This window comes from Dryas octopetala, chromosome 4, assembly GCF_963921425.1.
Source record: "Dryas octopetala chromosome 4, drDryOcto1.1, whole genome shotgun sequence".
In the NCBI taxonomy this organism is placed as follows: domain Eukaryota; kingdom Viridiplantae; phylum Streptophyta; class Magnoliopsida; order Rosales; family Rosaceae; genus Dryas; species Dryas octopetala.
The window spans coordinates 7,345,704-7,417,792 of NC_141369.1; the positions used below are offsets into that span (position 1 = coordinate 7,345,704).

Consider the following 72,089-nt stretch of genomic DNA (forward strand, 5'->3'; position numbering starts at 1 on the left):
ACAATCATTAATTAATGTCTTAATCTACCACTTCCACAGTCACAGTTGTCAGTTCTTTTCTTATAGAATAGTCATTAGTCATTACTAATTAGTCACAATTTCAAGAACACAAAAACATTATTTTTTTGTCAAAAGAACACAAATTTTGGAAGTTATGAAATGGCTATATCTGGGGAATTTAAAATATTGGACCGTGGGGTTGAATAAATATATCATAGTTCATGTGCATACGTAATTTAAAAGACATGATTGAAGAATATTAAACAAAAAAAGAAAAGAAAAGAAAATGCATGTTCTGATCCATTGACTAATAACTTAATTAATAAGGGGGAGGGGTGGTGTCTAATGATATCTATCAATCTATGGTTCAATGGCTAAACAAATTTCTTTGAAATCGCCAAGATGTATTGCAATTTGCAGTTCCTCTAGAAGGGATGACAAGTCTAAAACATCGAGAAACATGTCTTGCTAATTTGCTATGATAATAAAGAAAATGTCATACTATGCACCACATTAGTTGGTACTAAATAATTGGTATCTAAAAGTCGAGATAGATAATTGATGGGTCTAAAACTACTATTTATCATCACAAAGTTTCTTTGGAAAATGCTTTTGAGGGTATGCATACACCAGTTCAGTAAAATTGAGTACTCCTAAAAGACAAATTTTAAGTATCAATCAACACTTATTACACTTAACGGTTCAATAATTATATATTATTCATCACGATTGCTTAAAATTTAGGGTGTTTTAAGTAGAAATTCAAAATGAGAAAGAAAAATAAGTTAAGATTTAGCTGGTCCAAAATTTAGGTAGAAGCCCAAAAATTCTATCGAGCGCTCGGCAATCCTGCAGTGTGCTCGGCAATTCTTACCGAGCGCTCGGTAGTTTTTGTCGAGTTTTTGGCTGTTGCATATGTAATCTGTATTTGCGACCTCATCCCTGCATCTGCAACTTAAAACATGCATCTACGACCTAAAATTCGTCATCTACAATCTAAAAAGTTACATTTGCAACTTAAAAAAATGCATCTACAACCTAAAAAATATGCATCTGTAATCTAAAATCTACAGATGCATCCTCATTTGCATCTGTCGAGCTCTTTACAAGAGTACCAAGCACTCGATAACTTGTTTTCCGCGTCCAGACCCGCACATGCGAATAGATTGGGCTTTAACTTGTGCGTTTGGTAACGTTTTACAAAACGGTTTTTCATTTTACAAATTCAAAAAATGATAAAAATGCGTTTGGTTGCCGTATTGAGAAAACAGTTTTTTAAAAACACAAAATAGAATTTCTAGTTTACAATGTAAATTCAGAAAACGACTAAATGATGTTTTCAGTGAATTTAGAAAACATAGAAAACACGGATACAAATTTAAAAAAAAATTTACAACTGAAAAAAAAATTGAAAAAATTGAAAACATGTGATCTACACCTCCTCACTACCTAGCTAGACCACCTCCGGCGACAACCCTACCCCTTGCCACTGCCTACCTCACCCATCTCTCTTCATCTATCCTCTATTCCTCTATTCTTTCTCTCTTTCTCTCTCTCTACCCATCTCTCAAAATATATACTTTGTAATCCCTCATAGTTTCCAATTCTCGCTTCAATAAACGGATCAAGACTCCCTGTAACATCCATGACAGGAAGCTCATGAGCCTTAACAACCCTTACATAGAGAAAATACATCCATTCAACTAGATCATAGGTGCTTGTTGTCTTGTCTCTATTAATAATACGGCCACCAACAACTCTTCCACCTCCAAGGTAGTCGCGCTGGCTGAGGTGGGTTGGGTTTTATGAAACTTCTCTCTTCTTTAATTATATATTTTATGAAATTGGTTAATAATAATTTATAATTAATATCTTTTGTGAATATAATTATTTGGTTGTAATATATAATTAGTTAATATCAAATGTGTTTTCATTATTTTTGTTTTATATAATTGTTTTTCAATTACGATATCAGACGCCTTCTCATATTTTGAGAATGCAAAATTTATTTTGTCATTTTCATTTTACAATACAGTTTTTAGAAAATTGTTCTGTAAAACGTTACCAGACGGACCCAATTTTTCATTTGGCTGAATTTTTACTTAAAAATCTTTCAAAAATTAAAATTAAGAATAATTTATTATAAAATGTATCCGTCTTTTGGGTAACTTTGCAATAAAGAATAAAGTAACATTCTCGATTAGAATTATAATATAAGTCCATAAGTCCTTAACTTCTTTTGTTTTTTACCTTAAGTCGTTACTTTAACATATAGAAAATGATAATGTATAGTAATAGTATTAATATTCATATTCATATTCAAAGGTTTCCATAATAACAGTCTGCATCAGTTGTGTCATCATTCATCGAAGTGTCTAAACGAAATGCATCCAAATTATAGGATGAATCCAAAAACTTTGCAGAGGAAAAAAATAGTAAATTAGGATACACCACCTATAATAGAATTTTTCTTTTAAGTGTAATCTACCATTTGGGAAGTTTAACCATTTGACTAGTGTTCATATAAGTAACTTTCTTTATATTATTGGATGAATAAACTTAATTTAAAACTAAAAGTTTGTTGTTTCTTACTTTCTCCATGACAACCTCCAAAGTCCTCTTTTTTTTTTGGACTGACCGAAGTCCTTTTACTAAGGCTCCTACTTCATATTTGACTGTCCAATACTAGGAGGACCAGCAACATCAACAGAGAAAGTAACAAAAAAAGGACCATAGCCTGATTATGATAAATTCATTTTAATCGAGCCAGAGGCTTCATAGTGATCATTACATCATGTATAACTAAATTAGGAGGAAGGGAAAGGGACAGTTCAACAGTTGATAATGCAAATGGGATAAGGACACTTGGAGTAAGATGCATTTCGAGAGCAATCCCACTCAAAGCCATATCAGAACCAACCCCACCATGAACAGATTCATACACAAAAGCTCCACAGCATTTTTCCCTTGTTGGAGAATTAGGAATTATATTAACTTCAGATGACATAAATTAAAATTTGGTACAAATTTTAAACAACATTTTATGTGAAAACTACATTCAATGTTAGCCTTTACAAGTTTAAGCAAAATCGGTCACACAATTCACATAGTTGCACTCTTCCCTTAATAAAATTAAAGATTCACAATCTAAATTTGGACGAAAGTATATTTTACTTTTGATTGGAACAAAATATAAATTACGAAAAATTAAAGTTATTGTTGCTAAAATCTCTATTCAATCCGTCATCCTTGCAAGTAAGGAATGAAATTTCGCTGAAATTTTCGTTTTTTTGAGATCTTGAAATTTTATCACGTATCCAACTATTTTTCGTAATTATTTCGTCGAACATGTTCCAAGCACGTTTTTGTTAAATTTCTCCAAATTTCGCTGTCATTTAACACTCACACTCCAGTCTCTAGCCCCATTTTCATCTCAGATCTCCAGTCGCCAGCAATCAATGGAAGCGACACATCTGATGGTGATTGGGGAGGGGGAGGGAGGAGAGAGAAGAGAGAGAAGAGATCTGGGAGAGAGGAGATCGAGGAGGGAGAGGAGGAAGAAAGGAAGATCAGGGAAGGAGGAGAGAGAAGACTGTGCGCGCAGGGCTGGGAGAGACAATGAGAGGGAAGATGAAGAAAGAGTCACGGATAAGAAGGAAAAGGAAGGAAAGAAAAAAAAATGAAACAAAACAAAAAAAGAGATTAAAAAAAAAGCTTTAGGATTGATTGAGGTTTGGGGCCTTTAGGCAATTGGAAAGAAGAAAAAAAGTTTGGGTTTCGTTTAGTTGTTTTTAAACCCTAAACCCTAATACATTTCTATATAAAAAATAATTTAAAATATCCTAAAGAGCCTAAATCCTAATATCTTATATCATATCCTAAAAAATATAGAGTATATATAATTTAGTGAATAGATTGTAGAGTATAAAGTGTATTTTGGTATATAGAGTATATATGGTTTAATATTAGGGTTAGTGTATAAATTATAGAATATAAAGAATATACTAATTTTATTTAACAGTATTTGCTTCCAACGCACATTATATTTATCTTATATTACATGAAACTTATTATATAATTTGATTTATTCAATATTTTTTATCAATGTAATAGATAATATGTTAAATAAACATATGATCAAATTTCATTCATAATTTTTATCATTTTTGTCTAATTTTATCGAAATCAAAATTTAAGCTAAAATTTTTCATCTAAATTTGATTCGAAACCAAAATTTTACTCTTGCTTGCAAGCAAAATTATCCATGGGGACTGGCGAAAAATCAAAATGGAACGTCATCCATGACTGCTCCAAAATCAACATGGAACGTCATCCGTGACGGCTCCAGGCTCTAAAGTCCGACCATATTATTTAATTCATGTGCCTTGGTCGTGAAGAAATACCAGCATCTTTTATTTTAGTTTTTGGAAAGTAAAGGAACAATGTCTACTTTTCATTTCTTCCGCCTTATTAAATATGGATCCATAGTTGATAAATACATATAATAAATTAAAAAAAGTAATTGTAAGGATCTAGAAATTTGCACAATCATTAATTAATGTCTTAATCTACTACTTCCACAGTCACAGTTGTCAAGTTCTTTTCTTATAGAATAGTCATTAGTCGTTACTAATTAGTCACAATTTCAGGAACACAAAAACATTACTTTTTTGTCAAAAGAACACAAATTTTGGAAGTTATGAAATGGCTATATCTGCGGAATTTAAAATATTGGACCGTGGGTTGAATAAATATATCATAGTTCATGTGGATACGTAATTTAAAAGACATGATTGAAGAATATTAAACAAAAAAAGAAAAGAAAAGAAAATGCATGTTCTGATCCATTGACTAATAACTTAATTAATAAGGGGGAGGGGTGGTGCCTAATGATATCTATCAATCTATGGTTCAATGGCTAAACAAATTTCTTTGAAATCGCCAAGATGTATTGCAATTTGCAGTTCCTCTAGAAGGGATGACAAGTCTAAAACATCGAGAAACATGTCTAGCTAATTTGCTATGATAATAAAGAAAATGTCATACTATGCACCACATTAGTTGGTACTAAATAATTGGTATCTAAAAGTCGAGATAGAGAATTGATGGGTCTAAAACTTCTATTTATCATCACAAAGTTTCTTTGGCAAATGCTTTTGAGGGTATGCATACACCAGTTCAGTAAAATTGAGTACTCCTAAAAGACAAATTTTAAGTATCAATCAACACTTATTGCACTTAACGGTTCAATAATTATATATTATTCATCACCATTGCTTAAAATTTAGGGTGTTTTAAGTAGAAATTCAAAATGAGAAAGAAAAATAAGTTAAGATTTAACTGGTTCAAAACTTAGGTAGAAGCCCAAAAATTCTATCGAGCGCTCGGCAATCTTGCAGTGCGCTCGGTAGTTTTGTCGAGTTTTTGGCTTTTGCATATTGAACTTGCATCTACGACCTCATCCATGTATCTACAACTTAAAACATGCATCTACGACCTAAAATTTGTCATCTACAATCTAAAAAGCTACATCTGCAACCTAAAAAAATGCATCTACAACTTAAAAAATATGCATCTATAATCTAAAATCTACAAATGCATCCTCATCTACATCTGTCGAGCTCTTTACAAGAGTAAAGAGCACTCGATAACTTGTTTTCCGCGACCAGACCCTCACATGCGAATAGATTGAGCTTTAACTTAATTTTTCATTTGACTGAATTTTCACTTAAAAATCTTTCAAAAATTGAAATTGAGAATAATTTATTATAAAATGTATCCGTCTTTTGGGTAACTTTGCAATAAAGAATAAAGTAACATTCTCGATTAGAATTATAATATAAGTCCATAAGTCCTTAACTTCTTTTGTTTTTTACCTTAAGTCGTTACTTTAACATATAGAAAATGATAATGTATAGTAATAGTATTAATATTCATATTCATATTCAAAGGTTTCCATAATAACAGTATGTATCAGTTGTGTCATCATTCATCGAAGTGTCTAAACGAAATGCATCCAAATTATAGGATGAATACAAAAACTTTGCAGAGGAAAAAAAAAATAGTAAATTAGGATACACCAATAGAATTTTTCTTGTAAGTGTAATCTACCATTTGACTAGTATCCATATAATGGATGAAAATATTCACGATATTGTCGATATATCCGCCAAAATATTCGTAATTTCATCCACCAATATTTAAATAGATTGTAACCGATATTTCTCTGATATCGGTATATGTCAACAAAATATCAATAATATTGATAGCATATTGGTATATATATATCGGCAGAATTGTATAAAAAATTTCAAAATTTGGTAAGAAAAAGAATTATAAAATGAAATCAAACCAAATCCAGCCCTACTTAGATCAAAACTCATTCACTAATCCTAATTAATCAACAATAAACCAACAAAAGAACAAAATCTAACTCAATTTTCTTTACACCAATATCTACCGAAATCGATATATTCGTCTATATATCTATAAATTTGAGTACCGATATTTAAAGAATTTATAATATTTTTATCCTTGGTCCATATAAGTAACTTTCCTTATATTATTGGATGAATAAGCTTAATTTAAAACTAAAAGTTTGTTGTTTCTTACTTTCTTTTAAGATACTCTTTACCTATTAAAAATGTCAGAAACCCTCCATACAATTCCAAGATAGTAGCTTCATTCCACATTCCAGAAACAAAAGCTCTCCTAGTCCAATCCTCATCACTTTCCTCCATGACAACCTCCAAAGTCCTTTTTTTTTTTTTTTTTGGACTGACCAAAGTCCTTTAACTAGGGCTCCTAATTCATATTTGACTGTCCAATACTAGGAGGACCAGCAGCATCAACAGAGAAAATAACAAAAAAAGGACCATAGCCTGATTATGATAAATTCATTTTAATCGAGCCAGAGGCTTCATAGTGATCATTACATCATGTATAACTAAATTAGGAGGAAGGGCAAGGGACAGTTCAACAGTTGATAATGCAAATGGGATAAGGACACTTGGAGTAAGATGCATTTCGAGAGCAATCCCACTCAAAGCCATATCAGAACCAACCCCACCATGAACAGATTCATACACAAAAGCTCCACAGCATTTTTCCCTTGTTGGAGAATTAGGAATTATATTAACTTCAGATGACAATGGTAATTCTCCCAAACTGGCTTATACATCTATCCTTATCAAAGCATGTACAAGATGTATGAATGTGATGCGTTGAAATTGGCCGAAGCCCTTGCACTGCAATAACCGGAGAAAAACCCCAGCCAAAGATGGACATAGTTAGCAATCTCATCAAGTAACAATTAATTTTACAATTTCTAAGTGGAATTTTTATTTTTTATACAACTGATAAGAGCTTGCAATTTCATTTTGCAGCAATGCTGGTACAAACAGAATGAAAATTTCCCACGAGTAACTAGGGAACACCATCCAAAGGCATAAAATCAATTAAATCTTCCCAGAGGTTCTTTTGCAGTAAAATAGAGTACTGCTCTTATAAGGGCCAAATTCTGAGCATTAATGAACATTTATTGACTCAGCGGTTAGATTAGATATTTAGATCAATCTAATCTAATAGTGATTTTACAGTTACTAATTTTAGCAGTTAATGATGATACATTGTCTCTCTCGATTGCTTAAAATTTGTCCACCATTTGAGTAACTTTGCAGTAAAATAACATTCTCGATTAGAATTATAATAGAAGTTTTAACTTTAACATATAGAAAATGATCATGCATAGTAATAGTATTAGTACTTCATATTCAAAGTCTTCCACAATAAGAATCTCTATCAGTTGTGTCACATTCCAATCGAGCGTCCAAACAAAATACATCCAAATTATAGGATTTATCCAAAAAATTAGCAGAGAAAATAATAAATGTTGGGAACCCCGAACAATTCTAAGATAGTAGCTCCATTTCCACATTCCAGAATGAAAAAACTCCTTCAATCATCATCAGTTTCCTCAATGACAACCTCCAACGTCCTTTTACTAGGGCTCCTAAATTCATGTTTAAAGGTTCCACAGACTCAGCAGACAACCAAGATTGTCTGATACAAGGAGGACTAGCGACATCAACACCGAAAGTAACAAAAAATGCGCTAGTAACCCAATTAAGATAAATTCAATTCAATCAAGCCAGAGGCTCGACAGTGATTAAATCAAACATAACTAAATTAAGAGGAAGGATACGTGACAGTAGATAATGCAAAAGGGATAATTACACTGGGAGGAGCCTGCATTTCAAGAGCAATCCCACTCAAAGCCATATCAGAACCAACCTCACCATGAAGAGATTCATGCACAAATAGCTCCCAAGTTTTTTCCCTTGTTCGAGAACTAGGAATTATACTCTGGCATATACTCTGCCAAAAAGGCTACCAGACCTCAAGAGACCAAAACTACTAGCAGATTGATCAAGAGCCACTAATTTCCTAGCAGCAGCCTTGAACTTACACCTATAAACAGCCATCCATTCAAGATGAGATCTCTCTTGGTTAATCCCCAGAGAAGCATCCACAAGCTCCTTTTCTTTTCTGGCATTATCCCAAAGGAATAGAATGTAGCTAAGGGAACACATAAATATCATCCTCCTCTACATTAATATCTTCACCTATCTAAAAATCCGCTGTTATGCTTGCCAAAATCCAAAATTCCTGTGACTAAGAAAATGTTTCTCAAATTATTTATACAACTTCATAATGGTGTCAAAGATCCACACAACAGAACAATACTCAAAGTGTGTTTCATTTTACTGAGCATTTTAAAGGAATCTTCCTTCAAATGGAAGAGGCAGTCTTAGGTCAACCATGTACTAAAAATCAACGAGTAACAAGAAATAATAGTTAGAATATACTGACCATTTCAAACCTCCATCATTCTTTATGCAGAAGTGAAAAACCATGTAATAAAACCAGAGGCTAAGAAAAACCAAATACTTACACCTCTTAGATGAACACTCACTTCAAGTAATTGAAGCTCGATAATCCACTTGTCACAACTATAGCATATATCTTCCAAGCCCTAATCCTATTAAAGAACCACTTCTGCGACAGTTTGTTAGTTTTTTTTTCCTGACCTAGGTTTCCATTCCATTTCAATTTCTACCATCATTTGCCTCCAAGAACTGATAGATTACTAGAAGAGTAATTACCATTAATTGATCAGAAATGGTATTCATAAGTTTTTTTATTTTTTTATTTTTCTAGGAGAGCAAGGTCGGTTCGAGCCAAACAAAAGGTGATAACAGTAGTGGGTGTGGAAGGCCATTCCTGAGGACTCTAGAGCCTGACACAAACTCAGAACCCCTGCCATTCATATTCACAAAAAAAAAAAAAAAAAAAAAAAAAACGAGAGAAATTGGATAGTATCCAAAAAACATGCAAGCATGAGCTCAAAGGTTTTCTTCCATATATAATTTCTAAAATTTGCTCGCAATTAAGGTCACACAAAATCATTACAAGAACTCAAAAAGTGAAATTTGATCTTATTACTTAATATTTTAGCAAAATCTATAAGCAATCCATACATTTTATGTTAAAAGATAATTTTGTCATATGGGACCACTGAGTAGTGAGTACCCATAATGCAATTTAGTATTTGGACTAGGATTGGGAACCTCTATTTGAGGTTTAAGTAAACATCTGTTTTTTTCCCTTAGTTCCTCGAGTTCCAGTTTAATGGCCTAAGGTAATATAGGGTGACTTAAATGGGAGCCCTCTCCCAATGTAAAAGATATTGGGCCCAAGGAAACCGCCTCACTGAACTCCCCTTAGGGCTGGCCCTGCCTCAAAAAAAAAAAAAAAAAAAATAGTTTTCTCCCATTATATACATCAGAGATGATAACATATGACACTGAGACATGCTATCTATGATGTATAAGAGCTTGTGTTTTGAGATCATGTCACATATATTGTCCTACACAAGCTCATTTTGTATGTTTTTTCCTCTATCGCAAATGCATATTTTCTAAATTTAACGTGAATGGATCATCCTGAATCCAGCTTTTCTTATTGTGTATTGGAAGACAAAAAACAATCAAGAAAATATTAATTCAATAAAATATTAATTTTTCCTCAAAGATAAAGAGAATGTAACTACTAGTCATCATCACTCTCGTCACTATATGAAACAAGACCTGTCTTAGCATCAACACTGGACTTATCAGCATCACTATAAGGTGTCTTCATTACCTCTAAACTTTTTTCTGTATCAACATATGGGGTTGTTACTGTATTCATAGGTTCTTTGATACCTTCCTGATCGATTTTAGCTTTCTTTGCTTGTGGCTTCACTTTAATTATCATACCTAATGGGCGAGGAGGTGGATTCTTCTTCCCAGCTGATTTCTGTTCCTGCAAGCAGATATAGATTCATTCAGAAATGTAAACCAACACTTCCAACCATCACGCACACCACAAACTAGTGGAGGATGGCATCACACACACACGCGCACGCAAAAGCACACACACACACACACGCACGCACACACACATTGATATGCCAACCTGGACTACAGGAACAGAAGGTGTTTCATTTAGCTCATGTACAATGCTAGACTTTGCTGCCACCGCTGCCTGATAACAAGGACAACTAGAATAAGAATTTTCTGTTTTTCAAGAAGAGTTTTATCTTGGACGACTAACTGTATGGCACTAATATAGCATCAGAACAGTATACACATAAGCATGTGTACACAGACATAAGCATCAAGAAAATATCACAAATTCTAAATTTCTAGGTAATAATTGTTGAACCTATCTGGAAGATAATCAGGCATATAATATCAATTCCTTTTCATGATCAAATACATCCCTAAACTGACTTCAAAGGCTAGAATGCCAAGCATTAAAAGGACAAGTGTATGGTATCATTGATGCATATGCTGGCCAGAAGGACTCTTAAAAATAATCAATAAGATCTCGCATTCTCCTATGCTTTCAAGGAAACTTTTCCATGCCAATCATTTTACAAAATTCAATAAAGAGCACAACCAAATCCCAGAAGCTTTGAAACCAACAAACTCTAGCAAATTGCACAAGAAACAAATAAAGTAAAACCTCAAATATGTACAAGAAACAAATAAAGTAATACCTCAAATATGACACCTTAAATGTAGAAGCAATCTAACAATTCCAAAATGATTGGAAACACACCTGGAAACTCAGAAGCTGTTGGGCTTCTTCATCTGCAATTTGTTGTTCATATTCCCTCCTGGACTGAAAAACAATGTTTTTAGTACAAAAATAACACATGTGACTATATGCTGTATCTCAGCTGTGCACCCAACTGTCTTAACTGCTTCACCCAGCAGTACTTACCAATGTCTAGAAATAAAAAAAATAAAAAAAAAAAGTATAAAAAGTATGGCTCCTATGATCATATCCTACTTAACAACCTCTACAAAGTCATATTAGAAGATCAAGATCAACAGATACTTAATCAGTTGATATGCAACAAGTAATGTTTGAGATGAAATGAAAGTGGCATTGAAAGCATGAATGAGTAAGAAAACATAGTGTCTTGACTCACAGTCTCCAACTTATCAAGAAACTCTGTCTCGTCATCATCCAAAGCTTTTGGCGGTCCTGCAAAGAGCAAATGAAGCGAGTGAGCACTGAGCAATAGCAAAATTGCTTACCCTTTTTGTCATAACATAAAATGCAACGAAAACTAAGTAAAGGGTTGCCTCATGTTCATATAGTTATTGAAATAATGAATTTGTTTGAGCTTTGAGAACTCACTGTGCTTGAAACGTTCATTGAACTCTGCATCCTTCTTGTCTTTATTTTCTTTCAAAATCTGAATCGAATGCAAACAAGATTCAACATGGACCATGATAAGGGATGAATGGGGTTTCAATTAAATTCAGAGAATGAAAAAGTAAAAGGAAGGGAACCTCGTAAAGGGGTCTGTCCCTAAAGGCAGTGCCATCCTCAACTCGTTCACCCCTTGTTCTCTTGGCTTCATCCAACTGCAAAACATCACCCAAATGCACCAAATTCCAAGTATGCACGTTACATTGTGATTATTCATGGATAGGATTTCTAGGGTTTTATGGTTTTTCAGAGAGATAATCGGAGTAAGTACCTGTTCCTCAGAAACGAAGTTCATAAGCCGGGTTGGGCGTGTGGATTCTTCGGCCATTCTTGCGACTCCTAACCAGTGACAACTCCTTTGCCTTTTGCTTTCAGATTTTTGGGTGTTTTGCTTCCACAGCAATAAACTTCTCCTTTTGCTTTTTCTTTATATTTTTGGTCCAGAAAGCTCCTTCTATAGTTCTATTGCTACGAGCCTACAATTAACAAAACAAGCTGGCTTAGCACACCCTATTTTTTCTTTTTGCACACTCCAAAAATTTAATTTGTAAAATGACAAAAAACACCCAAAACAAAATTACTCAAAACCTCATCCCCTCTATCTCTCCTTCCCTCTCTCTACCCATCTCTCCCCCTCACAGCACCCTCCCACCCTAGACCCAAGCTCGATCAGGAACCACCCACTGACCACCCCAGCCCCGCACCACCGCATGGCAATTGGCTTTCTCTCTCTCTCTCTCTCTGTCTCTCCCTTTCTCTCTGGCTTCTCTCCCCTTCTGCAGCACCACTGCGTGCAGCACCGTCGAAGCCACCCCGCTTGCCCTTCTGCTCGCGCCAACCCAGCTCTCTCTCTTTCTCCTTCCCTCTCTCCTATCGCCCAAACAGACATTTTCTTCGAGCAGCTGGTTCGGTGGGTACTTGCTGAACGGGTCATGGATGTTCGGTGGGTACCTGCCGAACAACACTCACATTGTTCGGCGGATGACTACCGAACTAGTGTGACATTTTCGGTGAACCAGTGTCGAACGGTGCTGTGCGCGGTGGTGCAGGGTGGGCCTCTCTACCCGTTATCTGTTGCCAAGCTTTTGAAAGAGCTCGTGGAGGTTCAGAAGCCTGGTCTTCTCATTCTTGGCAAACAAGTCTTTCTTAAAATTTTTAGTGTTTATGAGTTTAAAGATTTGGGTATTGTGGTTTTGAATTGTTTGTATTGGTTTAAAGAAATGAAATTGTGTTTGTATTTCTTTTATGCACATTTGAATATATGTGTAGGCTATTGATGATTGATTGCAATCAAATGGGCCAAATGGTTGCAAGGCTGGTGCTGCGAGGTGGGTGGGTTGGTGTGGCTGGATTGAAAAGCTAGAAAAAGAAAGGGAGGGAGGAGAGAGAAGGAAAAAGAGAGAGGTGGGGTTGAGGGTGGTGCGCCCAGTGGTGCGGGGTGCTGCGCGCAGTGGTGTGGGGTGCTGCGCACGGTGGTGTTGGTTTTGGGTGGGAGTTGTGTATTGTTTAGGTGTGGTAGGTGTGTTTTAGAAGATGGATATTTTGGTAATAAAATGGGTGTGTAAAAAGAAATTCTAAATTTTAGAAAAAAATAGGGGGGTATGTTGGCAGAAAAATGAAGAAAATGGTGTGCAAAAAAAAAAAAAAAAAAGGGTATGCAAAGAGTAGCACTCTTAACAAATAGCAATGTTCTTCTTTGGGAGAAAAATGTTTTTGGTTTTATGTGTTTTACACTTTTACTCGTAAAACAAATTTGGTCTCGGTGACATGGCCATAAAGAAAAAATTTGGTCTTGGTGGTTCCAATTTGTTTTATGTTGTTTGTAATCTTAGGACGATTTTAAAAAACTCAAAATTTTAATTTGGAATAAATTATCATTTGTTTTTAAGAAAAAATTTTGTTGAAAAATTAAAGGACTATCTTATGGATATTCTAAGACTAATTTCATTTTTCATTTTCGTATTTATTTACTAAAGATATTGAGGGTCACAAAATTTTTTGAGTTGAATTATAAGTTTGGAATTTCTTTAATTTTTTGTTTGCAAATCAAATTAAAGGTTACAAACATAATTTTTGGCCCAAAAATTATTAAAATCACAAGTTTAAGCAAGTTATTAGTTTCAATTTGAGAAAAAATTTCATGTTAGAGTATTAAATATCCTAATATTGCAAATAATATAAAACATAAGGACTAAACGTGGAATTTTAAAACCACAAGGACAAAATATGTTTTCGAAGTAAAACACAAGGATCAAAATTGTTATTTTTTCCCTTATTTATTTTTTCAACATTTCCCATTTATTATAAGGAAAAAAAAACCACATTCCTCATTTCTTACTCATCTTTTACACTTCCGATCACCGAGCTTGGGCCTTACATTTTAGGCTTTTTAGCCCTAGACCGGATGTGGCCTTATATTAGAAGTTATAATTGAAAAATATAGAAACTTTTATATATCCCTTAGGTTTCAATTTATAATAAATTAATCTCAAGTCCTATTTTTGAAAGATTTTTAACTAAAAACCTAGCCAAATAAAAAATTAAATTCAAGCCCAATTTATTTGTGTACGCGCTTGCGGAGTGAAAAAAGACAGTATCAAGTGCTTGGCAGTGTATCAACGGCTCATCTGGTAACGTTTTTCAAAATAGTTTTTAAAAAATGAAAATAACAAATTGAATTTATGTTTTTTAAGATTCGAGAATGTGTCTGGTAGCATATTAAGAAATAATTTTTAAAAAATAAAAGCATTTTTGGCATTAATATTTAGAAAACCGAAAACACATGCAAATATATCCAAATTTATCCCTTCTTCGATTCTTCCAAATTAAAATCTCTAAAAATAATATTTTACTGTAATTAATAATAATAAAGATAAATAATAAAAAATGTCTAATTATGTAAGAAGTAATGAAGTGAGCTACATCAGCATCTCAGAAGATGAGTCGATCACGGCTTAGAGTCTAACCAACATCGGTAGTCGTGAGTTGCTATGAAGAAGATGATGATGGTTTACTATCTAGTTCAACCTGAAATTTATTAAAACGACACTCCTTGCAAAGAAAATTGTGTAGTCGTATGCAAGCTACACTAGCTCTGCTTGTGTATTATATGAAAATGGAATAGCTGATTTGAAAATTGTCAATTACAATTTAAATATACCAAATGTCCTCGCAATTACAATTTAAATATACCAAATGTCCTCACAATGGCGAAAATTGAACAATTTGTTTTCGTTATCCGTGCAATTGGCATATCACGGTATGAAACGACCAGATGCAATTAGCGATTTAGTTCTCTCTTGAAGAAACGCACGGTCACGAAATGACAGTATGCTTGGAGATCATGAATTATTTGGAAGAGAAGTCATCTTGAACCATATAGAGCAATATAACTGAAGCGAAAAAAAGTTTTCAAGAAGATATAAATAAAATTGATTTAATGAGTTGCGAAACAGACTCAAAAATTAAAAGGGAGAATAAAAACTTACGACGACCACCTCTTTAAACTTATGCATGCATATGCTACACCCGTATTTTGAAAAATCATGAGGTCTATTTGTCCATGCTCGAAAATTGGTGGAGTTGTTCTATATTAAATAAAGGAGTTGATCACGACTTAGAGTCTGACCAAGATCAGTAGCCATGAGTACGTAGCAAGAAGAAAATTATACTTAGAAATATTAACTATCCAAACAATACTAGAGACTAAACTAGAAGTTAATGTTTATCTTTTTCTGCGTCGATTTTTCATTGCCATTTCTGTTATGTGGGTTCAGGAGCCATGTAGTCTTTCCATTATAGCCTTAATCTTTTCAGAGACTGAATTTTCTGCCGAGTTGCTACAATATATCTCTAAATATTTTTTGATCTTTTCTAGCTGACATTGTGTGTCTATGTTTGCTTATTTTTTATGTTGTTATTGTGTTTAATGCCCTCAAAATCTTATTAAAACTACAGCCAGTAGTGATATGTGATCGACTAAATGTTTTATGAATTAGATAATATTGAGAATTCTGGCTAACAATGTATAAAAATGTTGCAAGTATTTCTTCAACAAAAATAAACCTTATATCCTAAAAGAGTGTTTTTTGTTGTAATTTATTTATTACTCACATATATACGAGCCTTGTAGTAAAGGTTGTATACTAACGAGGTCGAACCTTAAGGAGTGTTGTAAAAATATACACTAAATTTAAAACTAACCTAGCTTGCAAGATTGTTGGTTTGTGAGGTAACTAAAACAAAATGTAACTAAAATATAAAGCAATAAAGTAGATGAAAGGAAAATAAAATAAATAAAGGGACAAGAATTTAAATATTAAATCTAGAGAGGGAAAATGACAACTTTTTGGTATTATAAGTTAAACAATGGTATAAAAACCAAGGTTAGGGTTCCACACCACTATGAACACATCAAGTGAGGTTTTTAGTAATTCCCCAAAAAGAAGGGCATCCGAGAGTCAACTTGATGCCCTCTTCCAAAGATATTTATGATTTGAGTACAAAAATTGAAGATTTATATGGTAGACCTTATTTTTGCTTAAAAATACAAACTTTAAGCAACTCAAGTGAACCAAAGACTAAGGAACAACTAGAGTTAAAAAATATTTGTATTTAAAAGATTAATCATGAAGCAAAAATGTGGAAAGATTCTCTAACTACCCATAATATATAACATTATAGGTAAAAGATGGTTTCCTTCTCATTTTATAGACAATATCTAGAACTTGTAGGATTTAGGTAAGAGAAAAATTAACATAAAAGTCTTAACTTGATAATATTCATGGTGGTGCTTCTCTCTTACCTTGGTCAGGAAGTTTAGTGACCACCTATAAGTTTAGAACTAAAATAAAATGATAAAAAGAAACAAAATAACATATAAACTAAGAAATAACAAGGAATAATAAAATAAGCAACTAGATATTAAATAAATAACTAAATAGCATAAGGTAAATAAAAGACAAAGATAAGAGAGAAGAGTGACATGAATTAAAATTTCATTTTATTAAATAAAAGTGCAACAAAATAAAAACATTCTTATTCTCTCTCATACATCATAGCCAAAAGGTTTTGAAAGAGAAATCCTATGAGTAGCCAAAGTGGGCTTGGGCTTACGCAAGTGAGCTATAGTTCTAGGCTTCAATTCTTCATTTCTTCATTCTCTTCTTTGGGCTAGGTCGGCTCACTTCTTCTTCGTTCCTTTTGGGCTTCTTCAAACTTAGAGCCTACACAAGTTAAACAAACTAATTACTAAACAAAATCATAAAATGAAATATAATCTAAAATAATCTAAAAAAAAAAACTAAAACCTAACAAAGTCTAATAATTTAAGATTAAGACTAATAAAACCTAAAAAATAAAATAATTACTTAAAATAGGAAAAAAATATTAAAAATGTTAGGAAGAAAAGACTAGAATGTATAAATTAGAGATTAAATAAATATTATAAAAACGAGCTCAACATTTTTCTCTAATAATATAGCATAACTTTAGAAATAAATTCGGATATATTTTATACAATTGTCGGAAGTGTGCAAGATCCTTATTCAATATTTTATGCATAGAATCGTATCCACTTGTAGTAATTGGAAGCCGAGTTTATGCTGCATGATAATTGTAAGCTCATTTAGCACATATATGATCGATGACTTTAATTGCCATCAATGAATATTTAATGATTTCAAAAACTTCTTCTTCCTACATTACCATCCAATTTTTATTACAAACATGAAAACTACACTAAATGCTTAATTAAATACAATAATAGTATATTATTAATCCAATCCAATCCTTATTACGAACTTGATAATTAAAAATAGGGATTAATACAATTTTGCTCCCCAGACTATTACACTTGTATCAGTTTGCTCCCTAAACTTCTAATTTGGAAAATTAAGGACCATGACTTTTTCAATTTTGCCAATTGAGGTTCTCCTGACAATTTACACATTTTTCATTCAAATCTTTGAGGGCAAAATGATCTCTTCCATTTAGATCTTACTATTTTTTCCTCATGCATCATTTTTCTCTCCTTTATTTCTCGCTAAATTTTGGTTGATCATTCCCGACATTTAGGATGAAAAATGTGTAAATTGACGAAAGAACCTCAATTGGCAAAATTGAAAAAGTCAGGGTCCTTAATTTTCCAAATTAGAAGTTTGGGGAGTAAACTGATACAAGTGTAATAGTCTGGGGAGCAAAATAGCATTAATCCCTTAAAAATATATGACATCTCCCTTATTAGTATTATAATAATCAATTCTAATATTCTTGCATTAATTATTATTTAAACTCAACTTTGCTAAGAGACAATCATACACCACTAAATTACCAGAGTGATTTCTTGATGAAGATCCAAAAGAGAAGCTAAGAATGGACATTAGGAGTGTGTTTGGCAAATAGCAGTATGTGTACGTTTGGTAAAGGAAAGACTTGCGACATTATAAATGGGATAAAAAGACACATTTTATTTATAATGAAAAGCCGAAAAGCCAAAACGACGGTGCATTTATGCGTTTGTCATTTGATACGATAATGCTCATTTTTTAAGGCTGAGAGCTTGAGAGGAGAGCATACAACAATACAATATCACTTGTGATGTGATTTCTTCAAAGCTCAAATCTCATATCCTCCATTTCCAGAGAGAAAAGCTAACCTAATTTTTGACAAAGATACACCCTCGCTATAATTTTATTATATTTTTGCATTTTAACTTAAACTAAAAATATTTACTTATTTATTTCTATGTTCATATCTATTTAAACAAAGAAATTGATGATGCACTTGATTATTAGATTAACTGATTGAGAAGTGTTACCAATCCTGGGTACAGCGAAATAAGAGTCTGGTGGTAATGTAGATAATAAGTAAAAAAGGTGTTGAGAGCATGGAATGATGCAAAAACATGTTACTTAAAGATTATATGAGCATGAAAGAACATGAAATAGTCAAAATGAGTGAGAAGATAGAACTGAAAATGGAAACATGTAAGACCGCTATAGCAGAGCTATTATATGAAGCAGGAGCATAAATTTGCGAGCTTGGATGTGGTTGGCATTTCAGAACTTGATGCGGACTTGGCTATATTACATAAGGGTGGCATCTTGGGTTGACAACTTACGTTACTTGTACGTGTTGGAGATCGAGAAAAAAAAAAAAACCAAAATCCTAGTGGAGGCAATGTTGGATTAGGAAAAGAAACAAAAATTGAATGAGAGCAATACCAAAGACATGAAAGGACGCTTGGTAAGAAGACATGGCCTTGAGGTCTTGAAAAGGAAAGCTTTGCTAATCAAATATATATAATGTGTTTTGAAATCTAGGCACGACCGTTTGAAATATTGAGACACCGGTATCCTATAATTTCTAATTAAAGAATATCCAATTAAAACACAATGAGTACGTAGAAGTGTAGAACAATTTTGTAATTTATTAGTAATATATATATATAGTCTAAAGTATGGAAAGCAAAAACAACCAAACAAGCAAGAAAATTCATAGGTGAATCTTTGAAAAAGCTTTTCGTATGGGGAAATAAAATGAAGCATATGAGAAGATAAACAATTAATAATATAAATAACACACTGAAAAACATCAACCCAAAATGTTGAAGGAATAACATGTTTTAACCACATGTCCATCCTTGTGTTTAGCTAATAACCTGTTTTGATTGGGATGTTTTGGACATGAGTATCAAATTATGATATCATTATCGCTTGAGAATTTTCGAAAGCGGTGACTAGTGTAATCACCACATTCCTTAATGTGTAATGTTTTAATTTTACAAGACAAAAGATGTAAAATTAACAAACAAATTAAACACCTCAAACTTTAAGCGAAGAGGAAATAACCAAGTGTACATTGAAAAGTCATCAATGAAAATTATATAATACTTAAAACTAGTGTTGATAAAATAGGAGTCCATAAATCCGAATGAATCAATTCTAAAGGACAATTAGAAATTGATGATAACAGTTGAAAAGGCAGCCTATGGCTCTTGCTGAATGGGAAAGAATTACGAACAAAAAGAAAATCTAAAGGCCTGTTTGGTATTCTATTCAAAAACTATTTTTTTTTTCAAAACCAAAAAAACAAGTTTTAGTCAAGAAAACGTGTTTGGTAGACCATTTTCAAAAAACAGTTTTTAGAAAAAAAATTCAAAAACATGCCTTTTTAAAAAAATGATAAAACATCGTTTTTCTAATTTTTTTTTTTACACTTCCTTCTTTCTTAGCTGTCATCATTTTTAAAATTTAAAATTGTTTTCAAATTTCATACCAAACAAGTTTTCAAATTTTGAAAACTCACATTTAAAAAAAAAAATCTTAATTTTTGAAAATCAAATTTGAGTAGGATACCAAACGGGCCCTAAGGTTTTCAGAAACTAATTAATAACTTATTTGATGAAACGCTTTTAGACAAAATTTAAGTAGACATATGTTCGAACGAAAATGCCAAATGGAAGACAATGCACTAACATCGAGGAAATCAATCAAACTATGAGAAGAAGATGACAAAGGCTAAGAAAAAAAGTGGATAAGGGCCATTCTCACATCTCTCGCAAAAAAGCATCATCCATGTCCTTAGGTCCTTCAGAAGCAAAGAAGTAGGGTAAAAAATAAATTAAATAAATTATCAAATGAAAATTGGTGAACATACAATAAGCTAGCTATCAGATGCAATGGGATGATAGTGAATATCATTTAAAGGAAAAAAGTTATCATACAAAGAAACAAAAGAAGAGCCCACATGAGAATGTGCAAACATTATTTGTTACATATACCATGATTAGCAATATCCAAAAGATAAAAGATAATATGTGTTGTGGCACCACTATCAGTAATCCAAGAAGTAGGATCATAAAGAAAACTCTGAACAACCATAGCTTAAAGTTTCTTGGTAGGAACTCTGTCTTGATAAGCTAAATAACATATTGACTAAAGTAACACTGGAGACGTAGCTTATTAAGAAACATGCAAAAGAACACAATCATAGAAAATAGTTCTCAAACAGACATTTATCATTGTAATGAACCGAGTGATTATTTAATCAAATTATGATATTCGATTATGCCAAGTAGGGTAACACATCAAGCAAAACAAGAATTTACATGAAATTCTAAAGTATGCACTAGTTCAATATGATTAATTAACAGTACACAAAATAACTCTTTTATTAATCCGGTTATTGAGTGTCTTCACCAATTCTCTTTACTTCTCACATTCCAAAACAAGGTATGTACCGAAGACACTTGCCCTGAAAATACTTGAGACCTCAACACCCATTGTGAGTGTGTTAACATCTCAAGTACTTCCAAAACAAGTACAATGTACATAGCAATTCACACATTGGCCAAAATGCCCAACAAGTTAACAATGAGAAAGTAACTCGATGTTAAACCAAGCACACGATCCGATGGGTCGGATCAGGCACACAATTATGCAATAAATCTCATTCAAGTATATAGGCATTCTCAACAAATCATATGAGTCAAGAGATCAATGATTCACCCACCTAAATTCCGAGAAATGCTCCGTTTAACTCATATAACACCACCATCACATTAGATTGACCGTCTAAGCGTACGGTTCCTCGAGGGTCACGTAAAATGATCCTTTTGCCCTTACAAACAAACAAGAGCAAAAGAATTAGAGAAATATGAATCTGAGTTCCAACTTTGGAAGTGAAGCAATAAGGACGAGTTGGGTGGACTCTAACCTTTATCGAGAATACCCGATCAACGTTCTGGATCGGTCTTTCGTTCGAGAATCGAAATAGTCATTCACATTGATCGAACAAGAAGGAACAAAGCTCCATGAATACCTATAATAAATATAGGAGTCATCTTTGAGAGTTGAAAGCCAACGACACAAGTTTTGAAGAAAAAGAGTAAAATGACCAAAATGCCCTCGAGTCAAACTGAGGACCTAGAGCTTACTCTCCAAAAACATTGGTAAACTGGAATTGACTCGAAGCATGAATAAATTAGATTGTTATCTAAATTTGACCAAATTTTTGATAACCGACAGTAGGAGTCTCAGGGAAAATATGTGAAATGACCAAACTACCCTTATGACCTAATCGAAGGTCTAGGGTTTAATCAAACGTTAATCCTTGAGTAAGTTGACTTGATTTCGACAAAACAACATGGTTTCACTTATCTGTAGAATATCAAATTAGGTTTTCGAGTTTGACAACTGGAATGGCATCGGAATAAGGATTTCTGAGCTGACATGACCTGTTCAAGAACAACAACCATTCACAAATGGTACATAGTTCACAAATAGTAAGAATATAGCCATAGAATGGTTGTAACGAGCAGCGACAACCACAAACGGTGGCTGCCAGACACAGATTCAACCTATGAAGCTCAGTATGTAGCTTTCCAAGGTCACAAAACAATACCAACAGACCCAACATGCAAAGAAGAAAGCACAATAATAGAAACAGAGTTATCAACACCACCACACGCGAAGTTGCCGAAAATCAGCAGTAGAAGGTCGCAACTGCTGAGCTTCGATCCGCCACCTACGACGGTCAGACTGATGATCCAAGACCACCATTGAGCCCAGCTTGATGAAAGGAAGAAGGTAGTACTAATGGGGACTCACGACACCGCCTAAAAATAAGGGTCGACAGCGAAGGCCGTCGGCTTCTCTTGCTTTGAAACGCCATCATCAGCGATCATTGGGAAAGAGAATGACAAAGGGAGAGAGAGAAGAAGAAGGTGAAGCTTTTGGTGGTGTTGTCGTCGGCCACTCCGGCAGGATGACGAGAATCTGATTGGAGAGGGAAAGGGAGAGGTCGCTAGGAGAGAGAAAATGGGAGAGAAAAAGTAACAAGCCTGGGGAGAGAAAATGAGAAATGGGCTGGGTTTTGGGCTTTTAAGTTTCAAAACATAATTTGCAAAATTACAAAACTACGCTTTGATAAAAACGTCTGTAACTGTTAAACTGTAACTCTGATTCACACACCCTTCACGTTTACACGCTCATAGAGTCGAGCACTACGTAACTAGACCAAGATTGGGTTTGAAAACAAATTATTTCTCTTGATCAACAAAATGGTCAAACAATGAAACAATTTGTAAATACCAAAAATAATTTTTGGTGGAGATAAATAGGAAGAAACTTTATGAAAATTCCCAATTCTCAAATAAAATTTGTAAAAATTTTGGGGTATCACATCTTCATCCCCAAAAAATCGTGCCAATAAACCGACTATCAAGGGCCTTATAATCCCTCCAAACAAGAATGAGAGATAGGGTTGTGTAAGTGTGGCCTCGACTTGAACGCAACACTATGCCAATATTGTTTGAGCTATGACAAGAATGAATCAAATTGGAGCTTGTATAAGTGCTACGAGGACGACGAACCAAAATGGAGTTATTGTGATTTTTTGTCTAAGTTTGGACAATGAGGTCTTGGTTCGTCACCTTAGTGGTCATAAGTCTCATGAGTACAAGTCTGATTCTGCAGACAAGGTCATTTGCAAGTGTATCAAGGTATGCCCTGCCGGTACTCCATGCGAAGATTATGAATTTGACAAATTGGTGGAAGATTGGGTAAATGGAAAGTTCAACCTCATTGAACCTAGACACCCAGATTGGCACCCACTGCATAAAAACCACTGTTGTTCATATTGTTGTTGTTTTCAGCTCCATGGTTGTTGTTGTCCTTGTTGTTGTTCATGTTGTTGTTGTTATTATTAACTCCTTTATGTTGTTTTCTTTATGTAGTTGTCATTTCATTTAATGTGTAATTTATTTATCAAATTTCTCGTGCATTTGATCAAGAGAAAAAAAAATAATTTATGTGGCTTCAAATAATTAATATGTTAATATATTTAATATTGGACTCTTTTTAAAGATTTTATTAAAAAAAGGATAGTGATATAATTTTCATAAATAATTACATTATAAATTATAAATTATAAATTAATGACAACTTAATCAAAATTAGGCCTATTTTAATTTGGTACAACAATCAATAATACTTTTTAGTTATCACTCTTAGCACCACTACAAATACAACACATATAATAATCACTTTCAGCACTATTCAGATAGGAATCAAGTTACTTTCACACTCAAAATCAAAATCAAAATTAAAATAAAGTCATTGGTGTGGAAGGCCTAATAGTTCGATTGAAAAAAAAAAAAACAGTAAAAATAAAAGAATAATGGGGAGAGGAATGCTATCCACCTTCTCGACCGACCTTCTGCTTTATTATTCTCATTCTACAGTATAAATTCATGATCATAATTGTTCATTTTTAGATCAAACTATGAAGATCATCTATACCAAAAAAATCAACCAAATCGGAAATTGTTTGGTTATGTAATTGTGATAAAATAAACAGACGGTTTTGGTAACAATTTGATTCACCGTTTTTTTATTTAATAACAGTTACATAACCAAACAATTTTTTATTTAATTAATATTTTGCAAAGATGATTTTCAAATAATTATCTAAAAAATGAACGGTTCTGATCATTAAAATACATTGTAAAATGAGAATAATAAAGGAGAATGTCGGTGAAAAAGGTGAATTGGAGAAGATGGATAACATTCCCTTGATGGGGAATTTGCCGTTGAACACTACTGGATAGAGAGAGAGAGAGAAAGAGAGAGAACAAGATACGTCATATTAACAGCCACGTCAGAAAACACCGATGGCTTACATAAATCTGTTTTTCTAATTAGATCAAGAAGCGGTGCCAACCGTGCAAAGTAGTGACAAAAAAGTGTACGTGCCCAAAATGCCAAAATTGCAGTTTCCCAAATTGCAAAATGTTCGACAAAAAAAAAAAAAAATCGAAATCGCAAAATAGATTCCCAAAGAGTGTTGTTATTTGCACACTCTTTTTTATTTTATTTTTGCACACATTTTTCTCATTTGTTCTTACTTCACACCCTCACACTCTTCCCACTATTAAATTTTCTCATACACACACCCTTCCCAATTACTAAATTACCCTTAACTCACCAAATTTCTCATTTCACACTCCACCCTCAACCTCACCTCCTAACCAAAACTAGCAACACACACTCCATCTCTGACACCTCCCTTAGCCACCCCCACCGTAGGTAAGGTCGCTAACGACTCAACCCTTCCCTTCTCTCGATCTCCTTCCCTTTCTCTTCTTCCCTTTGTCTCTTCTCTCTTTCCCTTTTTCTCTTTCCATACACACCCCACCCCCTCCTTCCCTCGCTCCTCCCCTCACCCAACCTGTGCACATGCATGCAGAGCCGCCAATACTACGCTGACCACCCAACCTACCCAGCTCGCCGAAGAAGAAAACTAAAAAAGAAAATATGCAGGTGGTTCGGCAGCCCAGTGCCGAAATCGGTAGTTTTGTTCGATAGGTAGCCGCCGAACCACTTGCAATTTTTTTTTTATTTGGATGTTCGGGGTGGCTGGGTTCTTGTCGCCGGGGTGGTCGCTGGGGTGTGTGGTCGCAGACAGAGACAGAGAAAGGGAGAGAGGAGAGAGAGAAGGGAGAGGGAGTGTGTATGGGGTGGCTGGGTTTAAAAGCCAGAGAAAGAAAAGGAGGGAGGAGATAAGGAAAAAGAGAGAGGGGCTTGGTGTGGGGGGAAGAAAAAAAAAATAATAAAAAGAAGAGAAAGGGTGGGGGGAAGAAGAAGAAGAAAAAAGAAGAGAGAAAAAGGGGGTGTGTACGAGGATGGGGTGTGTTGGGTGAGGGAAGGAGAAAGAGAAAGAAAGAGGGGAGGGGCTGGCTGGTCTTTTCCCTTTAAGTTTTTTGTTTTGTTTTTTAGTACTGCTATTTGTACATTTTTTTTTCTTTTTGCACACCCCTTATCACTTAATTAGTGATTTTACAAATTTACTCCATTGTCAAAAGACCCTAAAGTCCTCCCCAAGCCCAACATGCCCCACCCCAGACCTTACCTACTCCTTCTCAGAAAAAACTTACCTCCCCAATCACACACATATAAACAAACAGAGACCATGAACACTCCCTTCTTTACTCTTATGAATTAAGCAAACAAGAAGAACAAAATAAAATTCCCTCTTCGACCATCCTCTTTCTCTCTTTCTCTGTCTTTTCTTATCTCCACCTGGGTTTCTTTTTCCCATTTTTCAATCCAAGATTCTCATATATTAAGGTGAGCCCAGGTTCAAATTTTTCTCTCACAATTTCTGGGTTTTATTTTTCCATTTGACTTCTAAGAGAGAATTTAGTTATGAATCGTAGTTGATTTTTATTGGTCTTTGTTCACTTTATTGAATACCCATTAGCGTGAGTGTTTCATTTTTAACTTTTCATCAATGATTTTGCTGATTGTTTTTCCATTTCACTGTATTGACGTAACCGTCGACAATTTGCTTGTTGCAATGAACAACCTTAATGAACTTGTCCCTAACCGAACACCTAGATTTCTCCAAATGTTGCAATAGAAATTTCACCATCGAAACTGTTGCAGAAACCGAGCAAGCAAATTCAGTGACAACGTTTTTGGTTGCAGAGAATTTGGAAGAAAAGAAGAAAAAGACGAAAATCAAAGAGAAACCTTAAAAAGACAAAATTTGTAGCTGATTCGGAAGTACAGTGCTGAACATCAAGGAAACCGTTCGGAAGTGGGTCATCGAACATTTTCAGTCATGTTCGGCAGGTGACAGTCGAATGAAGAGAAAAATTTCGGAAGTGCAGTGGCGAACGGCTTGCGACATTAACAATCCCCCACCCGAAAATTAATTCTAAACTCTAAAAAACTCACACTCCAAATCATCTCAAACGTACAAAAAATGTGTTAGGATGGGTGTTGGGGGTGAACCAAAGGACTATTGGCCTAGAGGTGGGTGTCAGGTGTGGTGTTGGGAGGGGAGAAGAGGGAGGAGGTGGTCGGGGTGAGGGAGGGCGTTGAGTGTGTTTTTTTTTTTGGTCTAAGTTGATGAGGTGTGTGGGATAAAATAGGAGTATTAGGGTAATTGAAGGGGTGTGCTAAAGAGAAATTTTAACTTTTAGAAAAAAATAAAAGGTGTGTAGGAGAAAAAAATATGCAAAAAGAAAAAAAAATATACAAATAGCAACATTCTTTTTTTTTTTTTTAAGAATGGTGTGCAAAAAGTTAAAAAAAAAAAAAGTGTGCAAATTAAAAGCACTCATCCCAAATTTGCATGTCCAAATCGTAAAACATATATAACCAAAAAAATGAAAAAATGAAAATGAAAATCAAAATAAAAAAGAAAAACACGGGGCAAACGCAAGGAAAAAGCTCCTTCTTCAAGTCAAGAGGGTCTTTGATTTTTCTGTGGAATTAAATAAAAAAACATAAAAAAAATCCCAGATTCCAGTCTTTCCCAATTCCCTCTCAGCCTCAGGTACGCCAATTTCTTATTTCGTTTATTCCTATCGGTTTGATTCCCTCAATGTATATAAACCCTAGATCCTTTTTCTTCATTGCATTCACAGCTCAATTTACAATTGGCAATTCTTTTGTGTCTTAGATTTTGAACTTCTGGGTGCAAGAGCGGATATCTAACAAGTAGGAAGCTTCAGTTGTGAAAAAGATCGGGGCCCAGTAACGTTTTTCGCTCAATTTCATTCCGAAAGGTGAAACCTTGGGCTTTCTTGAATCGACTTCTTCTCACTGTGCGGTGGATTGTCTTTTAATTTTCATTTCATTGGGGTTTAGGAGGTTTTTGTTTATCAAAAGCCTCCTATCTGTTTATTCGTTCTCCAAAATCTGTGTGTGTTCTAATAAGATCCATGCCTGCCTCTACTTATCACACTGTTTTTTACCATCTTTCAATCCAATTCATATGAATAACTCGTTCAATTTGCCTTCAAACTTGAAGCCTCCACTTTCTACAACTGGGTTTCGATATAATTTGCTTATGTCTCTCCATTAATTTGAATTCTGGATCCTGGGTTATTGAGCTTCTTTTGGTTTTCAATAGAGAAAGTTTCGAATTTCAATGTCTAATCCGCCGCAGCCTTCCCTTGGATACTCTGTCACTATCGCTCCGTCAAAGCCAGACACACCAGCTCCTGACCCTGAGAAAATTCCCATTCCTCCTCCACCTTTGATTGCACCTGGAGCACCCAGATTTCCTCCTCCCAAGTTTCAACAAGATCAACTTCCTTCTCCCTCAATGAAAACCCCAAATGCACCATCACCAGCTAATGGGTTGAAAACTGGCAGCCCTATTCCTCATTTGAGTACTCCCCCGGGACCTCCTGTCTTTACTTCCCCTGTCCGACCTGCTGCTTTGCCTTTTCGTGCTTCACCTACAACTCCTCAGCCGGTTGCTTTCTCTTCGGGCTCATCTTTGCCAACATCTTCGCCTCCTCCGAATTTTTCAAATGGCTCACTTGAATTGCAGCACCAACTTTCCAACTTTACAGAGGACGATGCAGTGCCTGTTGGAGAATCACCCTATGTTCTATTCTCAGCTCATAAGGTATCTTTCTTCTCTTTGGTTTTCAACCTTTATAATTTTTGCAATCTGTTTGTTGAGTTTATGCAGTATTTTTTGGATGATAAGGGATGTACAGTGTTTTGGATAATGGTATATGTATTTTGAGTTGATTATTTCCCTTCACTTATGAACTGCCTCTAGATCTCACCAAACACACACATGCAAGCACACACACATGGACACACACGCACACAGACACTTGTTATATAGGTATGTAAGAATATACTAGATTTTTTGTTTGTTCAATTTAATTTACATGTATTGTTTAGCTTATTTTTCCAATCTTTTATGCTGGAAGAATAGTCCTTTTTTTCCTACATAATTAAAAATTTACTTGAACCTTTCTCCTCTCTGTTGTTTTTATATAGGTGTTGAAACAGAAGAAACAAGCAAATGTACCCAGTTTGGGTTTTGGGGCATTGGTTTCACCTGGGAGGGAGATTTCACCAGGTCCTCAGATAATACAACGTGATCCTCATCGCTGCCACAGTTGTGGAGCTTATGCAAATATCTACTGCAACATCTTACTAGGCTCTGGTCAGTGGCAGTGTGTAATTTGCCGAGAACTAAATGGAAGTGAGGGAGAATACATTGCTTCCAACAAAGAAGATCTTTGCAATTTCCCAGAGTTGTCATCTCCCATGGTTGATTATGTTCAAACTGGGAACAACAGACCCGGTTTTATTCCAGTTTCCGATTCAAGAATGTCTGCACCCATTGTTCTTGTCATAGACGAGTGTTTAGACGAACCACATCTATGGCATTTACAGAGCTCCTTGCATGCGTTTGCCGATTCACTTCCCCCAACAACCAGAATTGGAATAATACTGTATGGCCGCACAGTATCAGTTTATGATTTTTCAGAGGAATCAGTTGCATCTGCCGATGTGCTTCCAGGCGACAAATCACCATGTCAGGAGTCCTTGAAGGCATTGATATATGGAACTGGTATATACTTGTCTCCAATGCATGCTTCAGTGGCTGTGGCACATGCCATATTCTCATCATTAAGGCCATACAAATTGAACATTCCAGAAGCTTCTAGAGATCGGTGCCTGGGTACGGCAGTTGAGGTTGCTCTTGCTATAATTCAAGGGCCATCAGGAGAACTGTCTCGAGGGGTAATTAAAAGGTCAGGAGGCAATAGCAGAATCATTGTTTGTGCTGGTGGTCCTAATACATATGGTCCCGGATCTGTTCCTCATTCTTTCAGTCACCCAAATTATCCTCATATGGAAAAGACTGCATTGAAATGGATGGAGCATCTGGGTCAAGAGGCACACCGACACAATACAGTTGTTGATATTTTATGTGCTGGGACGTGCCCTGCAAGAGTTCCTGTTTTGCAGCCTCTTGCAAAAGCTTCTGGGGGTGTTTTTGTTCTCCATGACGACTTTGGGGAAGCCTTTGGTGTGAACTTGCAAAGGGCATCTACCAGGGCGGCAGGCTCCCGTGGGTTCTTGGCAATACGCTGTTCTGATGATATTCTCATAACGCAAGTTGTGGGTCCTGGTGAGGAGGCACATATAGACACTCATGAAACCTTCAAAAATGACACTTCTCTTTACATACAAATGCTTAGTGTTGAAGAGACACAGAGCTTCTCAATCTCCTTGGAAAATAAGAGGGACATTAGGATTGAGTATGTGTATTTCCAGTTTACAATTCAGTATTTAAATGTGTATCAAGCTGATATATCAAGAGTAATTACTGTTAGATTGCCAACAGTTGATAGCGTTCCAGCATATCTTGCAAGTGTTCAAGATGAAGTGGCAGCAGTTCTTATAGCGAAGAGGACCCTCTTGCGAGCCAAAAACTATTCTGATGCAGTTGATATGCAAGCAACAGTAGATGAAAGAATAAAAGACATTGCTCTAAAATTTGGGTCTCAAGTAACAAAATCAAAGCTTTATCGGTTTCCAAAGGAAATCTCTTTATTGCCGGAGCTCCTGTTTCATCTTAGAAGGGGCCCACTTTTGGGAAGCATTGTTGGCCATGAAGATGAGAGGTCCGTATTGCGGAACTTGTTTTTGAATGCATCCTTTGATCTGTCACTCCGAATGGTAGCACCTCGTTGTCTAATGCATCGGGAAGGGGGAACATTTGAGGAACTACCTGCTTATGACCTTGCTATGCAGTCCGATGCAGCAGTTGTTCTTGACCACGGCACAGATGTCTTCATTTGGTTGGTATGTCCTTTAGCTCAAATGCTTGCCATATTTATTTATTTTGCCTGTATGCCATTTATTTAGTGTGGCATCTGTTTTTCTTTTTTTCTTTTTTCTTTTGGGGGAGGGGGGTAGTTGATAGTTGGTTCAACATTTTTTCTTGTATTTTAACTTACTTTGATCCACCTTATAGATATAATGATATATTAGCAGTACCGTGCAGTCGACATGAAATAAGAAATCCTTTGTAGCTTTGATATCCCAGAAGGGTCAGAACGTTGTCATTTGCTGACATATTGATTGCAGAGTTACTTTAATAATGCCTTGAAAAAATCTGAATTACTTCTCCTGCCTCTGTGCATTAGAATCTAAATGGGCTCACATGCACTGACCATTGTAGTATTCATGATTATGGAATTTTCTCTTGTATATCATTTTTTCATTCGTTAGAAAATATCGATGACCTGTCTTTTGAGCCGTGTAAGATAATTGGGAGGCTAGTGTACGTACTAAGCTTGTAAGGTGCAGTTTTTTTTTTTGCTTATTTGGTGATCCCTGGAAAAATTAATACTTGTGATATGCTCTAAAAAGGAAGACCTTTGCATGTTTATCTCTAGATTAGTGTTCTTTATAAAAGATTGAAAGGTGGCGATGAGAGCATTGATCAAATTTTTTTGCAGTGCTCTTTTACTACACATTTGGACTAAGTTGTTTCAATTGTTAGAGTGGTGGGGTTTGGTCTAGAAACTACTATTTATTGTTGGTTGAGGAATGAGGATTGTCTTTGGGAGTTGGAGCCAATAAGAAGATTTTTTGGGAGTTGGTCTACAAACTCCATGGATCTGCAGTCGTGGTGGTTCTTTGGACTGTTTGAATAGAGATAACTAACAGAATCTTCAAAGATAAGAGTGAGAAAGTGGATTTACTATGGTAAAATATCAAACATTTGGTGTCTTTATGGGAATCAACATCAAAGCCTTTAAGGGATATTCCCTTTAGTTTAATTCATCTGTGGTTGGCCGGAGTTATGACTTAATTTTAATCATTCTCTTGCAATTTTTTAAGCATATACAGACACCTTGAATTGAGGCATTATGTCTCTCCTCAGTATACGCAGAGGTTGAGGGCTTTGGGCTTTGGCTTTCCTCATTGCACAGAAGTAATTTGTAATAAAAAATTTTGCTGAATAGAAGGAAAAAAATAACTGGAAAGTATGAGATCATGTGTAGGCTGGGTGTGCTGAGCACCCTTGTAGATTGGTTGTGCTGAGCACCCTTGAAGGCTGGGTCTACAATTCATATTATGATATCTATAAACCAGAATGTATGCACTGTTTGAGCTTTTCCACTTCTGTTAAACCTGTTTAGGTGTCAATATTCATTAAGAGCATGTGTAAGTCTTGAACTCATGTTTTGGTTTCTTTCTGCTCCTTTAGTCTTTCTATGTTCAGAAGTACCATTAATCTCTTCATCTTCATTCTTACCTTATTTTTTATTTGAACTCTTTTCTTTTAACTGTTGTATTCAGGGTGCTGAACTTTCTGCTGATGAAGGAAAAAGTGCAGCTGCTTTAGCGGCTTGCAGAACATTGGCTGAAGAGCTCACTGAATTGCGGTTTCCAGCCCCTCGGATCCTTGCATTCAAGGTTTTTTCTTTGTATAGTCTTTCATTGCCATGCATCCTTTTTTTTTTTTTTTTTTTAATTTCCAATGCCTTGGAATGAAAATGAACGTACTGTTTGATTGATAAACAGGAAGGAAGCTCTCAGGCTCGATATTTTGTATCCCGGCTCATACCTGCACACAAGGATCCTCCTTATGAGCAGGTGAGGGTGAAGACAATATACAGGGGTGACCATGGATAATTTTTTCATGATCCTAAATTGTTTCCTATTTACTTCGGTGAAAATCACATACTCAACTGTTGCATCTATTTCAGGAGGCAAGATTTCCGCAGCTACGAACTCTGACAACAGAACAGCGGACAAAGCTGAAAAGCAGTTTTCTTAATTTTGATGATCCTAGCTTCTGTGAGTGGGTACGAAGCTTGAGAGTGGTGCCTCCGGAACCAAGCTAGATGATCTTTGATTTATTGAACTTGTTGGTTAATGTAGCTTCAAAAAGGCAGTGTTGGGAGTTGTATCAGAGGAAATTGTGTCAAAAGGAATTTTTTTTTAATTTCATTTTCACTGTTAAGAGGAAGTTGTAGTTCAGATATGTCTGGACCGGAAATGATATTAGCTCCCATCATCCTTGATATGATTAGCCATCAACGTATCAAAATAGTTGCTGACTTGCATGGTCCTTGCTAAAATGCAAGATTTTGGAGCTTATTTTGCTTTAGACGATGTAATTTATATGCCTCATGCAAAAAATGCGAGTTAATAGTGAATACTGGACCCGTGATTTGACTCTTTGTTGTTCTTTCTTCATGTTTAGTTGTAGGGTGTTATTAGAATAGGATTTATTTCATATTTAGTACTTAAATTTTGATCATTGTCTTAATGTGGTACTTCAACTTTTATTTGTCCCAACTGAGTACTTAAATTTTTATTTTGTGTTTTGTGTCTAATAGGTACCAAAATGAATTTTTGTTAAAATTGTCAACAAAAGTTAGGGGCAATATAATCAAAGTATATTTTAATTATTTTCTTCATATGTTTAAAATTATAAAAAAAAAACACAACAAACAAAAAAAACAAAAAATTATAATTAAAATATAAATTTTTTGAAGTGACCATATTATCTCTAACTTCTGTTAACAATTTTAACAGAAATTCACATGAGTATGTATTAGACAAAATAAAAGTTTAAGTACTCAATTGAAACAAATAAAAATTTAGGTACCATATTAAGACAATGGTCAAACTTTAGGTACTAAATATGAAAAAAAACCCTGAAGTATACAAGCTTGAAGTCACCTTCATTCTTTAGGAGGCATATCCTATTAAACGTGTATGCATTAGCTGGGATGGGCCTCCTATTTTCAGATCCACCCACTACCATGAGAGAGTTAGGTCCCTCAAAACCGACTTATGCCTTTATAATGGGGAGGAGATGAGAGGAGGAGAAAGGGGTGACAGGAAGAAAAGGGAAGCAGAGAGAAAACAAATATTTTCAAATTAGAGAAAAGGATAAAATGGAAAATAAATTCTTTTTAGAATGGGAGATAGTAGTTCAACAACAGAATATTGGAATGCATTTTCTATATCCTAAATCTAATTATCTATATACCTCCTCCAATGTCTATTTGCAAACTGCTTTCAGAACAATGTAGATAACTATATTGTGCCTACACTAGGTTATGTAACACCAAACATATGTCCAGAGAGAAGGAAGGATCAACTTCTCTTAATTTTTTAAAAATGTTACCGTTTCAGAGAAGTAGGTGCTTTGAGTTCCATTGCCGAGCTGGTGTGCATGAGCCTGTGGATTCATGAGCTCAATCCCCTGCACAGGAGTAAATGCCAAACTTGAAGTTACTCCAGATGTAGCCCTGCTGCTGCCATAATGCTTTTCCTTAAATTTGTTAGTAACTTTTGCAGCAAGCTTTCTCTGACCCATTGATAAACGCAGCTTCCCACTCCCAGCCTGACCAAGTATTCCATAACCTTCACCCAATCCATCCCCCAAACAAGTCTCTTCAGGCACACCAAATTGTATCCTATTTGCCAGGTTCCTCGTGTCAGTTATCGCATATCTTTCCTTCATCTTTCTTAGCCGACGACCCCCCCTCTTCTTTTTAGGTTCCGAATTGGGAACTCGGAGTGGTTTAGGTTGCTTTGCAGGGGGAGGCTCCTGCCATTTCTCAATTTTCTTATGAATCTCCTCCCTCAAGGCCCTTCCTGTGCTCCCAGATAGATCTCCTCTTGTGGAATCCACCTGCGCTGCAAGCGTTGATTTTGCAGCCAAGAGTTGGCAAGCACGCATCCTCAAACAAGGGGGTGTGGTTTAAAATATTTCTGTATGCTCAACATAACCTACTCGAAATTGTGATGTTGCAGTAGAAAACCCAGCAAGGTTTTTTCTCTATGCACCAAGAACCTGAACATTACAAGCAGGCATCTTAGCTAAGGCTGCCAGTCCACCAGCTGTCCCCATAAGCTTTGCTGCCACAGCACTCCCAACAATAGTAGAAAGATTTGGTGCAATAAAACTCATTCTACTTTTAACAAATTCAAGAGCCTTTTTCTTTGCTGAATCAAGAGAAAGAGCTCGATCACATGCATCAACTGTTTTATTGAGGACTTCCTCTGGAAGCGGCTTGCCACTTGTAGTCGATGCTGTAACTGACACTACCATAATAATTGCTGAAGGTAAAATCCCCTCTAGACCAAGGGTTATTACATCCACTTCAGTCCTAATTTTCTTAACAACTCGAGCATAATCAATTGGATGATGCACAAGTGATTCAAGCTCTGGAAATTTTGGGCGGTACTTGTCACGAATAAAATTGTGGATGATAACAATTTCATTCTCAATGTCAACTGACAAAGCATTACAGTCCACAATCAGCTGGTACTCTGGATCATATTCCAAAACCATTCCATGATTTGACATATCAGAACCCTTCTCAAGTGCACCTTCTACTTTCTGCATTATATCACCGTATCTTTGTGTACTCTGCAATTAAAAAAAAATCTTAATTTTTGAAAAAAAAAAAATTTGAGTAGGATGCTAAATGGGGATTTTTTTTTTTTTTTTTTTTTAATATGAGTTTCAAAATCAATTTTTAAAATTTGAAAACATGTTTAGTATGAAATTTTAAAAATGATGACAACTAAGAAAAAAAAAAGTATAAAAAAAAAATAAGAAAAATGATGTTTTATCATTTTTAAAAAAAAGACATGTTTTTTAATTTTTTTTTTAAATTATTTTTAAAAATGATCTAACAAACACATTTTTTTTGATTAAAATTATTTTTTTATTTTTAAAAACAAAAAATAACTTTTGAATAGAATAGCAAACAGGCCTTAGTTTTCCAATTCCTCCAAGTCCCGATCAACATCTTCTTCCATGTTATTTGCAGCATCAGCACCATCTTCAACAGGAAGATGGGCTTCACTGTCAGATAATTCATCAAGGTCTGCAAAAAACGAATTAGCAAGAGCTGCCATTCTTTCGGGTTAGCAAGGAGAAATTTCATATAACATATAAAAAAATCCAATCCAAAATCTAAATATAATGAGAAGGCTTCTCATTATATAACATTTTTACCGGACAAAAGCTTCTCGGCGGCGAGTATGGCGACCAGAACTTCTTGTTAGAACTCGAACTCGAACTCGAACTCGCTGCTTGATATATATACGTGGGGCACAGAAGAACGTGGAACAGCAGCTGATGCTCGGAAACCCTAAAGGATTTCCATCGGAGATGATACATGAGATTCTTTTAAGGCTGCCAGTGAAGTCGTTATGCCGTTTCAGGTGTGTGTCAAAGCCATGGCGTTATTTAATTTCCCACCCAGAATTTGTCAAAATGCACTTAAACAAAGCCTTGGAGGATGAGGAGGTATTCTAGCAAAGACAAAGAGTTATATTTACAGATGAACCCCAAAGCTATAAAGTATATAGTAGTAGGCCACTTTCCCTTTACTCTTTGGACCTCAATGCTCAGCTTCTCAAGTATTCAGGCTCTAGTCTTGAGCGTGATATTGATAATGTTGATGATGATTTAGTAGGCAATAAGCCCAACCATCTAAAATTTTTTAGTGAAATGAAACATATTTGGGTTGAGTGGGTGTCTCATTGCCGCGGCTTGTTGTTGTGCAATTTAGTAGGAAAGGGGTTATATTTAGTTAACCCTGCAATCAGGGAATCCAAGAAACTACCAAGGGCACGAAAACTGCAGGAGTACCATTTTCCAAGCAACCTATATGGGTTTGGATTTGATTACACCATTGATGAATACAAGGTGGTTAATGGGCAGATCTGTTTAGGTGAACTGGGTGATCTTGCAATTGTATTTAGTGTCTATACTTTGAAAACTGGTTCTTGGCGAGTAATTGAGAGGCAATTTCCAATCAGCCTCAAAGTTTCTATGGGATCCTGCTGAATGGAGGTCTGCATTGGTTGATGTCTAGAGTCGGAGGTCAATCATTGATGATTGTATCTCTCCGTTTAGCAGAGGAGGAGGTTCAGGAAATTCCACTTCCGCCTGAATACAAATATTCCATTGCTGAATATGAATATTCCATTGATGACAATCATTCGCCCCTAGTGTTGGAGAAATTATTCTGTATAACCGTTATATTGACACATGATATAATCAGTTTATTTGTTATAATGAGTGGATATTATTAATACTATACCCTACTAATATAAACAGATCCTTCAATAATACCCTTACACGTTGGATTGGTTATACCACGTAGCGGTATATCGGTTATATCCTATAATTTTTCCTAGTGTTGGGGGTCTTCAGAGAAAAATGGTTATTTGTAACACATAGTGATGGTGGAGGAATGTATAATGATATTTGGGTGATGATGGAATATAGAGTAAGGGAGTCTTGGACTAAAATGAGGGTCGACAGTCCATATTGCAATTTATCTTGTTTTTGTTCCTGGGATAAATCTCATGATTTATTGGTGTTCGGAGAAGACATGGTGATGTACAATTTTAATGAAAGAACCCGGCTGAATTTATCAATGTGTCATGGATTTCGCAGAGTTGGTAGTGTTGGGATGTACTTGGAGAGCCTTGTTTCGCTTATTGATCGAGATCAGCCAATTCTTCATGAGCCTGCACCTCATGAACCTATTCTTCATTCTTGTTCCTCGTTTGCTTCAAAGAAACAAAAAGGTTTGTGAATCTGAAAGTTCATGTAAGTACATCGAAAAGGTAAAACCCAGCCCACAATTGGTATTTAGTTGTTTACCATGAAACAATTTCTTTTAACTTTTAATCCCAGTTTTATGTTTAGGTAAGCCAGAAGGCATTTGCAAGGCACCAACATTGATGCTTGTTGATCATGGATGATGAGATCAAGAGAAGTTCCTTTCCAATCTGTATTCTGTATTTATCCTATATTTTGGGCATTCAAATATTTGTATTCTCTTTGCTTATAAGTTCATACTCGTTGCTTATAAAATAAATTTCTCACATCAAATTAAGACACATTTAAAACACCAAATCTTTTTCCTTTTATCAAAGTCCATACAATTAATAGGAATGCAAATGGAGATGAATCATCAGCCACGTCAAATATAAATAATGCAATCCAATTACAAATTTACAACAAAATTGACTGCAAGATCCCAATAGTGAGCAACACCAGCATCAGCAAAAACTTTCCGAGCAGCAGCTTCAGTCATGCACTCATGAACAGAAAATCTATTGAAGCTCGGTCTGGCAACACTTCCTTGCCATAGTAACACACACTTGTTAACATGCTTATCATTTACATCATGATCAGCCCAGTTTATGCGCCTAAGTATAACCTTGGCATACCTCTTAATAGATTTGCTTCCACCTTCAACCACCACAACATTAATACTATCTGAGATCACAACAGATCCAGTCAGCCGGTTCTCTCGCGCATTAACATCAATCTTGAAGTGGGCCTTTGGCAGCTGTGACAGATGATTGATCTTGTAAACTGAGACTATGGTCTCCACATTAATGTTTGGGTCATCAAAGAGCTTCCTTTTTTATTCTCACTAAGCTCAGCAGGAGTGAGTTTGCGGGCAATATTCCTGTCTATATGAGCTTGTTCACGCTCAGCAGCTGCACTTCGGATCTCCTTTTCAAGCCTCGTTGGATCTAGGGTTGCTTGAGAGCCAAGAAATTTCATCAAATTACTCATTTTAACTTTTGGCTTTGGGGGTTCAACCAGGCCTTGTCTAATCATCTCCTGCTTATCTTTTTCTCTGGCCAGACGATGCTGTGTACGTATTTTTTCTGCTCCTTCTTGGTCAGCTTCAGCGATTGAGGCAATGGAGGAGCTGACTCTGAAGGGGGATCAATAGGATGAGGGTGTTCGATATAGATAGTGATTTTTTCCATCTTTAGTTTATCTTCAGGTAATGTACCATCAATGATTTCATTATAAGTACCAGTGCAATAGGGTCACATCACCACTCAATTTCAGGAATTGGATCCGAATTCCGTTTTTCTTTGGTGATCATAACACTCTCTGATATGACCTGTTGGAATTTTATCAGATACCTTGTTGATAGTTTGATCAACAAAGCTCTGATACCATACCATGTTAGAATTTTGATCAGATACCTTGTTGATATTTGATCAACAAAGCTCTGATACCTTGTTGGAATTTTGAAGACCTGATACCAAGTTGGAATTGCTTTGATACAAAGTTGAAATTTATGACCTGCAATTCAGTATCTAATCACTAGTTTATGAAAGAAAAGAATTTGCATAAAGATCTCAACTTATGGTGTGATGATCCACTGTCATCTACAGCTCATGGAGGATTTATTTTTCATATATCATCGATTATGATTATTGATTGTTATGTGAAGCTTAGGACAAGTCCCTAAGTCTACAACATAAAAATCTCAACTTATGGTGTGATTATCCATTGTCATCTACAACTCATGGAGATGATGATCCAATGTCATCTACAACTCATAGTGTATCTCTTTATGTCTATGTTTATCTGATACAATATCATCTAAGTGATATTTATATCAAGTTGGATAAAGCACTTGACAACATAAATATCTTGAGGATGTTTATTTCAGCCAATTACATGAGCTTGAGTATCAAACCTTCCTACTTAGCTTTAATACAAAATATCTAATAGTAATGATCTCAACCATCAATTGTGAGTTTGAGTGCCAAATCATCTAATATATAAGTCAAAGCAAAAAGCAAAACAGTAAAAGATATTTTCTGTCAAAGTTGGCTTGATGATCGATTGTTAGTATCTTGACGATTGATTGTCCTCCTAACTTCCAGTTTTCTGGAGAAGTTGGCTTGAGCCACTTTTTTCAGAACTTTTGCCTTTGTGTTAATATCAGTTTAGACATTAACTTCAACATGACCTCTATCAAATTCGAATTAATATGATCAGTTGCTGCCTTTGGCTTTGCCAACCATGCCTGCTTCGCCTTTTTCTCTTTGGCTTGTGCTTCTCCAAATTTACTCTTCAACTTGATCATATGCTCAGCATTTCTTGACCATTTGCCTTGCTCTAGAAGCTGGAAGCTCATCCTCTTTGGCCTCAAAATCTTAGTTTTATTAATAATACCGATGTTTGGATCAAGAAAAGGATTTGATTCAGGGTCTACATCCAATTCAGGTTTAAGAATTTGGAATGCTTCTTTCTTGCGTTTATTAATGTTGACCTTAGAGTGCTGTGGATGTTTGGTTTAGTTCCATTTACTACATTTCCATGTTCATATATTTCCCTTCCAAGGGCATCAAGACGAAGAACAGGGGCTGTAGTAGGGTTCTGAGGGTGAGCAACATATGTTACCACCTGTACATGAAACAATAAGTTTATAAGAGGAGCAAGCTGTTGAGAGAAATCTCACATTGAAGATGTGAGGGCCTTACTAGTGGCTTATAAGGGTTTGGGCCTCTCCACCCATTGCCAATTGGTTTTGGGATAGATGACTAAATTTCTTTATGGTATCAGAACCAGGTTATCCGTGTGTAAGGCCCAACGGCCACACGTGCTCCCACGTCACCCAATATAAATTGTCCACGTGTTAGGCTTAAATGACGCCACACGTGCGAGGGCGTGTCCACATTGAAGATGTAAGGGCCTTGCTAGTGGCTTATAAGGGTTTGGGCCTGTCCACCCATTGCCAATTGGTTTTGGGATGGATGACTAGATTTCTTCACAAGCTTGGGGTCCTGTGCACGTTTTACAGCTTCATAGTTAGGAACAATCATGCCACTCATACTCGTAGATGGCTTCATAACAGCCTTGGATCCCAAGTTTAGGCTAGCATCTAAACTTGCATTGGCACCCTTGTTCAGCTTCTCAGACAATTCCTTGTGCATTTGTAAAGCTTTCTTTATTTTTTCTAGAGCATCAAGAGACAAATTTCCACTAGATTTTTCATGAACCTCATGTATTCAGTCAGTTTATTATAAGCAATATAAATAGTCGTTCTCTGATTAGGATTAGGATAATATTACATTATTACTTCCTTATTTTTGTTTAAAAAATCTATTTTTTTTATTAAATGAAAAAATAAATATAAAAAGGAAATCAATTGAAAGATCAGGTAATTGGATCTCCTAGTCTGAGTTGCAAAGACCAGAACTGTGGGTCATGTTTCGATCTAGCTACTCTCCCAAGCCCTCTTTTCTTTACTCATTTATTTAGTTAGGAATAAAAATTGTTTTCCAATTTCATCAAGAGAAGATATATATTTGTTTAGCTTGGAAAGGAAAACATAATTACGGAATTGACCTGAATGAATTCCTATGATTGGGCGGAAATACTGGAGGGTGAAGGGGAATGTATTCTAATTCCATATGTCTAATGGAAATACAAAATTATACAAAATTACACAAAATAACCCTTATTATCTTATAAGTAAAAATTCTAATTCCATACGAGTCCTCTTCTTCAAAAGTATGCCTTAACTTTGTTAATTGCAAATTTTTAATTTTGTTTTCAGCAAATTCAAGGAATTAAATTTCGAAACTTTCCTCGAAATTTTCATTTTTTGAGGTTTCGAAATATTACTAAATCGAAATTGTCGAAATTTTGTTAAAAGTTTTAATTGTTTTATGGGCTATTTACAAAAAAGTCAATAAAACATTTCAAAATTACAAATAGGTCAATGAACAATTTTGAAATCCCAAAACAGTCATCATTGACCTATTTGTAATAAATGAAATTATGCATTTTACAAAAAAGGATATAACAAAAACTACAAATTACAACCACTGCCACTAACATCACTAACTAACGTATCAAAATTTTAATGAATTACAAAAATGTCAACCAATGCTTACCCATCGATGATGACAGTAATATATCCTAATTTTGAAAATTACAAAAAAGGTTAATCAATGCTTACTCATCGATAATGTCAACAATATATTCTAATTTTGAAAATTACAAAAAGGTCAACAACTAACCAGAAACTAACACATGTCCAAAGTAAAGGTCAACAACAATTTTTTTTCCCTTTTCTCCTTTTTTTATAGCAACGTGTAATCTTTTTTTTTTTTTTTTTTTTTTTTCCTTTCTCCTTTTTTTACCTGCAACAATGTGTAACTTTTTTTGTTTTTTCCGTTTCTCCTCTTTTTACTTGCAGCAACATGTAAGCTTTTTTTACCTGCAACAATGTGTAATAGTTTTTTTTTTTTTTTCCCATTTTGTCTTCTTTTCTTCTATCTTGTTTCTCTTCATCCTCTTGTTTAAGATATTAGAGGCAGTGTCTAATATGCCGATTTTAAATTAAAAATTGTCACAGTTTCAAAAACATATTAGAGGCAGTGTCTAATATGCCGATTTTAAATTGAAAATTGTCACACATTTCTCCTTTTTTTACCTGCAGCAATGTGTAACTTTTTTTGTTTTTTCCGTTTCTCCTCTTTTTACTTGCAGCAACATGTAAGCTTTTTTTTTCCTGCAGCAATGTGTAATAGTTTTTTTTTTTTTTCCCATTTTTTCTTCTTTTCTTCCTTGCATCTTGTTTCTCTTCATCCTCTTGTTTAAGATATTAGAGGCACTGTCTAATATGCCGATTTTAAATTAGACATTGTTTGATAGTTACTGATTCAAAATCAATAATTGTGTGACAGATACTGAAAATCAATATTTGTAGAAACCTAAATAGATACTGTCACACAGATACTAAAAATTAGTATCTATAAAAACCTAAACAAATACTATCACACATATACTGAAACTAATAATGTCACACATATACTGAAACAGATACTGTCACACAGATACTGAAATAGACATTATCACACAGATACTGAAAATCAATATATGTTTCAATATTTGTAAAAATCTAAACAGATACTGTCACACATATACTGAAACAGATACTGAAAATCAGTATCTATTTCAGTATCTGTAAAAACCTAAATTGTTAACATCAATATTAGACATTAACAGACAGTGTGCATATTAGACATTGTCAAGACAATGTGCATATTTTCAAATAATAGCAAATATTTGCATGAGGAAAATCGAAGAGAGGTGGGCCCAGCAGGATGAGCGACAATGTTCCTTGTTCAGCCAAAAAAGGAAACATAAATGAAGCGTACAATTGTAAATTCTCAATGCTTGTAAAAGAAAGGCAAAAAAGTAAAATAACAAAATAAATATTTAAAGCAAATTAGGTAATGGATTAGCCTATTGACTAAAATGGGATAGGAAATTTGGTATTGACCTTTTTGTAATTTTGAAATGTTTTATCCTAAATTTCCAACGAAATCGAAATTCTTTTGAAATTTCCATATTTTTGAACCCTCAAAATCTGAAATTTAATTTATTTAGAAAATTACATTTTAGTACCTCAATTATATACCTCGTATTTCAACTTAGTACCCTTAAATTTTAAAAGTTTCATTATGATACCTTAACATTCATTTCCACTACATCAAAAAGGGCTAACATTGGCGGCCGACAGTGGCGAATTAGCCAGGCCACCAGTAATAATGTGACTATTACTGGTGGACTCACTCTGTCTGCCATAAATACTTATTTCTAGCGAAGGATTTCTAGCGAAGGATCCGCTAGAAATAATCAAGGTGTTTAAGTGAAGATTTTTCCAACACAAAATAATTCTAGGTGGCAATTGTTGACTATTTTTGGCAGACAGATTCGCTAGAAATAAAGAACCCTAAAATGTGCGCCTCCTTCTCATCTTCGCATTCTCACATTCTCTCTCAGCCTCCTCTCTTCCTCTACATTCTCTCATTCTCCTCTCTCTAATCCCTATTCTCCTCTCATTCTCACCTTCTCATCTCTCTGATCCCTCTCCTCTCTCATCTCATTCTCTCCATCTCATTTTCTCATTCTTAATTTTTTGTTTTTGTGTGTGTTTGATTATGGGGTGGGGTGGGGCTGGGTTCAGCTGGGTTTGGGTTGGAGATGTAGGGCTGGGTTCAGGTTGGGGCTAGATTATGGAGTTTAGGTTGCTAGGTTTTGATTTATGAATTTTTGTGGTTTTTTTTTTCCTCTTTGAAGGAAATCTTGGCTATGATTCTAAATTTGGGGGTTTTGGCTGGGCTTTGTGTTTTGGCAAGTATATTGATTTTGTTGATTTTTTTTTTTAGAGGAATGAAATTTGATTTAGTTAGTTAATAATGCATTTTGTATATTGGGTTGTAGCGTTGGATTTGCATTGGCTGGCATTTGAATCTCTTGTTGTGTTGCAGCTTTGGATTGCTAGCTTTTGGCTGAGGTGTGTTAAGTTGATTTTGTATGTATGTTAGTTAAATTTGCATTTAATTTGTAAATTAAGGGATAATTTTGTGATAAATTAACATATATATATTTACATTAGTTAATTAAGATAGTTAATTTGTAAATTAAACTAAGTTAATTTGACTTAAGCTAAAATGTGTGTTAAAATAAATATTTAAATTGAAATAAATAAAAATTAGTGGTACACCTTATTCATATATTATAAGGTTAAACACCACCGATGAAGCAATAACATGTGTGCGTCTGATTAAACACATACTAAGGTTATCAAATAATGTAACAATAATTTTTTATTTGAATTTAAATTTATTTTGAACTTTACTTAATTTTGACAAGTAAAACATGTCACATTTAATGTGTAACATACCTTACGATTTTTACTAGTCAAAGATATAGGGTCACAAACATAATTTTAAATAGTTGGTGGATTAAAAGAGAAAAGGACAAAAGTGCAAGAGATCCAATAGAAAAGGTTGAGTCACTTTAATCTAAGGCCGGGCCATAAGAAAAGATGGAGAGAGATAAAAGAGAGCCTTAAGGGCTCAAACCCTAAGGAATCACCTCAATGCCGCACCCCTCTCTCATTCTCTCTATCCCATCTTTTCTCTCTTGTTTTCTCTACCAACTCTATAGAGATCAAAGGGAGATTTAGCAACCCTTCTCGATCTATACTTATTCCTCTCATCACTTCATCCAGTATGTTAACATTTAGAGAGATTAAAGTTCTGAACTTTGGTGTGGTGATCAACTCAAGGTGGAAGGAGAGAGCCTTTGGTGGTTCACTTGGCTAGGGCTCCAATCTAGAGCAAGAGGTATAATTTCTATATCTCTTGTTTCAATATGCTAGTACGTTTACATATTACAACGTACCCATATGGTCTTGGATGTTAAAGTTAAGATTTTTATTTAGCTTATGTTGGCATGTTCTAATTTATGTTTAGAATGTCATTCTAGTATCCTAGTTACCCTTCAATTATGAGTTAGTATATCACTAAGTTTCTCAGTTCTTACCGTTGAACTAATGTATTGCTCTAGTGCTTCCCAATACTTTGTATACAATTGTTGAGCAAAGTCACTAGAATGCTCATTACACAAGCTATAGATTATTCTTTACTTATAATCAAGGAAAAATGTCACCCCACACACAACATATGCCTTCCAAACATGCATGAAAAGGCAAATAAAAGAAGAAACACACACATATACATCCATATAATTTGAATAACACAAAAAGAATTAAGGGTATGTGTAAATCTCCAAAAATGGTCCCTCCTCCAGTGATCGATGCTCTATAATCCTTTTTATCTTCTCAATACCCTCTTGAATATCAATCCATCTTCGATCCTACTCAAGAATTTTGCGACCACTTGTCCATGAAAATTTCGTCCAACTAGATGAATATCAACAAGATATCCCATAACAATCACATAAAAGATATGTAGTCTAATAAGTACCAACAAGTGATGACAGAGCCATAGTCTAAAGACTCATCATGATTTGCAAATGTAAGAAATCTCAACTAATGAAGCAATAGCAACAAAAGGCACAAAATTGAACCATGTGTGACGTCAGTATAACAATAGAAAGGAATAACAGACACCCAAAGATTGATTTCCAGTAAAAAAATCTTAATCAAACCATTCTGTATGGAACATATATAAATGCGAACAAAGAAAGCAAAGGCCTAAAAACCGATCCTCCGAAGGTGATTGTACGAGTGGTTAATCAAGATGGTACAATTAGAAATGGATACTTTGGCTAGCAATTCAGTTATTATTCATAACCTGGGTAAGGGGTAGTTGGCCACTTTGGTTCAGTCGTTGTGTTCATATATATGGAGATTGGTATTCTAGTGGACCTGATTAGGGTCAGTATATTGGTACCTTGTTCTTTTGCAGGTACTTTGATTTTACCTCAGTTAATCTAAGTACGCCTTGTGTTGTGTGGGGATTGTGATATGCCTTGAGGTGCCTTAAATTGTCTATATTAATATGTATGTTGATGGATCAACATAGAGTATTTATTATGCTGGATGTGAGATATCATGATTATTGTATTGAAATGGTATTTTTTTGTGTATGAGCTGGTTTCAGTTACACGAACTACATAGCTTACCATGTTTTTCATGTGACCTGGTACACCATTCCATGATGTAGGAGATCATTTTGCACAATAATCGAACTAAGAAGGCAGTGTGAGGATGATATGGCAGTGGGCATTCTAGAAGACAGATGTTATTCTAACTATTTTGTAATTTGTTTTTAAGTTCGTTTGTGTTCACTTTAGCTCATTAATTATTTTTAAATGTCTTTTGAAGTTGCATTTATTTTTATATAACCTCGAGGGGTTGGCTTTGGTTGTAAAATTTTGAGTTAAATAATTTTTTATTTTCACTACTCATTTTATTTCTAATCCAACCCGATTCTCAAACAGAAGGGCTTATTGTATTCTATGGGACTTGAGACTATGACACTCGAGAATCAATCTTATATTCTTGATATCTTTAGGGTATGTGTCGTTGTCACGTGCTTGGGGTTCGAGTGTAACAACCTGCATAGCCAATGCACCCATCAATGCACCAATTAAGTCTCGGACTACCGCACGTGAGTGAAATAAAAGATTAGGATCATATTCTCTGAGACTTGAGACTATGACACTTGAGAATCAATCTTGTATTCTTGAGATCTTTAGGGTACGTGTCGTTGTCACGTGCTTGGGGTTCGGGTGTAATAACCTGCATAGCCAATGCACCCATTAATGCACCAATTAAGTCTCGGACTCCCACACCCGAGTGAAGTAAAAGATTAGGATCAATGAGCCGACTACCATGAAACACGTTATTTCATACTGACCATAACATTCATAATTAAAAAAAAAAAAAGAGGTAATTCTTTATGAGATAAAACACTCCACAACTCACACAAGTAAATCAAAAGTGTTTTAAGCAGTAGCACTAATGAGAATCTAAAAAGGGTGATGCTAGGGTGCCTCAATGACATGTCATTATTTATTTACTACATCATTTTTTATAAAGACTATTTTAGCCTTTTTTATAAATCTTAAAAAAATTTAAATTAAAATACAAAAAAATACCTTGTTAACATATAAGCACCATATCATCATACATTTGGTATCTCACTGAAAACCATAAATTAAATTTAGTGGAAAAAGTTTGGAGAAAATAAGGTAAATCAAAATGATACATAGGCGAGTAAAGGACAAAATACATATGTAACTGGTGAAGACCATTGCATCCTAAGCGACCAGCACCATGGATTAACAGTGCAGTCATGTACTTATTTTTGGAGGAACAATAAGGACTACACAAGCAAACAGAAATTTTAAATAAAAAAACCAATTAGAAATTGAAAGAGTAGCCCAAATCCTTATAAGCCACTATGCAAGGTTATACATTTCCAATGTGGGACAACACTCCACATTCTCACACGCCCCCGCACATGTGGTGTCACTTAAGCCAAACACGTGGACAACTCATATTAGGTGATGTGGAGCATGTGTGGCCATTCGTCTTAACACACGTGAGCGAACCTACTCTGATACCATGAAGGAATTTAGACATCTATTTCAAAACTAATTAACAATGGGAGGAGTAACCCAAACTCTTATAAGCCATTAGCAAGGCCCTCACATTTTTAATGTGGGATTTCTTTCAACACGCCCCCACACGTCTAGCATCATTTAAGCCTAACACGTAGACAATTTAATTGGGTGACGTGTGAAAGTTTGTATTAGGTCATTTATCTACCTAATTAACTTGATTAAAACCACAGTCAGTAATCGGACCCCAATTTTCGTTTATGTGATGACTCAAAGACTAATCAAACAGACAAAACTCTAATAACACAGTGGCAAAAATCTGAAGACACAGATTGACACTTGTCAATTAAAAATAGCTTTTATGAACAACACAAATCAAACACACCAAAGGATCCAGTGACAACCTATACACTCAGAGAACCCATCACAGTTGGCATCCCAGTGTTATCCACAACTACAGTGGTGTGTGATTAGCTAAACAGTTCCATATAACATATAACAATATCAAGCATATAAATTTAATGCATATTTGTGTTTAAAAGTTGAGTAAGTCAATAAACATAACAACACAAAATGGAGACGAAGGCATACAAGATGTTCACCCAGAAAAACCACAAAAGGTAAAAACTGAGGGTCTTTTTCAGCTGGCCGGACAATCCACTATATAGGAGGTTCAATACAAAGGGAGCATACAGCACACAAGCTCAATACTAAGTCCTAAACTAAGTGGCAACTTCTTACCCCTTTGTGAAACTTCCAAAAGCAAGGCAATCGGTCATTCATGAAGAAGGCAGCTCAAACTCCAAGCTCATCAACCCATGTCACCGATTCATACCAAGCACAGCAGATTCTTCAATGTATGAACATGATATGCAAATTTGGATTCTTTAAAAATCAGCCTTGTCAAGCAAAAGACATGAAAAGGCTAATGGAGAATCCTTAATCTAAAATCTAAATGATAGTATTTATGAATATGTGAAAAAGTTTTAGAACACACTCAAACTTATTCAGATTTTAGAGGAAGAAAAACAAGTTAAGAAAATCATTTCGTTTTTTGGAAATCAAAAGCATTTTCTTACTTGAAAGGATGAGCACACACCCACACAAAAAAACCCGAGCATGCACGCAGCAAGCATGCCCAGCTGAAATTCACGTCACCGACAAAGACCTAGACCAAGGACGCCAAAATACCCACGACCCACACACACATATGCTGCCCGTGGCACGTGGAAGCTAAGCAGTGGCTGTCCACAAGAGACAAATGAAGGCATATTCTTTTTGTCCTAGAAAGGAATCCTAGTACAGCTGAAGATAAGGATGTAGAACTGTAAATTCAATAATATCCTCATTTTGCAAAATTCATAAAAGAGGAAGAAGATGAATAGTGATGTGAGTGTGTGAGTGAACAACCAGATCATGTGTAGTGCACATGCTGGTTTAAAGAAAAAGAAATGAGCTTTAATTTGAATGGACTTTAAGAGTCACGAAATGGGTTGCTGAACTGTCAACAACTATTCAAGTGATAAAACTGCAAGTGCAGTACACGTGTGAAGAAAATTGTTCTTATGATCAGTGAGAAACTAGTCAAATCGACACAAAACTGTTTTTCGTGAAATACATGAAATGCAGTATACCTTAGATCTTTTTGCGTTGCAACTTCATTCTTGATTTCTTCAACACAAGTGATCTTAACCTTAATTCTAGCCTAGAGCTTGTGAGTGAAAAATTTAAAAAAAAAAATATAATGATTTTGCAAGGAAAAGCCAATATCGAATCTTAGAAACTAACAATCTCCCCCTTTGGCTTTCCTTGACAAAACAACAACTTATTCACCTCATAAGACTCTACCCACTCAGCCCAACACTTTGTTATAAGCTTCCAAAAAGTGTACCTGCGAGAAGAAGTACTAGTACAACACAAAACATGATAGCACAACAACCAATGCAGTTTAAACAAATACATTCTCCCCCTTTTTGTCATGTAAAGACAAAAGGGCACAAACGAAATAATAGTGAAGTGCAATACTACATAGAGTTGGAAAAATATGCAAGAAAAAATTAAAGGCTACATGCTCAAAGAGGATTGAAGGAAATGCCATAAATTTTTCTTTGAAAGAGTAACTCCCCCTAAAGACTAACTCCCCCGAATGGACTAACTCCTCCTAAATTCTAATTCCCCCGAAAGGACTAACTCCCCCTAAATTCTAACTTTCCCAAAATACGAACTCCACTAAAACTGATAATCTGCAGCATTGTGATAACGAGCTTGCAGCATATAAACATGTAATATGAAGGACAACTATAGAAGAATATAAGCATGCAGAAAAGGCTGAAATACCCTTTAATGAACAGTAATCCAAAATAACTGAATGGTTTTGTTAAAATGATTGTATTTGATGATTTCCAGACCAGTCAAAATGAACAAAATTCGTACGTAACAATATTGGAACATAAAGCAGCCATATAGTTTGACAAAAAGATAGAGGAATCTTGGAAGAGATGAAAGCAATGACAATTGACACAATAAAAATCCTGTGAGTTATATGTGCTTCGGGGACTTTATTTTGACAAAGAAATTTGACAAAAAATTTGAAAAGAATTAACCACCAATGTCAACACTCTAATAGATATGAAAAATGAAAATTGCAAGTTTTTGCAAGCAAATAAGCATATTTGGGATATAGGGAGGTCATTAGTAGCAATCAAGTCTTGTTCTAGTAGTAAAACAATGTCAAAGACAACCAAAAAGTTAGATAAGTTTCATCCACAAAAAGAGATTAGAATTTGACCACTCAAAAAAAATGTCTAATTTGTGAACAAATCTTAAAACAAAGTTTTTCAACTCATGACAATAGCTATGTGAAAATTATTTTTATATTTTGTCTAGGCACATCTCATATTAAGTGAAATGATTTGGTCTAATTTTGCGACCCTTTACCCTAAAGCACCATAAAAACATCTTATCACTCCCTAGGGCCGTGACTTCTTTGGTCACACTTTTTTTTTGGTATGGTACACATTAGTTCAAATGAGGAAAACTTAGCTTAAGATAGGTCACAAATGAGAAAATATGTTGAGAAGCTAAATTGCATCCTCAAACAAATTGTCTTTGAAAAGTATTTTAAAGTTTGATTGACCATGACAAAGTGTTAAATAGAAAAAGACATCAAAGCTAAATTTTGACAAGAAGAAGAGATTATGCTTATTGAGATGACAAATGTTATGCAAGAACCTTTTTGAATATCAAGGAGAGTGTGACAAGTAATGTTAAGATCTTTCAAAACGGTTATTTTAAAAACAAACTAAATCTACCTAAGTAAGATAAAAAGAAACTTAGACATTGAAGCACATTTAACTACAAGGGATCACTCATTTGTACAAATTCCAATTGACTTTTGAAGACTAATGTGCTTTGAATTCTCAAAAGCTTTGCTAAAGATGTCTGCAAGTTGCTTTTCGGAAGGAACAAAAGTCAAAGTAAGAGTTCCACTCTCCATAAGATCTCTAATGAAATGATGTCTTATGTCAATGTGCTTGGTTTTAGTGTGTTGGATCGGGTTCTTGGAGATGTCTATAGCACTCATATTATCACAATACATGAGAAAGGTTTTCTCAATTCCATAATCGGCTAACATTTGTCTCATCCAAATGAGTTGTGTACAACAACTCCCTGCTGCTATGTATTCAACTTCAGCAGTCGACAAAGAGACATAATTCTGCTTCTTGCTATGCCAAGATACCAAGTTATTTCCAACATAGAAAGCACCACCCGAGGTGCTCTTTAAATCATCACTACACCCAGCCCAATCTGAGTCACTAAACCCAACCAATTTAGTGTTGGTGTCATGGGTATACCACAAACCATAGTCAAGAGTCTCACTTATATATTTGATTATCCTCTTTGTTGCAAACAAATGAGATTCTTTGGGATCACTTTGGAACCTAGCTCAAACTCCTACTGCAAACGTTATGTCCGGTCTACTAGCCATGAGGTAGAGGAGACTCCTTATCATGCTCCTATACAAGGTTTGGTCCACTTGCTTACCACTTGGATCCCTATGAAGTTTGGAGCTTTTACTCATTGGAGTATTAGCCACTTTGGAAGACTCAAGCCCAAACTTTTTGACCAAGTTTCTAGCATACTTAGATTAAGAGATAAATATCTCATAATCTTCTTGCTTAACTTGCAGCCCTAAAAAGAAATTCATTTCACCGACTAGACTTATTTCAAATTCACTAAATATTACATCAATGAATCTCTTGACATGAAAATTGGAAGTTGAACAAAAAACAATATTATCCACATAAACTTGAGCAATCAAGACATCATTTTTTAACCTTTTTACAAATAGGGTCTTGTCAACCGACCCTCTTTGATACCCATTGGATAACAAATGATGAGAAATTTTCTCATACTAAGCTTTTGGAGCTTGCTTCAGCCCATACAAGGCTTTCTTCAATTTATAAACATCATCTCTCATGTGAGGATCCTCAAAATCCTTTGGTTGTTCCACAAAAACTTCCTCATTCAAGTAATCATTTAAAAAAGCCGTTTTAACATCTATTTGATACAATTTAAACTTAAGATGACATGCAATGACACAAAGTAACATAACGGACTCAAGTCTAGCAACGGGTGCAAAAGTCTCATCAAAATCAATACCCTCTAATTGAGAGTACCCTTGAGCAACAAGCCTAGCCTTGTTTCTAACCACATTCCCAAACTCATCAGATTTATTTTTAAAGATCCATTTGGTTCCAATGACATTTGTTTTGGCTGGTCTTTCTACAATAGTCCACATTTGGTTTCTTTCAAATTGGTTCAATTCTTAATGCATTGCACTCACCCATTCCTCATGATTGAGTGCTTCTTTAACATTTGTAGGTTCAACAATGGACACGTAGCACACATGAGCAAGTTCATTGGTCATTTGTTTTCTAGTTCTAACTGGTTAGTTTATAGAACCTAAAATCACATCTTCACCATGGTTACATCTCACCCATCTGGTTTTTCAGGTCTGTCACTCAGAATTTTGTTATTTTGATCGCTCTCTGACTTATCAGACTCAACAATTTTTGAGTCATCAGTAAGTTCATCACTGCCTAACTTGGACTCATTTTTAATCAAATCATCCTCTTTTGGAATAGATTGAGGGAACAATTCATCCTTAACTGCAGCCATTTCAATAGATGCATCATGATCATCTATTTTCACATTTATGGACTCCATCATAGAACTTGTTCGCAAATTGAAAACTCTAAAAGTTCTACTGTTTGATGAGTAGCCTAAAAACAGTCATTCATCACTTTTAGAATCGAATTTCTCCAAATGTTCTCTATCCCTAAGGATGTAACATGCACTCTCAAACACTCTAAAGTGTATAACCTTGGGTTTCCTACCATTCTACAGTTCGTAGGGAGTCTTTTTGGTTCCCGGCCTAAAGTAGACTCTATTTATGATGTAATATGTTGTGTTGACAGCCTCAGCCCAAAAATGTTTAGCAAGATTTTTTATATTTAACATCACTCTTGTCATCTCAATTAAAACCCTATTCTTTCTCTCAACAATTCCATTTTGTTGAGGTGTTATAGGAGCTGAGAATTCATGTTTAATACCCATTTGACAACAAAACTCATCGAATTGAGAGTTTTCAAACTTAGTTTCATGGTCTGATCTAATTATGGACATGGTTGACAGACTTGTCATACGTTCACTTTTCAGCAGTTTTATAATCTTGACAAAATGATGGAAAGTCTCTGACTTGTCTTTAAGAAATGACACCCAAGTGTACTTAGAAAAATCATCTACCATGACCAAAATGTATTTCTTTCCACCTATTGACAGAGTTTGGACAAGACCAACCAAATCCAAGTGAACTAGTTCAAGTGTCCTAGAAGTGCCTATGTCTTTGACCCTTTTGTGTGGTTCTTTGGTTTGTTTCCCCATTTAACATGGACTACAAATAAAAGTTTTGGGTTTTTCCATATTTGGTAGACCTCTAACAACCTCATGCTTAGACAACTTGTAAAAGTCATGAACATTAATGTGTCCAAGTCTTTGATGCCAAAGAGAGCTATTGTCATCAATAGCTCTATTGCAATTATTCTCAAATTTGCCAACATTGCCATCAATTACATAGCAATCATCCCTAGACCTAGGTGCATTTAAGATCTCCCTTCCTTGGGAATCAACAATTCTACATCCACTCTTGGACATACACACTTCACCACCTCATTCATCACATAGTTGACTAATACTAAGTAAATTAGAATTCAACCTATCAACAAACCTTACATTTTTCAATTCGGGTATATCGGGAATGTGTACAACCCCTTTTCCACTCACATAGGACTTTTCTCCTCCTCCAAAAGTCATACTACTACCATCATAAAGAGCAAGTGAGGTAAAGACCTCCTTATCTCCCGTCATATGTTTGGAACACCCACTATCTAGGTACCAAATATTCTTCTAAGTGGCTGAAAGTTACTAGACATTTAGTAGAGTTCTTCACAACCCATCTTTGATGAGGACTTGACTTATTTTTCGGAAGTGGAGTAACAAGTAAGACAATTTTGGTTACCTCTTTGAGTAGATTGTTCACTTGCACTTGAAGAGAAATACTTCTCTTTGCTTCATTTGATTTCTTTCCTCTAAGTTTATTGCAATTTGGTCTAATGTGACCCTTGACGTTACAATGATGATAAACCGGGACAAACCTCGTTTTTCTATGTGAAGTAGAGCAATCAATTTGTGTGACACTTGGTAAGACTTGACTTGACTTAGAATGAACTTAGAATGAGATTCATGTAGACTAATGTCAATGAAACATAGACCCTTTTTGACACCATGATTAGATTTTGACTTGACAAAAATGGTCTTTGTGTTAGATACACTATGACTATTTTCACTAAAACCCAAACCGGTCTTGTCCCCATGATGCTTCCCTATCCTAAGCATCCTATCAACTTTTTCAGCCCCAATGGTGAGCTCAACAATGCTCTCATTTGCATCATACTTTGACTTAACTTTCTAGATTTTGTTTCGAGATAGTCACACTTTCTAATTCACTCTCTAATGACTCAATCTTCTCACTCAATTTCAATTTGGCATTCTTAAGTTTTTGATTTTCTTCCTTTATGCTAAGTGTTTCGGTGAAAAGTAAGTCATACTTATCACAGAGTGCAGTGTAAGACTCATCATCAAGGGTAAATTCTGAGTCAGATCGACCATCAACTTGTTCAATCTCCTTGATTGAAGCAACAAATGCAACTTCATCACCCTCAATGTTGGATGAAGACTCACAATCGTTTGAGTCATCACTCTCAATCACTATCACTCCAAGTGATTTTCATGGCTTTATTCTTAATAGAAAAATAATTATTTCTATTATTTGCACATTCAATTGCTATATGACCTATTCCACCACAAGTGTAACATTTCACATCTCTCTTGGTTGTTCTTCCTTCTTTAAAGTTAGGCTTCCTCTCTTGTTTTCTCTCAAAAGAATTATCTCCTTGAGGTTTGAACTTGAAGTCCTTGAAGTTGTTACCACTAGTCCTAACTTCTCTCCATTTATTTCTAAGAATTCGCCTAAACTTTTTGACAAAAAGGGCAACCTCATCATCGGACATTAATGATTTTTCACTCAAGTTTTCACTCATTTCTTTGACACTTTGCAAAGCAATATCCTTTGATTTCTTGCTGTCTCTTTCATCCATTTCAAGTTTCATCTCAAAAGTTTTAAACTTTCCTACCAATTTACCAATCTTGAGTTCATCCAAATTTTGGACTTCTTGAATTACATGTTTCTTCGATTGAAATCTCTTAGGTAGAGATCTAAGAACCTTTTGGACAATGGTAGACTCCTCATAAGGTTTACCTAAGGACATGACTTCATTTATGAGGGCTTCCAACCTTTCATAGAACTCGGAGAATGACTCGGACTCTTTCATCCTAATTTCTTCAAATTTGGTATGTACCATTTGAAGCTTAAGTGACCTAACTTGTTTGTCCCCTTCATGAACAACCCTAAGCTTGTTCCAAGCTTGCCTAGCCATGACACAATGTTGTATGTGTGCAAATTGTGAGGAAGATAGTGCGGTGACAATAGCATTTATAGCCTTCTTGTTGGAGCTAGAGGCCGTGACTTCGGCTACAAACCATTCAGACCTAAGCTTAGGTGTTTCAATCCCATCAACAGTTCGAGTGAGAGGAATCTACTCAACAGTGAGATACTCATATGCCAACTCGTCATAGGCATCAAGGAAAATTTCCAATTTCTCTCTCCAAGCAACGTAGTTGCTGCCATCAAAGAATAGAGGAGAATTATAAGACCCTGCAACTCGATTTCTGTCCATTTAAACACACCTAAAAAAAACAACACCCTAGGATCCCTCTATTTGCTTTTAGAGTAGCGTTCTGATACCAATTGAAAGTTTGCATTAGGTGATTTATCTACCTAATTAACTTGATTAAAACCACAGTAAGTAATCGGACTCCAATTATTGTTTATGTGATGACTCAGGGACTAATCAAATAGACAAAACTCTAACGACACAGCGGCAAAAATCTGAAGACACAGATTGACACTTGTCAATTAAAAATAGCTTTTATAAACAACACAAATCAAACACACCAAAGGATCTAGTGACAACCTATACACTCAGAGGACCCATCACAGTAGACATTCCAGTGTTATCCATAACTACAGTAGTGTGTGATTAGCTAAACAGTTCCATATGACATATAGCAATATCAAACATATAAATTTAATGCAGATTTGTGTTTAAAAGTTGAGTGAGTCAGTAAACATAACAACACAAAATGGAGACGAGGCACACAAGATGTTCACCCAGAAAAACCACAAAGGGTAAAAATTGAGGGTCTTTTTTAGCTAACCGGGTAATCCACTATAGAGGAGGTTCAGGTTCAATACAAAGGGAGCATACAGCACACAAGCTCAATCACTAAGTCCTAAACTAAGTGGCAGTTTCTTACCTCTTTGTGCAACTTCCAAAAGCAAGGCAATCAGTCATTCATGAAGAAGGAAGCTCAAACTCCAAGCTCATCAACCCATGACACCGATTTATACCAAGCACAGCAGATTCTTCAATGTATGAACATGATATGCAAATTTGGATTTTTTAAAAATCAGCCTTCTCAATCAAAAGACATGAAAAGGCTAATGGAGAATCCTTAATCTAAAATCTAAATGATAGTGTTTATGAATATGTGAAAAAGTTTTAGAACACACTCAAACTCATTCAGATTTTAGAGAAAGAAAAACAAGTTAAGAAAATCATTTAGTTTTTTGAAAATCAAAAACATTTTCTTACTTGAAAGGTTGAGCACACACCCACAAAAAAAAAAACCCGAGCACACACGCAGGAAGCATGCCCAGCTGAAATTCACGTCATCGACAAATACCCAGACCAAGGATGCCAAAATACCCACGACCCACACACACATATGCTGCCCGTGCCACGTGGAAGCTAAGTAGTGGCTGTCCACAAGAGACAATGAAGGCATATTCTTTTTGTCCTAGAAAAGAATCATAGTACAACTGAAGATAAGGATGTAGAGCTGTAAATTCAATAATATCCTCATTTTTCAAAATTCATAAAAGAGGAAGAAAATGAATAGTAATGTGAGTGTGTGAGTGAACAACCAGATCATGTGTAGTGCACATGCTGGTTTAAAGAAAAAGAAATGAGCTTTAATTTGAATGGGCTTTAAGAGTCAAGTCACGAAATGGGCTGCTGAACTGTCAACAATTATTCAAGTGACAAAACTGCAAGTGCAGTACACGTGTGAAGAAAATTATTCTTATGATCAGTGAGTGACTAGTCAAATAGACACAAAACTGTTTTTCGTGAAATGCTTAAAGTGCAGTATACCTTAGATATTTTTGCATTCCAACTTCATTCTTGATTTCTTCAACACAAGTGATCTTAACCTTAATTCTAGCCTAGAGCTTTTGAGTGAATAATTAAAAAAATAAATACAATGATTTTGACAAGGAAAAGCCAATATCGAATCCTAGAAACTAACAACGTGAGACTGTGGGAGCACGTGTGGCCGTTAAGTGTATCATGTGGATAACCTGCTCTGATACCATGAAGGAATCTAGACATCCATCTAAAACCAATCGGCAATGGGAAGAGTAGCCCAAACCCTTATAAGCCACTATGCAAGATTATACATTTTCAATGTGGGACAGTACTCCATATTCTCACAAATAGGGTTATAAACTATCAAGGACATGAAGTATATGGTGGGGGAAGGAAGAGAGAGTGAGAGAGAGAGAGAGAGAGAGCATACAACAAGTGGGTCTTTTAAATCATGAAAGAAAAGTTCATTATAGCAAGAAAAGGGAAAAAAAAAGGAAGCTACCAGAAGTCTACTAAATGCTTGTCTAGCCAAAATCTTAGGTGAAGTCACTGCAAACTTTTCAGCAACAAGCGTACAACATGAGCAAATAAGAAAAAATGGAAAAATCAAATAAATAAACAAAATGAAAGTTAAAAACCTATAAATTTGAAAGAGAGGATGAAAGATGAATTAGGAATATGGAATTGAAATGGTCGGGGAGAAGAAATTGAAATAGAAAAATGGGTAAGATGAATTAGGGTCATTGAATTTTGGAGGGATAAGATGGTCTTTTAATAAAACTAATTTTAATTTGAAATAGTAATGTGTATTATTTAATTTCGCCACATCAATTGAGGCACATTTAAGGTAGGGGTGGGTGGCGGTCAACTTGGGGCTCAACCCGCCACTGCCCTGCACAACCATCGGTTATAGCCGGCTGGCGTCCATCAGGTTGGTGGTCGGAGATGGGTTAAGCTGATAAGGCTTCTCTCTCTCTCTCGCCGAAAAAAATGGTAGCCACTGCCACTTTCTCTCTTTGTCTATTTTTTTCTCTCTTTGTCTCGTCGGAAAAAATGGCACTCTGGCCACTCTCTCTCGCTTGGTCTCTCTTTCTCTCTTGTTTGGGTGGCTGGGTCTCTATCATTCTCTCTCTCTAAGGGTCGGCTCGAGTGCCGACGATCGGTGAAGAATGGAACCTCGAGCCCGAGCCGGCGTCTATCGGGTTGGGTCGGCTTCAGATTTTTTTGTCAGAGCGGGTTGGGTTGGCTTTAGATTTTTTTGTCGGAGCGTCAGCTCAGACGGGTTAATGCCAAGGTGTTAAATTTCAAAGTTTTCGGCGAAATTTCGCCGAAAATTTCGATTTTTTGGGCTGTCGAAATCGAAACCCATTTTTGTTAAATTTTCAGGATAATTTCGGCGAAATTGTCAAAATTTTCGAAATTTCAGCGAAACTTTCAGCGGTGAGACAGATTTGGTTTTGGAAGGAAGGCTGGGCTTTTGGAAAAAAATGGAAACCTTAGCAGGGAGACTGGCGGGGGGAAGCTGGGCGACAGGCGGTGAGACTGAGATCTCCCCCGACTGAGATCTGGGTTTTTGGACGGCGGGGGGGCGACGGCAAGGGGGCGACGGCGGGGAAGCGATGGCGGGGGGCGACGGCAGAGGGGGAGAGAGAGAGAGAGAGAGAGAGAGAGAGAGAGAGAGAGAGAGAGAGAGAGAGAGAGAGAAAGAGGATGAAAAAACAGTAGTTGCTGAACTGGAGACTCTGAGGAGAAGAAATGAAAGGAAAGGAAGGAAAAAAAAAAAGAAAAGGAAGGAAAAAAAAAAGAAGAAAAAAAAATAAAATAAAAGGAAAATTTTTTTTTTTTTTTTTTTTTTTTTTTGAGATAAAGGAGGCTAGACATTTATTCATGAAATAAGTCTTCATACAAAAGATCTGAAAGCCAAAAAGGCCCAGATGTAGAGTCAAGCCAAACATTGAAGTTTAAAGAAGAGAAAGCATGATTTGCTAGTGCATGCGCCACTTTATTGCTAGTCCGTCGCCGGAATTGGCAGCAAGCACCTGGGAAACGTTTCATCAGCACCTTGATGTCTTCTACAAGCACACCATCTGCAGCCATACATAAGCTTGGATTGTTCACATCTTGCACCACCCCTTCGGCATCAAGTTCCAGGATGACGTTTTGAAGGCCCACATCGGCAGCCAGCTGTAGCCCAACCAGAGCAGCCATGAGTTCCGTTGTGCAAGGGGCGAGAGGAGTGAAAATTAGTTTGGTGGCCGCAAGGAGCATAGCGCCCTCACTGTCACGAATGACCACCCCCAGCCCCCTGCGATCCGCCCCCTTCCCAGTTGCACCATCAGTGTTGATTTTTGCCCACTCCAAAGGCGGCGGCTCCCAGTGACCCCTAGGTGGAGTCGACACAGCTGGGAGGTTTTGGGGCATGTTCGCAGAGTCATATTCAGTAGCATAAGAAACTAGTCGATCAAATAAAATCTCAGCCCGTTCTTCAATCTGATTGAACACCCACTTATTTCTAGAATTCCATATTCCCCAACAGAGATAAGCAAACTGAGTTAACTCCCTTGTTGAGAGCACTGCTTGCGCAAATTCCAGAAGACTAATGAAACTTCCATCCATTCTCATCCCCACAGCATTACTAATAGTAGAGAGCGCCCACACCTGCTGTGCAATGGGGCATCCCCATATTCCATGTAGGACCGTTTCATAGGCGGAATGGCAGCGAGGGCAGTCAGGGGATTGAACCAAATGCCTTTTAAATAAACCCACTCCACATGGGAGCACTTCAAGGCAGCACCGCCATAAAAATAGCTTGATTTTACCCGGAATTTTAAGCTGCCAGATACCCTTCCAGAAGCGATGGAGTGATTGCATCTTAGAAGCTTGGCCATCCACGTTACTGGGGGTCTGACGATCGAGCCAATAACCACTGCGCACACTATATTTGCCATCTCTTGTATAATGCCAGAACAATCTATCTGGTTGCTGGAGCCTACCGAGAGGGAGGCTGATGATCGCTTCCACCTCTTGAGGCCAGAAATGCTGCTGAAGTAATGGGACATTCCAAAGCCCTCTGGGGGTGATAAGGTCTTTGACGCGAGTGTCAGGGGGCAGGCTCATTGGGGATTGTGGCATAAAAGTGGTAGGGGTCGGCAGCCATGCATCACTGTATACACGAATGGAGGTGCCATCACCCACTCTCCATCGCAAGCCTTTGTGGAGCAGCGTACGTGCCCAGTGGAGAGATCGCCAAACAAGAGATGGCTGAGTGCCCAAACCGGCCGAGAGAATTGAGCCATTCGGATAATAGCGGCTTTTCATAACCCGGCCAACCAGAGAGTGAGGATTCAACAGTAAGCGCCAGCTCTGTTTTGCAAGTAAAGCCCGATTAAAGCTCCCAAATTCTCTGAAACCCAACCCACCTTCCCATTTCGGCTGGCATAGTTTGTCCCATCTAACCCAGTGGATACCCCGAGCCAAATTCTCTTTCCCCCACCAGAATCGGGCAATGAAGGAAGTGATAGTTTTTTGAACCCCTTTCGGCATGCGAAAAATACCCATATAATAAGTAGGAATCGCCTGTAGGACAGCCTGAATAAGGATAGTTTTTCCAGCCCGTGAGAGAAAGCGTTCTTTCCATCCTTGAACACGTTGCCAAACTCGATCTTGAACAGTTTTGAAGAGCTTCTTTTTTTCCCGTCCAGCCACAGTGGGTAGGCCTAAATATTTCTCATGACAGGCAACAATAGGTACATGTAGACATTGCGAGATAATCACCTTGATTAGATGAGAAGTATTCGAACTGAAACACACAGCAGATTTGTCGTAATTGACTTTTTGACCCGAAGCCTCTTCGTAAGCCCGGAGAACATCCCTAACTGCCAGGCCGGCATTGACAGTAGCCTCCAGAAAAAGGATACTATCATCTGCGTAGAAGAGGTGAGATATGGAGGGTGCACGTGCAGCTACCCGGACACCGAGAATTCTTCCATTGAGTTCGGCATGATGAAGTGCCAAGCTTAGGCTTTCCCCACAGAAGAGAAAAAGATAGGGCGAGAGTGGGCATCCCTGTCTCAGGCCCCTTTTCGGGGTAATAAAACCCAATGGGTTGCCACGCCAAAGGACAGAGAAGGACACCGTTGAAAGACAATCCATTACCCGATTAATCCATAGTTCATGAAAACCCAGCTTCCGCAAAATGGCCTCAAGAAAGTTCCATTCCACCCTGTCATATGCTTTTGCCATGTCAAGTTTAATGGCCATTTTAGGAGTATCATTCGCCCTTGTGTGCTTTATGGTGTGGGTGGTTTCAAAAGCAGCGATTACATTGTCCAAAATCTGTCTACCCGGAACAAAAGCACTTTGGTTCTCATATATAACATGGGGTAGCAATACTTTGAGTCTGTTTGCAAGTGTCTTCGCTACCAGCTTGTATAAAACCGTGCAGAGGCTGATGGGCCGGAACTCTGTGACCCGCTTTGGCTCGTCGAGCTTAGGAATTAAAGCGATCAGCGTGTGATTGACATCCCTGACACTCGCTTCACCATTAAGAATACGCAGGCAGAAAGTGGAAACCTCATCGCCAACAATATGCCAATAACGTTGGTAGAAGAGAGCTGGCATTCCGTCGGTCCCAGGTGCCTTAGTGGGGTACATTTGCTTGAGGGCCGTTTCGATGTCAACCTTTGTATAAGGGTGTATAAGCTGCGAGTTCATTTCAACAGTTATTTTGGGTTCAATCAACCCCAGAAAGCGCTCCATATCGATGCCACCTGTGGAAGCAAATAAATTAGAGAAATAATCACAGAACATAGTACCGATCACATCCGGATTGGTGACCCAAATATTTTGGTCGTTCAGCAGGCCAGTTACTGAGTTCCTTTTCCCCCGTGCCCGGGCCTGTGCATGGAAATATTTAGTATTTCTATCACCCTCTGTCAGCCAGGTTATTCGCGATCGCTGTCTCCAGTAAGTTTCCTCCCCCGAAATCAGAGTATCAAGTTGTTTTTCTGCTCTCATTTGTGCTTGAAGAGAGCCCTCATGCAACGGCTGAGCCTTGATATGCCTCAACTCATTTCGAACTCGGTTGATAGCCTTCCTTCGAGCCCCATAGAACTGAGCGCTCCAAGTAGATAGCCGCCCAGCACACTGTTTGAGTCCATCTTGCACCGACTGCTCCTGCCGAGCAGCCCCACCCCAAGTGTCTGCGATGATTTCTTCACATTCAGCCTCCTTACACCACATCTGTTCGAAGTGGAAGCGGCGAGGACGTCTGCCAGGGATGATCGGTGTGTTACATGTCAAAATCTCGGTTAAAATGGGGATATGATCAGACCCTGTGGCCTCCAAATGGTGTGTGCAGATATGACTGAAATGGGCCTTCATAGTGGCGTTAACTAGACAGCGGTCCAAACGTTCTCGTACATAGACCATCCCATTCCTAACACATTGCCAAGTGAACTGATTTCCAACATGCCGGGTAGATTCAAGCCCACAATCCAACAATACCTCTTGGAAACCTCTCATTTGCCCCTCCGCTCTCTCAAGCCCGCCCTCTTTCTCCTGGGCAACCAGAATCTCGTTGAAATCCCCCATTACGACCCATGGTCCTCTCCTCATATTACATAGCCGTCGTAAAAGTTCCCATGAGTGGCGCCGTTGTCCGATCATAGGGTTGCCATAGAATCCAGTAAATCTGAAGCTGTAGAGGGTGGGTGTCTCAATCATCATGTCAATATGCCCCTCCGAATAATTAAGGAGTCGGAGATCCCATCCCTGTGACCATAGAAGAATGAGGCCTCCGCCGAGACCACGTCTACCTACCCGGATGCTTCCTTTCATTCCCAATTTTACGTGTAAATTCTCCATTTGATACTCTGTCATCCGTGTCTCCATCAAGAAGACCACGTCCGGCCTTGTCTCCCTTAAAAGATTTTTAAGGGAGTCGAATGTTCGGGGTTGCCGGAGTCCCCGAACATTCCAGCTTAGGAGCTTCATTGTTCGTGGTGGGTCGGAGAGTCCGAACCCACCACTTGAGCCAGAGCGGCTGTATTGTTTTCAGTCACTGCAGTCTTGCCTTTCTTAGCTACTTCCATTTCAGGTAGTGCTCTTCCTTCTGCCTTACGTTTTCTGGTCATGATCGTGTTTCCTACAATTTCCCCCCCATTGGAGGGAGGCCTGCTCGATTTGGAGGTGGGTTTGTCTGGTTTCTTCGCCCACACTTTGCTCTTAGACAGCCCGGGAGCACTTGCTTGAGTCGATGGCGTAGCCGTAGGATGTAGAACCTGTTTTAACACACTACTTAAATCCGTGATAACTCCCCCTGGAGGTGTAATTGTTTTTGGGATGAGGCCATCATCCTCCCCCTCCACTGTCGTTCTCAAGGTTGCCTGGCTCTCTTCTTGGAAGCGTTTCTCCTTTTCTTTTTTCCCCTCCACTACCTTTGGGCGTCTCGGCTGTGCATCCTCTGTCCTTTCTTTCTGGATTTTCTCTGCTGAATTCCCTTCGAAAGTGTTGGGAGGGGACATGGTGTTAGTGACATCTCCTAGAACTTGCTTGAGATTGTTGAAAATACTTCTAACATGAATTTGTTTATCAGTGTTCTCGGCAGCAGCCCTTTCCCTCACATCATTCTCCTTTCCTTGTCTAGAGTCCTTGTCTGTATTAGGTGACCCAGAAACATGGCCCCCCAGAGTATGTTTCCCGGTTCGATTACCCCCCTTTGAAGTCATGTCGCCCCCTCTTGCTATTTTACTCCGCATCTCTCGCTCCACCACCTCTTCTACTATAGTATTCACTGCGACTTCATGCTGTCCTTCCTCAGTACTCGCAGCAGGGGAGAATTTTCCAGGTTCCCCCCGCGCTACCAGCCAGGCCCCCCATTGGTGCAGAGGTTTTTGCTTCTGCTCATTAGGAATGAAAGCACAGTGTTTGGAGTTATGTCCAATTCGTCCACATTCAAAACAAAAGTGTGGGAGCCGCTCGTATCGGAACTCTGCAGTGATCATAACGCCCTCATCAATCAACAACTTCTTGACTCGAGGCAGGGGGCGTGTAACATCGATGCGTACCCGGATTCGCAGAAAACGCCCCATCAAATGTGACTCATATCCACCTGCGCCTTCTAAGAATTGTCCAATCCCGTCCCCAATAATCTTCCCAGTTTCCTCAGACATGTAATCGAAAGGTAAGTTATGGCATTGCACCCAGAAATCAGCAAACTTCAATTTCATCTGTGATGGGGCAATCCTGCCATTTGGTTCCTCCAACAGCACCAAGGCCTTGTCGAAAGTCCAGGGAGCATGGCGGATGACCTGAGCCTTGTCCTCCGAGAAAGCAAAGATGAATAAAAAGAGATTAGGTCCAAGGTCTTTCACAGTGATCGTTCCCATCGCATCCCATAGCTTCACCATGGTTTGTTTAAAAGCTGTGCGATGAAAGGATTTCGCGGTGAGGACATGCCCCACTAAGCTGCGTTGCAGAACCTCTGAGTTAACCGTCGAAGTTGGTCTGGCTATCGGAATCGCGTCGACTTCCTCCTCCGTTAACGTCAAGGTCTTTGAAAAACTCGTCTCTATCTCCTCCATCTTCTGGCCACTGCACCAGGCAGGCAGACTCAAGAGGGAAGAGGAGAGGGAGGCACAACCTCAACAGTGACGTCGAGATGAAGGAACCCAAAACCCTAGCCGCCTGCAATTGCAAGCGTTAGAGTCACGGTTTGAAAAAACTCTCGCTTAGAGGGGGAGAGTTCCCTTGCCCTATTCTAATTGTTAAACCTATTTGTTGCCATTGGAAAAAAAATTAAAAAGAGAAAGAAATTAAAAGGTTTAGGATTGATTGGGGTTTGGGGCCTTTGGACAATTGTAAAGAAAAAAATAGTTTGGAGTTTTATTTGGCCGTTTTGGAGTTTCGTTTAGTTGTTTTTAAACCATAAACTAGTAAACTAGTAAACTATAATATATTTCTATATAAAAAATAATTTAAAATATCCTAAAAGGCCTAAATCCTAATATTATATACCATATCCTAAACAATATAGAATATAGATTATAAAATATATAGGGTTTAGTATACAGATTATAGAGTATAAATAATATACTAATGTTATTTAACAGTATTTGTCTTCAGCGTGTATTATATTCATCTTATATCACATAAAACCTACTATATAATTTGGTTTTTTCAATATTTTTTATCAATTTAGTAGATAATATATTAAATAAACATATGGTAAAGTTTCATTCAAAATTTTCGTATTTTGATAGTAATTTTCATCATTTCCTTCTAATTTTTGTCGAAATTTAAAAATCTTCGAAATTTCCGTCAAATTTTCATCGAAATTTCCTCGAAAGCCAAAATTTTATTCCTTGGTTAATGCCCGCTCCTAATTTAAGGTACAAAATTTGAGGTCCAAATCTTTTAAAAATTTTTTTGCCAACAATTTTAGTGAGAAGTTTTTAGCATTTGGTCGTGTGTCAATGTTTTTATGGTTAATAAAAAATAAAATAACTTCGGAGGGGCCCTTATTCTTTTTCCCGGGGAATTTTGTTTCCTTTATCGGGTTTGCGGTATGCCCCGTCAGTCTCATCTTATCCCAACTCGTTTCAGACTCGAGAGCAATCTCTGGATCCTGGGCTTTACTTCAAACCAAAGACAGACTGAGCATGAAATCCTTTATCTCCAAGATAATTAAGCTGTTGTAAATAGCAGACTGAAATTTGAATCTCTGAATTTAGCATAGCCGGAACAATGGCGGTGGCACCACTGTGTGAGTCTCCTCTGGTGAAGCATCCTCATCATCTTTGTGTTTCACTATCACCTCTGTGTTCCAAGTTTCCCCACACCCTCAACCCCAAAAACTGCCAGTTGGGTACCTCTTTTTTCGGCGGAAAAACCTTCCAAATGCCAGAAACATCAAGAATTGCAACTCGCAAAATCCGGCGAATGCAAGCAGTGGCTTCGTTGGGGGGTTTGTTAGGTGGCATCTTCAAAGGGACTGACACTGGTGAGTCCACCAGGCAACAGTATGCTCCCACTGTGTCTGTCATCAATGGCTTGGAAGCTCAGATGTCTGCGCTCTCGGATTCGGAGCTTAGGGAAAAGACAAGTCTATTTAAAGAACGTGCCAAGCAGGGCGAGTCTTTGGATTCTCTTTTACCAGTGAGTATTTTCTTTCTTTGGTTCTGTACATTTGTTGCTCAATCTATTATATTTTATTCTATTCTCACTTTTTGGTGTTCTCTTATTGAAAATAAGACATGGGTTATGTATTTGGGAATTGGGTATGCTACTGAGTTGTTGGATAACATATATAATACTGAAATCATAGTTCTTTGACTGAACCAATTCCTCTAAGGAGTAAATGTGGCTTCCATATTTGTTGTTCATTTTATATTTGAAGTGCTTTATTTGCTTTGAGTATACTTATAACCAAAGAAGCACTACCGTTCCAGGAAGCATTTGCGGTTGTAAGAGAGGCTTCGAAGAGGGTTTTAGGCCTTCGTCCCTTTGATGTCCAACTCATAGGTAGATATTCTTCAATTCTCTACGTACTATTACTATCCCTATCTTGCTCAATGCTTCCTGTCTACATATATTATTCTTATTGGTGAGAAATTTGTCAAGTTGTGTTACCATACTATCAAGCAACATTTAATCACGCTTCTGTTATTATATGTATGAGATTTCATTCTTTCTACTATTGCTGTGGTGGACACTTCATCAATTGGTGTTTGGTTGAGACACTCAAAAAGGAAGAACACCTTTGTTTACATCACCCATAATATTTATACTATGCCTTTAGTTATTGGATTTTACTTTTTGATCATTTAGGTGGCATGGTTCTTCATAAGGGGGAAATAGCTGAAATGCGGACTGGAGAAGGAAAGACCCTTGTTGCTATCTTACCAGCTTATTTGAATGCATTAACTGGAAAGGGAGTTCATGTCGTTACTGTCAATGATTATCTGGCCCGACGTGATTGTGAGTGGGTTGGCCAAGTTCCGCGTTTCCTTGGATTGAAGGTTGGCCTAATCCAACGTATGTCTCGTTCTTGTATATTTGTATTACCCTGCTTTCTGTTTCCTTTAATATCCATTTCTATTGATTGTATCTGGATGGATCAAGAATCAAGACTAACTCCTAGCAACTTGAAGATTGATCATTTCAATGCTTCTGCCTTCGTGCAATTACTAAGTGCTGCATGCCTTCATTTTTCCTGCAATTTGAAAATCTATTCATTCCCAGTCTACTTTATTTTATTATTTTGGCGCTTAATATTTCAATAAGATAATTTAAAATATCATTTAAAGCCTAGTTCTTGCTAATTTATTGTTTGTTTGTTAGTCTGTTGATTTTTTTTTCCAGTGGCAATGATGATTTAAATTCTCTAGATAATGTTTCTACATATTGGCTTGTTTGTTGATTAAGATTGTGACAGTAATCTAATGACTGGATGCTTCTGTGGGCAGAGAATATGACAAGTGAACAAAGAAGGGAGAATTACTTATGTGATATCACATATGTTACCAACAGTGAACTTGGTTTTGATTACTTGAGAGATAATCTGGCCACGGAAAGTAATTCTTGCTATGTTATTTTTTTGCTAAAAATTTCAATCCATTTAAGAGGTTGCTTAACTAATATTATTCTAGCTGAATGTATTTCTTGGCATATACAGAGTGTTGAGGAGCTTGTCTTGAGGAATTTTAATTACTGTATAATTGATGAGGTTGATTCCATCCTTATCGATGAAGCAAGAACACCTCTCATTATTTCTGGACCTGCAGAAAAACCTAGTGACCGGTATTATAAAGCTGCAAAGATGGCTGCAGTCTTTGAACGAGAAATACATTATACTGTAAGGCTTCCATATATTCTTAACTGACAGAAGTTTCTCTATTTTAAGGGATCATAAATCCCAGGAGCCATGAATGAAAATCAGAACTACTAATTATATACGTACCAAGGTTTTTGTTGCAGGTGGATGAAAAGCAGAAAACAGTTCTGCTTACAGAACAGGGTTATGAAGATGCTGAAGAGATTCTGGGTGTAAAAGATTTATATGATCCCCGAGAACAGTGGGCATCTTATGTTCTGAATGCAATAAAAGCGAAAGAACTCTTTCTTAGAGATGTAAACTATATCATTCGTGGAAAGGAGGTTCTTATTGTTGATGAGTTTACTGGTCGAGTTATGCAGGTGATTATATTTATCAATAGTTGTATTCTTTATTGAGTGCATTAGTTTCTTTCTCCACAGAACAGAAAACATTTTTCATGTAAAGTTATCTCATCGATGCAATTTGCATTATATAGGCTTCCTTATGGCATTGTCATAGCCTATAACATAAATTTGTGGGTGCAAAGATTAGGGGAAAGGGGAATTAGATTTGTTATTCTCTCACGGGATTTTAGTGGCTTATTTATGAAATTTAGGGGAGGCGGTGGAGTGATGGACTTCACCAAGCAGTTGAAGCAAAAGAAGCTCTGCCTGTCCAAAATGAAACTGTAACACTGGCTTCAATTAGTTACCAAAACTTCTTTCTCCAGGTTCGAGCATTCTATTTTTCATCTCGATAAGTGTGGCATCTCTGGAAATTTACTCTTCAAAATATTTATTCATGTATCTATTACAGTTTCCGAAACTTTGTGGAATGACTGGCACTGCAGCAACTGAAAGCACAGAATTTGAAAGCATATACAAGCTTAAAGTCAAAATTGTGCCCACAAACAAGCCTATGATTAGAAAGGTAGGTTATGCTGTTTTGGCTTGAAATTATAGAAAATATATACTACTAATGTTTCTTATTTCGTATCTCATAAATATGAATATAAGTGGTGCATGTCCTATAAAAGAAATAAGGAGATTTGCATAAGAGATTTCTATAATGCCTTCCAAATTCACTAAAATTATTCAATGCAAGTTTCTTATTATCTCTTTACTTTCCTTCCCAGGATGAGTCTGATGTAGTTTTCAGGGCAACTACGGGAAAATGGCGGGCAGTTGTAGTAGAGATTTCTAGAATGCACAAGACTGGTCGCCCTGTACTTGTTGGCACAACTAGTGTTGAGCAGAGTGACTCATTGTCCGAGCAGTTGCAAGAAGTTGGAATTCCCCATGAGGTGTGGTGTCCTTTGTCTTAATAGTTTAAGTTGATTACTTGGAAATTTGGTACATGGAATTTAATTATTTAATGAACAACTAAGTGTGAATTTAAGTCTTTTACTTGTGCTTGTATCTCTAAAATTTTGATAATTTTTTTAAAATAGTAGACTATTTTTTGGGTAATTAAAAAACTGTAGAACATTATGTGTTCTTTGTGAGAGGACATTTATAAATTATATTTTATGGAAGGTTCTCAACGCAAAACCAGAGAATGTGGAGAGGGAAGCAGAAATTGTAGCACAAAGTGGTCGTCTAGGGGCAGTCACCATTGCAACCAATATGGCAGGTCGAGGAACAGACATAATCCTTGGTGGGAATGCTGAATTTATGGCAAGGTTGAAGCTGCGTGAGATGCTTATGCCAAGGTATCATCTGAGCTTCATATTAGTTGGTTTGTCTGTAAATGGTTACACTTTAGATATCTAGTCTGGACTCCTAGTGCCTAACATGTTGGAATCCCGGACTTGATGTTTACCAGCCATCATTACCACCTAGAAGCTTGTTAGGAATTATGGTATGTTATGATACTACTTAAGGAATCTTAAGATGGATAAAATAATCTAGAGGGGGTGAATACGCTATCTCAAAATCTTTTTGCTCATATTTTCTTAACCACAAAGTAAATTGTAAAAATATAAAGTTACCAATCAATAAATAATCAATGCAGCAATTAATCAAATGTGGAAGTAATGGTGAATACGTTATCTCAGAATCTTTTTGCTCACATTTACTTAACCACAAAGTAAATTGTAAAAATATAAATTTACCAATCAATAAATAATCAATGCAGCAAGTTAATCAAATGTGGAAGTGATGGAGTTGACTGTCTTAATAAACCCAAGTTTCTAACTTCCTATAAAGTATATATATTCTTGGTTTATTTAATCTAATCAATCAAGTAATGAAGCACACAAGTGAACACAGGGTTTTTACATTTAAAACATAACCAGAAAAAATGACTAGACCAAACCAAGATGCAATAGGATAAAGTTAGTATAACCAAAGATGAAAATGACAGCGTCAGTTGAAATATCGGTAGTCTGGATGTAGGGAAATATGGATATCGGTGGAAATATTGGCATAAATTGATAGAAATGACAGAAGTTTGCATGAAAACATTAAATTGTGGATGAAAACTTAAGAAATGGTAAACTAGTTAGTAACGCATCAATTATGCTAATAAACTTCTTAAAAATAGTGCATAAATGACAACTGTTATGATATGGATGAATACAGTGTGCACAGATCACAAGTTTGATCTTGAAATTTCAATACTAAGTAAAAAAACAGATTTAATTTATTGATATTTTTTTTTTTCTAAATCTTTGACAGCATTTTATATATCAAAAATCTAAGTCACACTAATTAACACTTAATATTATTAATTTCACATTAATTACAAACTTAGTTTACAATTGGCAACAATGGAAAACATAGAATCAAATTATCATAATGTGAATCTACACTAGTATAACTAATTTAAATCTAAGTTACATTAAATAACAGTTAATAAAACTGATTTAATATTAATTTCAAACTTATCTTACACTTCTCAAAATTTTGTTTGAACTTTATTTGAAGAACTCACACTTAGATTTCGGTTTACATTTTACTTAAATAGCTCATATTTTATTAAGCTCAATCTACACACTTCGAGGAGCCGACATCTTACTTAAATAATCCATCTACTCTTTGCACCATGTCGGGTTTAGAAAATAATGTGTAAAATATTGAAAGGGTAATGCATTTTTTTTTTTTGAGAAGAAACACCATTTATTGAAATAATTAAAATCTACAAAGATATGTTTTTTTTTTTGTTCTTATTTTCTATTCCCAGCTGCTTTTTAGCTGAAGTCTTAAAATAATATCGACCTGACATTCCACCAAAATTCTGTGGAAATATTGAAAAATCTCGAGGAATTAAGGCAAAAAGCCTAGTTTTCATTGACACGATAAAATGCTGAAATTTTGACGAAATATTGTCAAAATTTTGGTGATAGGATGGAAAGGTTGTGTACAGTGGTGCGAAATATTGGCCAATGTTTTAATGACTAAGTTTAACAGGCAAAGGGGATGAGACTTGGACTTAGAAACTAACTCGAATCTACAAAAAAATTTCAGTTTCCATTCAATTGTAAATGCTTACTCTTTTCTGTTTTCACGTCACTAAAGCGCTTGTCTTTTCACAAAGAAAACTCAGGCTTTATTCACAAGTTTTCATTCACTCTTTTCTTCGTCCCTAAGCAAAGCTCCACCACATGTAACTTAGAAGTAGGCATAAGATCTTGTATTTTATGGTAACGCCAGACTCTCTTAAAGTTGGGATATCCGTATGAATTGTCTATAGGGACTTCTCAAGGTGAAGTAGTCTCAAACGCATGTAGCCTATATGTTATGAGTGAAACAACATGGTCTATGAACTTTAGAACTTAATGTAAAGCATTCAATTTGGTATGTGAAATCAAAGGTTTATGCAACAAGGTAAAACATGGAGTCACAAGAGCATAAACCCTCCAAACTTCAAGTACCTCGTTCGAGCAAGCTTCACACAATACTATAATGCCCATTGCCCAGAAACACTATGGAATGCACAACAATTATCCCTACACTTATACCTTATCAATAATTCACCTTTTTTTACTTTGAAATATTCAAGTAAATGAC

General features: G+C 36.3%; 5 protein-coding genes and 1 pseudogene across 6 annotated transcripts in view; 3 read left to right on the forward strand and 3 right to left on the reverse strand.

Annotated features, from left to right (window-relative positions):
* Nucleotides 1-10,040: 10,040 nt before the first annotated feature.
* On the reverse strand, nt 10,041-12,267 carry LOC147286419 (NEFA-interacting nuclear protein). The gene is made up of 7 exons (XM_086241300.1): nt 12,101-12,267; nt 11,910-11,984; nt 11,755-11,812; nt 11,543-11,598; nt 11,167-11,229; nt 10,519-10,587; nt 10,041-10,365 (listed from the first exon to the last, which is right to left on the reverse strand). Exons 1-7 carry the CDS (start codon nt 12,155-12,157, stop codon nt 10,111-10,113), a joined length of 633 nt encoding a protein of 210 aa, XP_086097426.1. The 5' UTR covers nt 12,158-12,267; the 3' UTR covers nt 10,041-10,110.
* A 14,776-nt stretch (nt 12,268-27,043) lies between these two features.
* LOC147286420 (Sec23/Sec24 protein transport family protein) lies at nt 27,044-32,855 on the forward strand. 2 transcript variants are annotated; one of them, XM_086242345.1, is made up of 6 exons: nt 27,044-27,174; nt 27,301-28,257; nt 28,644-30,464; nt 31,971-32,087; nt 32,196-32,267; nt 32,381-32,855. In XM_086242345.1, exons 2-6 carry the CDS (start codon nt 27,772-27,774, stop codon nt 32,516-32,518), a joined length of 2,634 nt encoding a protein of 877 aa, XP_086098471.1. In that variant the 5' UTR covers nt 27,044-27,174; nt 27,301-27,771; the 3' UTR covers nt 32,519-32,855. The 2 variants fall into 2 exon arrangements, with proteins under 2 accessions (XP_086098471.1, XP_086098472.1); XM_086242346.1 differs by lacking the exon at nt 27,044-27,174 and having other exon boundaries at nt 27,202-28,257.
* Nucleotides 32,740-37,421, forward strand: LOC147286421 (F-box/kelch-repeat protein At3g06240-like). Its single transcript, XM_086240761.1, has 5 exons — nt 32,740-32,790; nt 35,962-36,402; nt 36,468-36,678; nt 36,849-37,244; nt 37,366-37,421. Exons 1-5 carry the CDS (start codon nt 32,740-32,742, stop codon nt 37,419-37,421), a joined length of 1,155 nt encoding a protein of 384 aa, XP_086096887.1.
* On the reverse strand, nt 33,793-35,585 carry LOC147286422 (U4/U6 small nuclear ribonucleoprotein Prp31 homolog pseudogene; annotated as a pseudogene).
* Nucleotides 37,422-37,666: 245 nt separating the features above from the next.
* LOC147286423 (protein RDM16-like) lies at nt 37,667-40,415 on the reverse strand. The gene is given in 8 exon segments (XM_086240762.1): nt 37,667-38,091; nt 38,094-38,336; nt 38,339-38,499; nt 38,501-38,518; nt 38,520-38,587; nt 39,449-39,756; nt 39,759-39,921; nt 40,218-40,415. Coding segments are annotated over 8 exon segments (1,584 nt in total).
* Nucleotides 40,416-65,831: 25,416 nt separating this feature from the next.
* AGY1 (Albino or Glassy Yellow 1) overlaps nt 65,832-72,089 on the forward strand; it is a 10,292-nt gene continuing 4,034 nt past the window's right edge. The window contains exons 1-10 of the mRNA XM_086240264.1: nt 65,832-66,419; nt 66,713-66,785; nt 67,092-67,298; nt 67,730-67,832; nt 67,938-68,118; nt 68,241-68,459; nt 68,696-68,809; nt 68,896-69,009; nt 69,215-69,382; nt 69,615-69,790. Coding sequence (XP_086096390.1) covers nt 66,009-66,419; nt 66,713-66,785; nt 67,092-67,298; nt 67,730-67,832; nt 67,938-68,118; nt 68,241-68,459; nt 68,696-68,809; nt 68,896-69,009; nt 69,215-69,382; nt 69,615-69,790 — 1,766 coding nt within the window. The 5' untranslated portion in view covers nt 65,832-66,008. The remainder of the gene's footprint in view (nt 66,420-66,712; nt 66,786-67,091; nt 67,299-67,729; nt 67,833-67,937; nt 68,119-68,240; nt 68,460-68,695; nt 68,810-68,895; nt 69,010-69,214; nt 69,383-69,614; nt 69,791-72,089) is intronic.

Bases quoted from the DNA above. Each gene is read 5' to 3' on its own strand.
- LOC147286421 (XM_086240761.1), top strand. From the start codon at position 32,740: ATGGTCCTTGCTAAAATGCAAGATTTTGGAGCTTATTTTGCTTTAGAC. The intron at 32,791-35,961 runs GTAATTTATATG...GAGGTATTCTAG, and splicing joins CTTATTTTGCTTTAGACGAT to CAAAGACAAAGAGTTATATT. The intron at 36,403-36,467 runs GTATTTAGTGTC...ATTTCCAATCAG, and splicing joins AACTGGGTGATCTTGCAATT to CCTCAAAGTTTCTATGGGAT.
- LOC147286420 (XM_086242345.1), top strand. From the start codon at position 27,772: ATGTCTAATCCGCCGCAGCCTTCCCTTGGATACTCTGTCACTATCGCT. The intron at 28,258-28,643 runs GTATCTTTCTTC...GTTTTTATATAG, and splicing joins TTCTATTCTCAGCTCATAAG to GTGTTGAAACAGAAGAAACA. The intron at 30,465-31,970 runs GTATGTCCTTTA...TGTTGTATTCAG, and splicing joins CAGATGTCTTCATTTGGTTG to GGTGCTGAACTTTCTGCTGA.
- LOC147286419 (XM_086241300.1), bottom strand. From the start codon at position 12,157: ATGGCCGAAGAATCCACACGCCCAACCCGGCTTATGAACTTCGTTTCT. The intron at 10,588-11,166 runs GTGTGTTTCCAA...CCTTGTTATCAG, and splicing joins AACAGCTTCTGAGTTTCCAG to GCAGCGGTGGCAGCAAAGTC. The intron at 10,366-10,518 runs GTTGGCATATCA...ATCTGCTTGCAG, and splicing joins CTTCTGTTCCTGTAGTCCAG to GAACAGAAATCAGCTGGGAA.